The sequence below is a fragment of the Lupinus angustifolius genome, unplaced genomic scaffold (genome assembly GCF_001865875.1).
Source record: "Lupinus angustifolius cultivar Tanjil unplaced genomic scaffold, LupAngTanjil_v1.0 Scaffold_29_20, whole genome shotgun sequence".
Taxonomy (NCBI): Eukaryota; Viridiplantae; Streptophyta; class Magnoliopsida; order Fabales; family Fabaceae; genus Lupinus; species Lupinus angustifolius.
The window spans coordinates 15455-87543 of NW_017720565.1; the positions used below are offsets into that span (position 1 = coordinate 15455).

Sequence of the window (72089 nt, forward strand, 5' to 3'; positions counted from 1 at the left end):
ATTAGATAATCATGTTTTACTTGTACAAATATATGTTGATGATATTATCTTCGGATCTACTAATGACATCTTTTGTAAGGAATTTTCTGAGTTGATGCAGGGGTAGTTTGAGATGTCGATGATGGGTGAGCTAGCTTTCTTCCTTGGGCTTCAAATTAAATAAATGGAAAGTGGTATCTTCATTCATCAATCGAAGTACTGCAAAGAATTACTAAAGAAGTTCGATATGGAGCAATGCAAAGATGCATATACACCTATGGTTTCCACATGTTATCTTGACAAAGATGAAAAGGGAAAAGGGATTGAGATAACTAAATATCATGGGATTATCGGATCCTTATTATACTTAACTGCTAGCCGCCCCAATATTATGTTTAGTGTTTGTATGAGTGCTAGATTTCAAGCTTTGCCAAAAGAATCACATTATATTGTTGTAAAATGTATTGTGAGATATTTAAAGGGAACTATAAATATGGGATTATGGTATCCTAGAGATGCCTCCTTATCCTTGGTACGCTACTCCGACTCCGACTTCGCTGGGTGTAAGTTGGATCGAAAAAACACTAGTGGGACTTGTCACTTATTAGGCAGTTCCTTAGTGGCATGACATAGTAAAAAGCAAGCATGCGTTGCTTTGTCCACCGCTGAAGCGGAATACATTGCCACTGGCGTGTGTTGCGCTCAAATCCTTTGGATGAAGCAGCAACTTAAGGACTTTGGGCTCATATTAGAAAAGATCACTATTAAGTGTGATAACACAAGTGTCATTAACCTCTCCAAGAATCCCGTCTTGCATTCAAGAACCAAACATATTGAAATAAGGCATCATTTTTTGCGTGATCATGTTCAAAAAGGTGATTGTGTGTTAGAATTTGTTGAAACATCTAAGCAATTAGTGGATATTTTCACCAAGTCCCCCTCATGAGATACTTTCTATGTTCTTCGAAGAGAAATCCTTGATGAAAAATATCTTGATTGAGCTTATGCTAATTGCCTTGCATGACTTATTTGTCTTGTATCCTTTAAAATGAAAACATGTTGAATGCTAACTATTCCTTGTATGATCCATGATTCTGTATATACAAGCTTTACATAATATGTGTGTGATTGCTTAAAGCTGATTTAATAAAGAGTTTGAAATCCTTGCATGCTTTTAAAAACATCCAAAACACTGTATCTGATGCATTTAATCGATTAAGGCCATCAGTTAATCGATTACCTGGGTAAATTTTTTGAAATATGGTATTTTTAACTCAGGTTAATCGATTAAGTCAAGCTGTTAATCGATTAAACGACATCAGTGTATCAGAAACAGAAGCGTTTCTAGGCATTTTTCAAAACCCCATTCATCCCCTTTTCTCTCAAATCTCAGAGGAACAAGTCCAACATCATCTCTAAGCTCTAACCTAGCCCAAATCGAATCACCTCACTTCATTTCCACTCCATAAACCGACTTCTCCATCTCCAATTTCCAAGGAATCCATTTTCCCCAAATTGAAAACCCTATATTAGGTTTCCCTCATCCCTCCATTAAACCTTCATCACGTTTCAGTTTCAATATCAATGGAGAGAGGAAATGCTAAAAGAGTCAAGACAATCGCTCAACGTCCACTGTTTGTCCCAAAAGATATGCCATCTCAACAAGCAAGGCAGGACCGTGGAGACCCATACTATTCACTAATTCTGCAAGAAACTCGGTTGCTCAAATTTCAGGGGTGGAAACCAACATACATTCGATTTGCAAATATGACTTGGTTAGCGGAACAGAACTTCGACTTTTTACATGGTTTGCAAGCTCAAGGGGTTGTCCCCTTCTTGGAATTAAAAGATAATATCTACCCTGCTCTAGTTAGGGAGTATTATGCCAACTTTAGATACAAAGATGGAAAGTATTGGTCAATGATTGCTGGAAAATTGTTTGAGATTAATGAAGACATTTTTATGAACGTTGGTGGTTTATCATGTACTGGAGATAGTTTAAGTGACTGTGGTTGGGCAAACAACAACTCTTTCGATACTGCTGAAATGTATAAGTCTTGTTTGCATAGACCTCAGTTATATGTTCAGGGTGAGTTAACCAAAGTTGTGTCGTTGTCCGTAGAGAATAGGCACCTACATTATTTGATTGCCTATATTCTGATTCAGAGGAACACAAATCATGTCCAACATACACTAAATGATTTGAGGTTCATGTTTGTTGTGAAGGAGAACATAATGATTAACTGACCTGACGAGATTATGAAGGTCATGTACAGTGTCTCCACGTCACAATCAAGGTTGCTTCCTTATAGTATCTTCATTTCGCGAATTATTGATTATCTGCATATTGATGTTTCAGATACTATAGTGATGGATTGCTCTGACAAGGATCACTTGATTGGTGAGAGTCTAATTCATAAGATGGGTATATACAAGTTCAACAACATATGGCAATATCAATAGGACTTTAACACTGTGAATCTTGACCCCTCTAGTGAGGATGATCAAGATGATAATCAAGAACCATTTGCTGCTACTCAGGGGGAGTCGTCTGGTCATGCATCACAAGATCCAGCTTTCGGACAAGCCTACTTGGATGCTATGGAACAATGTCTCAACAACAGGATGGATCTTCACTTTCAGTCTCTAAAGGACTCATATCATACGGATCTGGAGAATTTTGAGGAACGTCAGAATGCCTATATTGACAACCATTACCAATCCTTGAGGAATTATGTTCAGACAACTGCTGACTCTCAAAACAGAAGGTTGTGTGCTGAGTTCAACAAGCTGAGTACCCTCATCAAGGATGATGGTAGCTCGATGATTCCTGACAACGAAAACCTTCCATCTCATCCCTAGTTAGGAGGCCTTAGAGCTTTAGTTTTATCCTTCCTAGCTAATGGACATTGTTGTTCCTTGTTCCCTCTCGAGAACTTATCTTTTCTTTCATGCTTTTACTTTCTATGGATTGTAATAACTCTAATCTTCTGCTGAATTACTGCTTCTAAATTTGACAATGCTTTATAATGATTTCAAATTTTCTTAATCATGCTTGAATGGTAATTATGTTGCAAATAAGTATACTCGTATGTTTAATGGTTCTTGATCATGTTTGGTGTATGTATCAATATTGAATGCTTATGCCTGCTGCTTACTGCTCAAATATATCAAATGCTTAATCATTCCATACTTAATTTGAGTAAACATAGCCTTTCATGCCATTAAAACTGTTTTGTTGCTATTTTCTGTCCATTTAATCGATTAAGCATTGTTGTTAATCGATTAAGTGATGTATAAATGTGCATTTGTTCAAGCTTCTCACAACTGGTTGATTGTTTAATCGCCCAAAATTAAGTGATTAATTACAGTCTGTCATAACTCTAATAACTTTTCCAACTTTTGACTAGAATTGAATACCTGTATCTTTTTGATAATGTCAAAAGGGGGAGAAAGGTTGCTTGTTGTGTTAAATGTGTTTTGCAGGTCGTAATAGCTTTTGCAGGTTGTTGTATATAGCTTCTGTAATAAAATTGCTTACCTAAGGAGGAGCAAAGGCGCTTCAACTTTAAATATCAACCATTATGCAAACTCATCGTCAAGCTAATTCATCAAACGTTTCGAACAATTTTGATGTGGTGTTTGTCATCATCAAAAAGGGGGAGATTGAAAGTGCAAAGTGTCAAGGATAGCACTAGCAATGTTTTGCCTATGTTTTGATGAAGACAATGTTCCATTAAAGCTTGAAGATGACTCAACAATCAACATGCCTAAAGCTCAATTGGTCATATCTAGACTAGGATATAAATAGAGCCATTATTCTAAGTAATCTGGGAGTAGTAAGTGAGTATAGCTGAGGTGAACCTAGGTGCAAGTCTCTCAAGCCATCATAATTGTCATATCATTTCCATGAGACATATCATCTAGTTAAATGCATGTTCATGCATTAATCATACATGTTATATGTGTATATTAGGCATAATATAATTGCTAAAACATGTATAGAAGTTGTGCATAACATATGAGAAGTTTACCTTTTGAACCATGTATTTTAATATGCTAGTTAATTGATTAACGTGGTGACTTAATCGATTAACTCAACTATTTTTCTGTTAAATCAGTGTTTCTGTTACAACTGTTTTCTGTTTCAATTCTATTGCACTGGTTAATCGATTAACGGGTTGCCTTAATCGATTAACAGGTCTGTTTTATGTTATAATTGATTTCTGTTTTAACCGTTTAACTATTTGCAACGAATCCAACTGTAAAAACTGCCTAGTATAAATATAGGCAACTTCCATAAAACTATAGCATTGCATTCCATTGTATAGGATTGATTTTAGAGAGCATATTTCATTTTGTATTCTGTTTTTGCATGAGAGTTGCATGTGTGAGGAAGAGAGTTACCATGCTTAATTGATTCTTGATTTGCATACTGTTTTTCACATTCTTATGCTCATCTTTATCTTGCTCACATGTTCATGCATTATTTGTAAAGATTGTTAGAGAGATATAATTGATTTCTATTTTTGATTAACTCACGTGTTCTTGATGGCTTGAGTGATTTGTGAGTGAGTTAGTCTTAAGGTCTTTTACTTGTAATATTTCAAGCATTATTGTGCTTATAGTACCTTGTTGTTTTAATATGTTTTTGTGTATTTTGGATTGATCTCTTGGTGTCGTACCACCACAGAGATCGGGATTCTTCACCAAAACTAGGAGGTCTTGATTTGAGAACAAGAATCTTGGTTGAGGCTGTTTCGCGAGAAAGGTTTTCTCAGGCGGTAGGTAGAGTCAAACCAAGGGTTTAGGTGTTCTAGATTTCAAGAAAGAAGCGTCCTATGTTTTTGTGTAAATTGAATTTGTGTGTGTGATCATAGGTATATTCAATATTGTGGATAAGAAAATCTCTCAAGATCATAATGGGAGGTTTAGATGTTGTTTGTAGTGGACTGCAAATGAACTAGGATAAAAATCCATATTTGCATGTTGTTTTCTCCTTAAATCTTATTTACTTTTCTTGCTGTTTCAATTTGATTTAATAGCTGATATTTTGTATAATTGTTCACTTCCATATGCTTATTAATATTGTTTAACAATATATGATTTATCTCTGTTTAATTGATTTTAAATAACTGTGCAATTTGCCTCTCTGATCATTTTGTTATGTGCATGTGTTAATCGATTAAGACTAGGTGTTAATCGATTAACTGGGCTGTTTCCATAATTGGGTTTTGGTGAATGAAGCGGTGATTGATAACCGCTACACCTATTCAACCTCCTTCTAGGTGTTCCTAGACCACTAATACCTAACAGGTGCAAGAATCAAAGATCTCGTCTCCCATTTTTTTACCTAACAAAGCAAATATATTGTGTTTGGTAAATGATAATGGTTAAATGATAACCCCTTCACCTATTAAAAAAATGGAGATTTTGTTAGGTTCAACAATCATGGCACAAAACACCAGCAAAAGGCAAAAAAACAACAACAAATGTAATAATCTTTCTCAAAGGTAAAAGAGAAGGAGAAAGAGAAAGAGAAAAACGAAGAAAAAATGAGTTAAAATCATGGCATAAAACACAACAAAGGGAATAAACTATATCAAAGGTAAGAGAGAAGGAGAAAGAGAGAAGAGAGAAGTGGAGAAAAAAAGATGAGTTGAGAGAGATAACTATTGAAAGGGAGAAGATGAAGTTGAAATGTGAATTTGAAATTTGAAACTTGAAACGTGGAGCTGAGGTGTCCTTTCAATGTTGTATTTGTTTCAGTAATATATTATATACATTTCATTTTTAATTTTTAATTTTTTTTAAACAAATAAGATATGTTATTACAAATTTGCCCTTAAAAATTCTAAGTGTCAAAATTATGAGAGTCTATTTTGGTAATAACAATAGCCTATTTTATTCTTATATAAAAAATAGTAGATTGATTATTGTATCTTGTTGATTTGTGGGTGCAAGAATCAAAGAACCCGTCTCCCGTTGTTTATCTAACAGAGCAAATATATTGTGTTATTACCCACAAATAATGGTTAAATGATAACTCCTTCACCTATTAAAAAAATGGAGACTTTGTTAGGTTCAACATTCATGGCACAAAACACCAGCAAAAGGCAAAAAAACAACAACAAATGTAATAATCTTTCTCAAAGGTAAAAGAGAAGGAGAAAGAGAAAAACGAAGAAAAAATGAGTTAAAATCATGACATAAACACAACAAGGGGAATAAACTATATCAAAGGTAAGAGAGAAGGAGAAAGAGAGAAGTGGAGAAAAAAGATGAGTTGAGAGATAGATAACTATTGAAAGAGAGAAGATGAAGTTGAAATGTGAATTGAAATTTGAAACTTGAAACACACAGTTGAGATGACATTTCAATGATGTATATGTTTTAGTAATATACTATACACATTTCATTTTTAAATTTTAATTTTTTTAAAACAAATAAGATATATTATTACAAATTTGCCCTTAAAAGTTCCAAGTGTCAAAATTATGAGAGTCTATTTTAGTCATAATGATAGGCTATTATATTCTTTTATAGATGATATATATATATTGTTAATCTATAATATTATATTGTTAATTATAAATGAGATTGTTATGTTATTAAACATGGATGTGATGTTAGAAATGTTACATAATGATGTGATGTTATGTTTTTAATTGATACGTATAATCAATATTTTGTTGATTTAACAATTCTTACTAAATCAATTTGACATCAAAATGTGAAATAGTCAATTTAAAATGTGTTTAAAACTTTAAATATATTCTATAATTTTTCTATTGTTGATTACCTAAATAACATATAAGATTGTAAGAAACAAACACACAATTACATAAATTACTCACAATTATTTTTAATATTTTTTTGGAAATTTATATATCCACATATCCACTAGATACCCAAGGACTTATGTATAACAGACTCAATAAGTATTAACACGGGTCTGAAATAGATCTGAGTCAAAAAATAAAGCAATGGGATGAGTCTGAATAATGGACTATCCTGACTCGTCTAGACTTATTGTCATATGTGTTTTGGTGTGAATGATTTAAGGTAAGAGTGTATCTTAACATGAACCCTCAAAACCTTAAGAAATGAGAGAAAACACCTTAGTAAAATCCGTGGAACCTAAGGGGAGAATTGAACTTGCTAAAATCTTCAAAACCTCATTAAGATATACTTAGGACGCGTTTGGTATGAATAAGTTTTTAGTTTCAGATCGTAAACTATGAGATTATAATTTGTTTATGTTTAGGTACCTTAGCTAAAAACTGAATATAAATTAATCTATTTTATTTGGGTAAGGTAGAACGATTTATTTTTTACATAGTAAATTACATAAAATAATATGAGTTTATTTGTACATGCTCTGATTATTTTGGTTTTATTTACACTATTTTTAAATATATATTTTTTAATATTTACCGTTATAGATATTTTTACTATAATTTTTTTAATTTTTAATATTGCATAATAAATGCTAAAAAAATATATTAAAATAAAATAGAATATAAAAATCAATATCAATATTAAAAACAATATGATACACAAATAAATAGAAGTTGCTAAACTTGAATTACACAATTCACAAAATAAATAATAAACAAATGTCAAGTTTTATACAAAAGTTTTAATAATCTCATCCCTAATTGAAAAGTTATGAAATTTGGTGGTAATGATATGAAGATATACGAAGTTTGATGGAAGAGTAAAAATGAGTAGAAATATAAAGTTATGATTATAGATAAAACGAGCAAAGTCGCAGGCCAACCCGCATAGCCCACAAATTTTTGCTAGCATAATATATAAAATTTGCCTTTTTGCCCACATGCATTTCTATTGGGCAGTGTGAGGGGTTCGTGAGCTTTATGTAATAAAAAAAGAAGAAAAATTCAAGTAAAATATAATGTAATATAATTTAATGTCTTAAAAAGTTGTAATGTAATATGGTTTGTTCAACTTGAGATGAAATATCAAAAAAATTCTTAATTTTTTTTCTTCAACTACTTTATTTAATTTTTTTCTATTTTATTGTATTAATTTTTATATTTTTATATTTCTTATCAATGCCCATGTGCCCGTTAGCCCATTTTAAAATGAGCATGCATGTTATTTTTTCTGTTAAGACAGTGCACATGCCCACATAAAATATAGCAGACATTTATGGGCATGAGCAAAATGGACAACTCGTTTTACAATATCTGGTTATGATGTGATAAAATGAGCAGTGAAAAAAAAAATAAGATAACCTAAAATAAACTAACGCATAATTTTGGAGCTTTTACTTTTAATTTTTTTTAAAACTGAGTTTATAATATCATTTGATTGTCAAAACACATGATTTACAATGATTTTGGAAATATTTGCAAAACATTTCCAGAAATTATACTTTCAAACAACATTTTGGATTACAAAAAACGTTTCTTTTAATTTTATATTCCCAGAAGTATGTTTTTGAAAATAAAAAATAGGGATGCAAAATCGCTCCCCATGTTGCAGTTTTATAAAAGAAAGACAATGTCTGCATTGTATTATTTGATTTTATATTTTTTTTGACAATTGACAACGACCACTTCAACAATACCCTTATCTAAATAAAATTCAATGCTCAATAGGTTAAAGTCTATCATTTTTAATTTAGAAAAAATATATATTGATTGTGTAAAAAAAATTTACATTTATTATATCACCGACTATTTATTTAATTATTATTAACTTTTAAGTATGAAGTACATATTTAATTTTTATTACATGAAACTATTTTGAACATGTTTCTTTGACGTTCATAACAAAAATTCATACATCATTTTTTCCCTTCAAATATACCGTCACCATCAAGTTAGGCATTAAAAATATCTATTAAATAAGATCCAAAGCTTTGAAATAGTCACCAAATTATTTTTATCATTTACAATTTCATGAACTTATTTAGTGATCATTCTCATTAAAAGTTTATCGTAATAATCATTTTATCTTCGAAGGAAATTTAACATTTTATTTTGTAAAATATAATAATAAATCGAGAGTACATTGACACAATATAATTAAAATTAAATATTAGCCAATAATATACTAATTTTAATATAAAGTAAAATATATTAAATTAAAAATTGATTTTATAATGTAAAATATAATAGAAAACCATGTAAAAGACTTTGTTTTTTTAATATCAAAATCTACGTTCTCTCCTGATGATAAATAATCACTTTCCTAAAGTTTTAAACCTCGGAAGTGACATTTATTGAGAGTGACTACCATAAACCTCGAAAAAGATTAGTTCATGGGATACCCTTAGTAATACAAAAAAAATTACTTTTCTCATTCTTTTTGTCTAAAATGTCACTAGAATTGGGAGGACCTTTTCATTTGTTTTAACATTCACAAACAGCAACCTAACTTTAGCAAAACCTAAATCCCTAACAAAAAAACTAGAAAACTAAATCTATAAACACACTGTATAGTGTAAATCCCTATTTAACTATTATGGGATTTGGGTTTTGTTGATGAAGTTGTAGAATTGGGGTTAGTGTTTGTGAATGTCAAAATAGTGAAGGGGGTATTTGATTATTTTTTATTCTGACAAGTTTTTCAACAATAAAAAAAGATAGACAAATGAGATTACAAAATGGTAAATTTGAAAATAATAATAAGCAAAATAAAACATATCTGTAAATACGACATGAAACTTTAAAGTAATATTAAATGACAAAAGTATTTCATAAATAATTTTACATTTTTATATTATTTTTTCCAAAATCAAATGATCCCATAGATGGTTGTGTCGTAGGGTGTACTGTATAACAAAGAATAGTTTAATGCGTTTTTTACATCAATAATTTTCTCTCTCTAAAAAGAGTAATATGAAATCGATTGAGGAGAGATTGATTAATGAATAAAGACATATTTTTGTCCTTCAAAATTTTTGTATAAAGCTAATTTGGTCTTTAAAAAATTAATTTATTTAAAATAGTTTAAAAAATATAATTTTTTATCAAATTAATTCTTTTTACCATTTTTATGATCCTTAATATGGACTATTTTGATTTATATTGACTTTTTTTATTTCAAGTTTGAATTCTTAATTTTTCGCTGTATAAAAGTAGTATATATATAAATTTATAAGGACCAACGTAAATATTTATTAGTTATTTAACTATTATTCTATTATTCATATGAGAACAAAAATAATAGATAATAATTATATCCCCTCTTGTATCACATATTATTCTAAATCAATCAATAATAAATAAAATAATAATTTATGACATCATGAATAAGTAAAATATTACGAGACAATATATAGATTGATAAATAGACATAATACGATTTGCTATTTATTTAATTTTTTTCTAGTAGTCAATAATGATTAAATATAAATATTAGATAATATAATAATATTGTATAAAATTTATAAACTATTGGTAGATGTATATTTTTCTCAAATATTAATTTATAAGAGATGTTACTTAATTTTAGAATATTTTTCAATCCACACAGAAACAATCCTTGTTAGTTCTTCTGTCTTTCCTGAGTCAACAGCTTCAATTTCTTAAAACAATTGACTTTGTCTAAGTCTTCCCTTTCACACCACTCTCTCTCTATACTTGTTCACTCTCACTTTCTTTCTCCTTCAAAATTCTCTCATCTACTTCCCAAAAATGCATCCTTTAACATCAATCATTGCAAATTAGCTTCTGGGTTTTTCACTTATAACTCAATTCCTCTTCAACACAGGTCTTATTCTTTCTCTCTTTCTTATATCTCTCTCTCTCTTTTTTGTAATTGTTCTTTGCCTTTTCATTAACTCTGCCACTGTTTCTAACCTATTTGCAATTCCTTATGATGCTTCCTTCATATTGATGATATAATTTAGCATATATGTGTTGAAGATTGAAATTTGAACACTAGTACTGATGCATGTAGAGGCAGGTTGAATAGTACATGCATTTTAGTGATTATATATAATTAGCTTTGGTCAACTGATGTCTAATTTGTTTCTTCCAAGTTTCAGAGGATTTAACATAAGGGAATTCCCAAAGTAAGGTTTTAGATTCTTGAAAGTAGAAAAAAACTAGGCACCAAGAGAGTTTGGCCCTCTAGGGTCGGTTTCTAGGTTGAGTTTTGGAGGGGAAGGAAGGGAGAAGAAGGTTTCAGAGCCATATCACGAGTGTATTTTATGGCTATCAGGCCTTCCCTTTCCCTTCAAAACCCAACTCGCAAAATGACCCTTAAATGCATTATTCTCGACTAGAGTGAGATTAATCGGCGTCCAAAATGACATTATGAAAAATAAAATAATATATAGGGATTCCTCACTTAACTTTTTAGACAAGTTCCGTTGGGTAATCTTTACAAATTTTCAACATAAGGATAAAACATATCTTTCTAAAATTTTCTATCAGCCACATAAGAACTAGGATCTCACATTCTCACTTATGATGCATTATGTTCCATCTGACTTTGTATGTCTAGTTAGGCTTTTCGTGTTGCATTAGTTTTTTTGCTGCTCTGTAATTATATTCTCCACTTTCACGTGTAAAGTCAAATTGAATCACCTAAAATTGTTGATATCGTTCTGAAGTGTATGTATTGAATGTTTTGTTATCATAATATAGGAATCTCAAAGAAACATGGCTAATTTTGTGAATGATGAGGAGCCAATGCTGAGAGAAGCACATGGACAATCATCTGATGAACCAGCACATTCTAAATTCCAGAGGCTTGTGACCAGGACACAAAGTGCATCAATTTCTAATACTATGATCTCCATGGAGCAATATGAGAGAGAAACTAGTCGTGTGGGACATACTGGTCCACTACGCAGTGAGAGAAAAACCCCTGTTATGCATATGAGTGGTCCAATATATCCTACCCGTGGAACTGGAAATCTTTTGCACCAGAATGTAGCTGCGGCAGTAAAGAAAGTAACGGATATCCAGAAAGAAAAGTTTCCTATTTTCCGTGGAAAAAGTGAAAATCATTGGAATAACAACCATGTTGGAAATAATGAACATTTACTTAGGTCCGGGCAGCTGGGAATGTGTAATGATCCTTATTGCACTACTTGCCCTACTTACTTCAAGGCTTCTCAGCAAAGAAATCCAAAACCTTCAACTATATTCGACCCGAAGGTGTCTCTCTTCGTATAATAGACTACTATTTCTCTTTATTTTAAGAAAGCATTAACTTCATTTTGTAATTAGTGCACATGCCTTGTGGATTTTTTTGTTCTTCCAACAATCACTTGCATTAAAATATTGGAATTGCTGTCCATTATTTATTGATAAGATGGGAATAAGATAGGGAAACATTGAAAGAGAAGACAGAGAAAGATGCCAATGTAATTCGCTAAAGAAGCTCTGAGTAATTGTAATTTGTAATAGATACCACTGACTGTATACTTCTATTTATTTATAACAATGTTAGAAACTACCAGATGACCTTAACTTTTACGTGGGTAGAATACAAGAAGTCACCCTCTTAACACTCAAGACTTTCCTTATTACTATACTTTTACAAAGTTGTTGTATTCAATTTGCATCGATGTTATTGTTCTTTTTACTATTAGAACTAATACTATTGTAATCATTTTCCACTTTAGGGGCAATGGAAGTGTTGTCAATTGACAATTTCAACCTGTCTCATTATTTGTGCAACACTTATTTTCTAAAGGCCACTATGACAAACTTTATCCTAGCGCTATACATGATCTTCTTGTGACCTTTTCCACTCTCTTGGAGACATTTATTTGATATCACTTTCACTTAACCAAGTATAATTTTGCTCATACTTTGTCTGTTATACAGTTCCACAATATTCTTTATGGGGATGCCAAGGGTTTTGCGAGAAAATTTTATTCCTTTTGCTCCTCATATGTTCCTGGAGTTATGAACCCTCACGCAAAAGTTGTACAACAATGGAATCAGGTTTTGGGTATTTTTTGCTTGTTGGCGATTTTCCTGGATCCATTATTTTTCTTCTTATTCTATGTGCAGGAGGTATGATTCTTTTCCTTGTATTGCAAGTTCTATATACTACTCTTTCCCTGCTACTATTTTTGCAAATTTACTCTATGTTTTTCCCGTTCATCGAATGCAGGAGGGCAAATGTATTTATATCCACAAGACAATGACAACAACACTTGTTGTACTAAGAAGCATCAATGATTTCGTATATTTAATAAACATTCTTCTCCAGGTATTTTCTCTACCTTTTCTGAAAGTCCTCTCCCCTCCGTCCTCTCTTTGCCCGACTTTTAATTTTTGAGAATATTCATTGATTACAACTATATCGTTTGTTTGAAAAATATAAGAGAGCTCTTTATCAAAAAAATATAATTGAGCTCCTTCCTTGACAGCAAGTTTGTATAATTAAACTTTATTAGTTTTGAGAAGGAAGATTCTGATGACTGTATTCAGAAGCACTTTAATCTTTCTGTCTCTAAAATAACAGGGTTTAGTTTTGCTCTTGCATAGACATAATTGTCCACTAGAAAATGGTTAGATCACAGAAGCTCCTTGATAGAATTGGATTTGAATTGCATAAAAAAATGGTAAGATATTATTGATGGAACAATAGGTTTATACACTGAATTCCCGGGTATTTGAGAGCTTGGTCTCTCTCCCTCACTTAGGCTATTCGAGAGACCCTACACTGTCCCACTTAAAACGTGTCCTAAATCTTCCCAAATTCCAGAATGTTTCTCTCACTGAACCCCTCTTCTTATTTATAGGCAACATGCCTTATTTTTTAATTAGCTGACTAGACAATATCAATTAACTAACTAAATAAGTAAGGGGTTACATAACACCGCTCCAGAGCTCCTACTGTATGCTAAACATTTTGTGTTTAACTTCTACATGCCAGTAAACTAAAAAGAAGGTAAGTCGCAGTTTTGGTTTGAGTCTTATAGTGGCACATTGCATCTAATAAATAAGAGTGGTTGGCCATGCCATCATATTCTACACATCTCAGGATATAACATAGTTTACAGAGACTTTTCTCATTTTATTCAGTTGTTTCTTCTTAGTCTTCGAAATAATGCATACAAAAGTATGTTAGATATATACAACTATTCATATTACCTAATAGCTTAAGCTTTTGGGAGAATCAATGATTAGCAGAATATATTATCTTAATATACAGTAAGTACTCCCCCTGTCCTCTTTATAGGACCCTTTTGAGAATTTGGTTTTGGTCATTTCTATAGGCCCCTTACCGAAATTTGAGTACATTAATAACATGTGATGTCATTGGCAAGGATTGATATGCACCCATCTTAAAATAATTGTACTAAGTTCACTCTTTGCAGTTTAGATTGGCTTATGTGTCTCCGGAATCGAGGGTGGTTGGTGCTGGAGATTTAGTTGACCATCCAAAGAAAATTGCTCTACATTACCTGCGGGGTTATTTTCCTCTCGATCTATTTGTTGTAATCCCTCTTCCTCAGGTAAATTTCCTCCAATCTCCCTTTTTTATGGAAACATTTTTTTGGCCTTGATTTTGCTCATTGTAACTTAGTATTTCAGGTTGATTTGTACATATCACCCTTGAACTTGATACATGCGTAACAATTTGAACATGAATATTCATATATCTTTCCAACAACCAAGCCTTAGTGATAAGATTAGGCCTAAGCCTAGTATTAAAAATGTGTATAGAAGGGGAAATATGCAAGTCTAGTTCGAGATTTCCTAATTGTAACACATTTTCTAAAATATCCCTAAGCAGTTAGTTTGTTTGACATATTACATTTTCTAGTCATTTTGCATGGTATATACTCTTTCCATGGTTAAGTTTATATCCCCTTGTATATTTGATATAAAATGAAAACTTGAAGGTCAAGGATGTTACCATTTACTAACATTACCAGTTTGAATTTATTTGGGTTTTATATTTTGACTTTTGATGTATTAGGGATTCAGTAAATAGTTTTTTCTTCATCTTCTTTTTTCGAACACAAGGATTAGTATTTCCTATGAAATTGAGGTTTCTTTTATAATTTTTAGACATCAATTACTCCTTCAGTCCCTAAAAGATGGTAAAAAAGTGTAAAGAAAGCTATTAAAAAATTGACAATCATTATGGGAAAGAGAGAGTATTTAGTTATATATGCCTGTTCTATATAAATAAAAAGTACATGGGTCACTCTGATAAGTTTTTCTCAGATACGATCTATTATAGTTGCTGTTGTCTAGAGCTAACTAGTTAAAAGTTTAAGCTGTTTTTTTGGTAATAAAGTTTAAGCTGTTTGCATGTACACATATATATTTTATCTAATGAATTCCTGCATCCAAAAATATTTCTGCTGTATAGAGCCATAGACATGCCAAATTGAAATTGAATATAAGAAAATAGGAGCACTGTTATCCTAAAAGCTTGAGTTGCGAGTTAATATGCTAAAAACAATTTTTATCTCCCACAACTATCATGCTGTGGCAGAGTAATTCATAAAAACTCAGGCAGATTTTTGTTGCTTCGTTTCTATCTTATCTTTATAAATAGCTTCTCCTTCTATGTTGTTGTGTTCAAAATTGGAGGGAACTGCAATACTGCAATGCTTTCTCATTTTGGTGTCATTCTGAGGTATAAATTGTTTATGAATATTAACATGTGCTTGAGAAAAAGCAGATGTCACTATCAGAAAATGAATGGGTTTTCAATCTGTGAAAAAAACAGAAGCAACTACGGGTTTATTATGTACTCATTGAACTCTTTGTCATGACATGTGTGGTGAAATATGTGCAGATAATGATATTGTTTGTGCTACGAAAGTACTTGCGAACATCAGGAGCAAATTATGCGAAGAATCTTTTGCGTGTAGCAATCCTAGTGCAGTATATTCCCAGATTATTCAGGTTTCTGCCTTTGCTAATTGGGCAGTCTCCAACGGGATTTATATTTGAGTCAGCCTGGGCAAATTTCATTATAAATCTTCTCATTTTTATGCTATCTGGCCATGTCGTTGGCTCTTGCTGGTACCTCTTTGGTCTACAGGTGTGTGAAAATAACATTTGAAGTATCTTTTTCCAAAACTGCTGAAGTTTTTCTTCATTAAATTTCATACTTCGCTTAAAATGACAGTCTTGCATGGAATACGAGGCAAGGTAACTTGCATCGAACAAAAGAAAAGAGCAAAGGGAATGTTACTTGTTACTTGATTCACTGAATGCATATGATTTCATTTGGTTGTGTATAATGTAATCATACATAATGCGTATTAGACACGCAATGAAGTGCTTTTCCATCATGATAGTAATATGTGCACAGAAAGTATTACCTTATAATTATTAATTTGTTAATGTTGATCATGAAATTATACTATAAAGTGATAATGTTTCCTTGGATGCTTTAAAGATGAATGGTTCAATTAAAATCAGGAACTCAATTCATCAAAAGATTGTAGACATTTAGTTTGATAACTTTCTCCCTTTTCTTTCTTCCAGCGTGTTAATCAATGTTTGCGAAATGCCTGCCATAAAGCTGATATTCCCGAGTGCCTAAAATATATTGATTGTGGGCATGGCCATTCTCAAAACAATCCGTTTGACGTAACATTAGTTCTATGGCACAACAATACAGACGCCATGAATTGTTTGAAGCCCCCTTCTGATGGTGGTTTTGAATATGGGATCTATGCCAATGCTGTACCACTTACTATGGAAACTAAGGTGATCAGCAAATATGTGTATTCTCTATTTTGGGGATTTCAGGTATTCATTTCTTTCTTTTCTTTTCTTTTTCCTTTCAGTAGTAATTATGTTCATTTGTCCTATAATAATAAGAAGCCACTGGGATTATTGTGGGCTTAATATAGTGCATGCATATTCGGAGGGGGGTCTTGTACAAGTACTTAAGCTGTAAAGTTCAAGCACATGAATGTTTGATATCCCTTAACAACTATGCATTTGTGGTCTTGAATATAGCAAATAAGTACTCTGGCTGGTAATCAAACCCCGAGCTATTTTGTGTGGGAAGTCCTTTTTACGATGGCCATCATCGGATTGGGGTTGTTGCTTTTTGCGCTACTCATTGGAAACATACAGAACTTTCTTCAGGCTCTTGGACGAAGGTAGAACGTATTGCTCTTACATGCTATGTCTTTCAACCTCTTGATTATAATAACATTGTTCTTAGTCATTTTTTGCCCTTTAAAGTAACTTCTCTTTAGTGTTCCTTTCATGCCAAAACTTAAAATGGTGCAGAACAAATAATTGGTAGCCATCCTATAATGGTAATTTGTATAGAAGTTTAAGCTATAATGACATCAGCATGCCACTTAAGTTTGACTATGCTTACTACATGATTCATATTGTATTTTGAACTGAGATATTCATTTCTTTTTAATTCTGTGCATTATTTGAACTTGTTGATCAGTTTAAGTTATCTAATGCTGTAAGTTGTAATAGGACTTTGGTAGTAATGTTCTAACATGTTTACGGTTATAATGTGCTTGATATATTTTCTTCTGTGCCACTGTCAGGAGGCTAGAGATGCAACTTAGAGGACGTGACGTTGAACAATGGATGAGCCATCGCCGCTTACCAGAAGATATGAAAAAGTATGAAATGTTCACATTCTTTTCATGAATCATATCCACATTGCTAAAAGAATTGTCAATTTGATGATTCAAGTCACTGTTGTTAACCCCCTACCCCTCCCACAGCTCATTTTTCTGAAAATGTACATGTGCAATTTACGGTTCCAGTGATAGATACTTAATGTTTTACATACCGAGGCTCAATTAAGTTAGCAACTTTTGAAGACTCATTTTAGACAAGGGAAAATTAGGAACATCTTGCATTTTTTAATAGGAAAAGAAATTTTATTAGTTCATAAGAGAAGAGTACAAAAGAGAGAATAAGACATCTCACAAACAAAAAGGAAACAAGAAAAACCTTGAGTCATGCAATAAAGCATGCCAGTCTCTCTGCATGTCCGACAAAAAAATACCCTTAAACATGACCATGAGTAGAACACCAAAGGTAAGCCAAAGGATAGCCCTATCCCCATTGAAGTCTCAGATTGAAAAAGATTCCTTGGAAATTCTAAAATTCTATTCCAGCCATACAGGCACCATAAGACAGCATAGGCAGCATTTTTTTGTACCACTCCTTTTGCATTTGTTATGTATGTATCTCCAAATGTAGGCATATTTCTTTAAGCGTATTAGTTAAATATGACTAACCACTATATACATTAGTAGTGTCCTTACTCATGAGTCCTTATACATGTGTGAAATAACTATTGAGAACATCTTATTGGCATCCTGTCATTTTAATCCAGTTCCTTATCCATTATGTCTATTTGATGCTTTATGTAGTAAATGACACTGATTTACTTCTCTATTTATACAATCTCTATTTATGTATGATAGAGCATTATGACATAGTTTGATCCATATAGCCGGCCCCACCTAGTAAGATTAAAGCTTGATTGTTGTTTTTGTTGTATTACAGTCACCCCCTTTTCACGAATTAGGTTCATAGCTCTAGTAACTGTAGTGATGTAGTATAGAAGAAAGAGATCGAGTGGAAAGAATGTACATATATGAGGAGCTACTGATTATTATACAAAAAAGTGTGCAGGCTTGAATGCTAAGAAACTAGATGTCTACTGCTTTTCAGTTTTAATTGGGTCCTATATCGTATCAAAGTGTGAGACTTACATAAGCATAAATTATAGACATTATGTTTTTCATGCAGGAGAGTGAGACAGGCTGAACGGTATAGCTGGGCTGCAACAAGGGGGGTGAATGAAGAAATGCTTCTAGAGAATTTACCAGAAGATCTCCAGAGAGACATAAGACGTCATCTCTTCAAATTTGTTAAAAAAGTATGCGCTAGAATGTTTACGGCATAAATGATTAGTTATAATCACACAATTTATCATGATGCACACTGCTTCATTTAAAACTGTTTTTCCTTGGTCTCTTCTTGTAACCTGTTAGAATTAAATAGAGTTAAATATGGAAACCGTTTAGAAGGCAAAGCTTTATGCTTCTTCATCATGAAACTAAAACTATGATACATCGTAAGCCAGGGTGTATGAAGCAACCCTGAAACTTGTTGCATGAATGATTTGATTTGCTTTTATTGCTTTGTGTCAACTTGTATTAATACCCAAGGCTCAAAATATCTGCAGATTCGAATTTTTGCGCTGATGGATGAACCTATTTTAGATGCCATTTGTGAGAGACTAAGACAAAAGACATACATAAAAGGAAGCAGAGTTTTGTGTCGGGGTGGTCTGGTAGAGAAGATGGTTTTTGTTGTGCGTGGAAAATTGGAAAGCATGGGAGAAGATGGAATCGGAGTTCCCTTATCTGAATGGGATGCTTGTGGCGAAGAACTTCTGACATGGTATCTTGAACATTCTTCAGTAAGCACAGGTATTGCAATACTTAATGCAATTACACCATGCTTCTTATCTTTAGGGATTTGGTTTAATATTTAAGGTTTTTATTTAGGGAGTATTTAATTATTTAGCAACTTAATCTATTTCAAATTATGTTATTCCAGTTTAGAGTACTATCAGATTTATTATATTTGAGTTTCTCATGTTTAGGTTTTATTTATCCTAATACACATGCAATCATTGTCGATATCCAATAACTTCGACGATTATTAAATGATGATTTCTAAAATTCAAAGTGTCTGAAACTTGAGTCGGAGGAGTACCCCACCCTAGAGGAGTATTCTAGGTTTGGGGTACATTCTGCATCATGATATCACAACAAAATGAGAATCAACATGATTGAGCAATATGGTTTCTCTTGCAGATGGTAAAAAAGTAAGGCTTCCAGGACAGAAGTTGGTTAGCAACAGGACTGTAAAGTGCTTAACAAATGTGGAAGCATTTTCACTTCGAGCTGCAGACCTCGAAGAAGTCACAATCCTTTTCACAAGATTCTTGCGGAGTCCGCGTGTTCAAGGAGCTCTGAGGTTATTCCTTTGCCTTGTATCTAGATTTATGGTTCAGCATAATCTTGTGCATTTCGCGACTAACTAAAATCCTAGTAAACTTTGGTAGCATTTGGTGCACGGAGAGAACATGACAGAATATGATGGACTAGGATGTTATATTCTCTTCTCTCATGTTCTGTTTATAAAATACACCAAACACACAACAAAACCAATATGTTTTGTTTTGTGGTGTTCTAACATGTCTACCAAATGCTATGTCTCTTTCATGAAGAGTGCAATTCCATCATGTTAAATCATTTGTCTAAATTTGATTAGATTCCAATGCATAATTTTCATTAAAAGTGGTCCTTGATTATCACATTTAAGAATATAGAAATGAATAGTTGATATTTTATTGATACTACCAAGGGTATCCTTGACACACCGTCTTTGATCCAAATCCTTTTTTTCTCTTCAAATCATCAAAGAAAAAAATAAAATAAAAGGAAAGAATAGCCCTTAGAATATGTCATAGGTTTGTGATTTTTACAATCAAAATACCCAACTTCTGTTTTCAGATTTATTGCTCTAGCATAATCATTTGATAATTGTATTATATTAGGTATGAATCACTTTATTGGAGATCCCTTGCAGCAACCAGGATCCAGGTTGCATGGAGATATAGGAAGAAACGTCTATGTCGTGCTAATACCACATATAGCACATAATTAGATCAAACATTGAAGTCATAGGTTGTAATGTAATATTTGTTTAGCTACACATTGTCATAGATTACATTATAGTATCTGATGTGCAGACATATTTATACTTATACTAATGATGTATTATTTTAAAACTAAAATTATGAAAGGTTACTTCTATTTGTATCTATTTATAAATTCTAAAATGGAGAATAGAACTATAAGATTCTTACCCTCTCATTTGTCTCCTTATCACCTTTTGAATCTCAATTTATTATTATATTTTGGCATGAAGCTTTTTAATAAAGTGAGAAGTACTTTTTTAAGAGACATGATAGTGGAGTGAATGAGATCATCCGTCTCCATTTCTGTCCTAATTTTCTGTCTTGGTTTAATGAGAAATTGCTACTGAACTAAAAATAAAATTCTAAAAAAAAAATTAATATTTTTATATTACTTGAATGAACCTGGAACATAGAGACATACTTATTTTGGGATAGAATCTTTATTCATAGTCTAGAAGTAGGAAGGAAGTGAAAAATGAAACATATAAGTGAAATAGTAGTATTACTAAAGGAAAAGTGGAAATAGAAAATTTGTATTAATTTAAAAATGAGAACTAAAATATGAGATGCGTGAAGGCTTCACCAATAAACACTTTACCATGCATCCATATTGAAAGTAAGTAGATCAATCTTAAAAGTAACATCAATATCATATTGTGCAACTTGGAGTATGTGAGTAGTTGATCTTAATATTGAATGATGTCTCTTATGACTTAAGCACATGAGGAGACCCTAACTCAAAAGACTAGTCTATTAGGTGAGAGAGCCTCACCTATCAGTATTCGGTAATTTACCTTAATCCAACCTATAGGTAGCCCTTTATGTGACACAACTCTCAATGAAAGCACCAATTGTTAGGACTTAAGCACATGAGGAGAGTCCAACCCAAAAGACTAGTCTATTAGGTGGGAGAGCCTCATGGCTTAAGTACCACATTGAGTTTGTTATTCTACTCAATGTGGGACTCCTAACAATGTCTTACGACTAATAAAGGAAACAAATATTTAAATGATATAGTGTAAAAAGAGAACCTTGATGTATCTTCAAGGAGCTTAAGCTCTTAATCAAGTGTAGGGTGGTGAATAAAACTGGAAACATGTTAGGTTGTTTGTGAGAAGCATATTCTTGATTTATAATAAGTCAGATTTATTTTAGGGATCAAACACTTATCACTTAGGTTAAAAGCTATAGTTGTTAGCCAATATATAATTTTATTTCCTTAAACATTACTAGATTGTGACACAGTTCAAACTGACTCCAACTTCATTGAGCCTTGCCAAGACAAAACAATCTCCTCCTAACACCTATCCTACTATACTAGGAATTGAACTTAAGACCAAGCAGTTTGCTATATTAAGGAACATACTTTGAGATGTTAAGCCCAACATAGATGTAAAGCTCCATCAAATCATAAAGGAGATGTTGAACCCTGTTAAAATGGTAGTAAGCATAGATAAGAGAGATTCTTGATGAACAAGAAAGAATGAGAAAATGTTATTGAATTAAATTGAATTCCAAAGTTACATTGAATCATCTATATAAAGGGAAGAAAACAATAACTACCCTAACCAAATTAACTAACCGACTAACAAAAGCTCAATTATTTTAATATTCCCCCGCAAACTGGAATGTATCAAGCATTCCAAGCTTGAAATAATTGTGTTGAATACGATGATATACTCTAATACCTCCTCTTGCTGGTGAGCGAATCTTTGTCTCTCAATCTTGAAATCTGAACCTGAAGCAATACTGACGCTTAATCACCATTAGGCAGAAGCAATTTCATCCGATGTTTAACCATCTATTTGACAGAAGCAAACCAATCATAACTGATGAAAGAGAGAAAAGAGATGGACCTTAATCTTGATCCTTATATGTTGCTTCAATGAGAAAAAAAATTATACACTATAATGTTGTGTGTTTAATGAGAGAGTGGTAAAGAAACTAGAGTAATAAAGAAATGATAAATAATTGGGGGTAATAGATGAAAAAATGTGATATAGCTTCCTTAATTTGATGATCAGCCACTGTGCATGGTTGGGCACACACTATTGCATGATATTCTTGTTTCTTGATGTTGTTCTCGGTCTTNGGTCTTCCCTATCTTCTTCAAGTTGTTGGACTTCCCCTTCTTGATAAAGATAACAAGTTCTTGCAGTAGCATCATATTGCTTTGATCATATTAAAACAACATAACTATTATTCCGAGTCATAGAACCAAAGAATGTGTAGAGAAAATATCTTGGCCAGGGGGAGATATCTTGTATCATCATCTTTAGTGTCATCTATTCAGAAACAAATTGCAATTGCAAAGAACCAATCTTTCCAGAAGCACGATCAATCTACATTATAGCATTGCTAGTGGACGCAAATGGTGGAACATTCTTTGGACTTTCATTTGGAAGTTGACCATTATTTCCACTCGAAGAGACTGAAGATGAAAAGAAGTAACTAGAAGAACTTAAGGAAAAGTTTGAAGGTCTGTGCAAGGTGATAAAGGATGTATTGGGTGATAAGGTTGAATCTTGGAATTGAAGAATGATAAGCGGAAGCAATCAATCAAAGAGAAATAATTAGAGAAAGCAAGAGTAGTATCTTCTGTGCTCATAAAGAAATAAATCCACAAGCTTCCAATGAGAAGATTATGGTATTGATTGATACTTTAAGCAGCTTCTTCCTCTCTTTTTTGATGGAGAAAAGGCCAACATGGTATCCACCCAACCATTAGATTGAACATCATCAAGATTCCCAACACTTTTCTTTGAACTCGTTCTAGAGAACTTCCTACGGGAAAGTGGTAAATCTTGTTGTGAATATATGATTTTGGAGTATAGGAAAATCAATCTTTCTTGAAAAGAATGGACATAACCTGCATCATCTACTACACCAGCTGCTAGAGCAAAACGGCCTGGCACTGCCACCAATGGAAAGATTGCAGCAACAAAGTGAGGAAGAGGAAAGACACAAGCGGAAGCTATGAAAATGAATAATTATTGCTCTGATATCATATTAAAATGGTAGTAAGCATGGATAAGAGAGATTCTTGATGAACAAGAAAGAATGAGAAAATGTTATTGAATTAAATTGAATTCCAAAGTTACATTGAATCATCTATATAAAGGGAATAAAACAATAACTACCCTAACCAAATTAACTAACTGATTAACAAAAGCTCGACTATTTTAATAAACCCCATAAATCCAACATAGAGAACACTTAGAAGTCAATTGAAAGTATAATTGTGGGTAGAGTTGAATAAATTTCAGCAGATTCAAGTCATTATGTCATCATATAATCATATTATGATATATGCATTTGAGTCACCTCAATGTACGTGGCATGACAGAACTATGCAAGAAAAGATCATTGAAGGAAATCAACAAATTCAAGTTAGATTCACGTTATTGAGAAATGGACTTGAGTTAGTTTCAAGACTTATAAAAACAAAACCCAAGATATTTTAGACTATGTCCATACTGATATATGAGGTCCTACTTAGGAATAATCATCTCTGGGAGATTCTTGATATTTTATGATTTTCATGGAGGCATTTTTTGCAAAGTCTTAATGTATTTTCTAAAGTGAAAGTAAAAAGTATTTGTAAAATTCAAACTTTGGAAGAGAGACACATAACTAGTGTTGCTTTGCTTAGTCTTTGCTTTTACTTACCCAAAAAAACAATTTCTTGCACTATCAAATTTGAAAATACATACCTTAATTTATATTTCTAATTATATATGTTGGAAATTTGTAATATTCAATTTTCTTCTACATTTGAAAATATCAATTTCACATAAAGTAGAGATTTTAACTTAAAGATGTCCTCGGTCACTATGTAATATTGTCATTCTAAAAAATGAGCTAGCTATCAAGGAGATTTTGAAGGTGGGCTTGGGAGCAAAACTAGTAGTGAAAAATAATATGGAAAATCTCATGTTACAATATTTCTAATTAGATGCAAGTGATGTTACAACTAACAAATAAGTATATTGATAAAATGTGAGTCCAACTCCTACTCTTTAGGATAGTCCAAAAACATGAGAGGACATAAAATTTTATCAAAATTTAAGAATCATTTTATTAATAAATAATTTAAAATCATGACCACTTAATATTTATTTATGTCATATCTTATAATCTAAAATCTGTAATAGACTAAAACAATAACTACCCTAACCAAATTAACTAACTGATTAACAAAAGCTCGACTATTTTAATAAACCCCATAAATCCAACATAGAGAACACTTAGAAGTCAATTGAAAGTATAATTGTGGGTAGAGTTGAATAAATTTCAGCAGATTCAAGTCATTATGTCATCATATAATCATATTATGATATATGCATTTGAGTCACCTCAATGTACGTGGCATGACAGAACTATGCAAGAAAAGATCATTGAAGGAAATCAACAAATTCAAGTTAGATTCACGTTATTGAGAAATGGACTTGAGTTAGTTTCAAGACTTATAAAAACAAAACCCAAGATATTTTAGACTATGTCCATACTGATATATGAGGTCCTACTTAGGAATAATCATCTCTGGGAGATTCTTGATATTTTATGATTTTCATGGAGGCATTTTTTGCAAAGTCTTAATGTATTTTCTAAAGTGAAAGTAAAAAGTATTTGTAAAATTCAAACTTTGGAAGAGAGACACATAACTAGTGTTGCTTTGCTTAGTCTTTGCTTTTACTTACCCAAAAAAACAATTTCTTGCACTATCAAATTTGAAAATACATACCTTAATTTATATTTCTAATTATATATGTTGGAAATTTGTAATATTCAATTTTCTTCTACATTTGAAAATATCAATTTCACATAAAGTAGAGATTTTAACTTAAAGATGTCCTCGGTCACTATGTAATATTGTCATTCTAAAAAATGAGCTAGCTATCAAGGAGATTTTGAAGGTGGGCTTGGGAGCAAAACTAGTAGTGAAAAATAATATGGAAAATCTCATGTTACAATATTTCTAATTAGATGCAAGTGATGTTACAACTAACAAATAAGTATATTGATAAAATGTGAGTCCAACTCCTACTCTTTAGGATAGTCCAAAAACATGAGAGGACATAAAATTTTATCAAAATTTAAGAATCATTTTATTAATAAATAATTTAAAATCATGACCACTTAATATTTATTTATGTCATATCTTATAATCTAAAATCTGTAATAGACCTCCAATATAGCAGAGGATTCACATTATGTAGGATAAACATACCCCTGCTAAAACAAAAGCAAATTTCCAGCCACTAATTTTGTCAATGGTGTCACGTTATAGAATATTGTAAGCCACAAACTCTTGACAACTTACAATAGATGATAAAGTTTTAGTCATGCATGCATCGATACAACAACTAAATCACATGCAATCTGCTACATAGATTTTTATCGGTTAGTTCATTTTGGAAAAATTTACAAACACGCAATTAACTAACACTTAGGAGCACCCACAATCTTAACCATGTTACAATTGCTAAGTGGATCTCTCACATTTTTTTACTTCTAGAGTGTAGTTTTTTACTTTAAAAATTAATGTGCGTAAATCTGCACCAAATTGTAATGTAAATTTATGGTATAATTATTACAAATGTTATATTAGTACTTTAAATTAGTGTACTTTAATCTCTAAAATCTATAATCCAAAAAATGATATACTCATAATGATTTATTAAGAATGTCACATTATATTAGTACTTTAAATTAGTGTACTTTAATCTCTAAGATAATTTATTAATGATTTATTAAGAATGTCACATTTTATTTTCTTGCAACAAAATTTTTAGATATTAGAAAACACGTGGCATGTGATCGTTAACACTTTATTACGACTACAAATTTAAACCTGTCATCATATGATTTTCCAAAAAATAAAATAAAGTGCATAAATCTATACTAAATTATAAGGGACACTGAAATAGTCACATAAGAGGACTAATTCTCTGTTCCTAGATGTTCAAAACTATAAATTTATAGTTAGTTCTTATAATTCTTATATTCAATAATCATTTTAATCTTTAAAATGTAAAAGTTAGTTCATGTATTTTATATGATAATTGCAACAAAATGATGTTTCATAACACAAAATCAATATACAAATAATTTAATCCTTCTAAATATAAAAAAAGTGATATATATATTTTTTAGTATAAAAAAGGGACACATGTCACAATATATTGTTTATCAATAATTTGTTTATAATTAATACATATCATTTTCTAAAGCTCTTGCAACAAGGAAAAAGATGGTAGATAATTACAAAATCATGTGAGCTGTAATTATGTTGACACTTCTAAGACATAATATTAGAACCACAAATCTAAAGCCGTGATCATATGCTTTTCCAACAATAGAAGTGGATTCATATCCTCAAGTTACTATATATATAAATTTAGCTTAAAAAATACATTAAAAGAATCTCAATATTGCATAAAAGGAAAAATCAAACCACGTGAGTGAAAGAAGTAGTTTCAAAAAGAAGAAAAACTCGCGTAATAATATATAATACGTCATTAGAGATAAATGTACTTTTATTTGTTTGTGTTAAATTCTAATAAAATTTATTGTGAAGATTTTATTAGCTATCTCTATATACATATATTATTATGTAGGTTTTTCCTTTGAAGAAAAAAGATGTGTTCCAAAATTTCCAATAACTTGACACATGTCAAAGTACATAATCCCACAAGTGGGGAAAGTCTTTGTTTCCTTCCATACATTTCTTTATTTCTTCCTTCTCTTGGCTTATACGTTGTCTACAACCGAAAGTGCGGTAACGACACGTGAGGAGTCATTATGATGCACGTGTCCAATATAAACATCAGAAAAACTTAAGTAGAAAGTTATCAAACAAAAAGACGTGCATATATATTTTTTTATGGTATTGTTTATGATTAAATTTTAATTAAAATTAAATTTTAATTAAAATTAAATTTTAATATATATAATGATTTATAAAAAGGGAGAGAATCTATTTACTCTAAATTTATTTTACATTTTAGCTATAAAATTTAGGAAAATCTAATGATTTGAACTAGTTAATAAATTTAAATCAATAGATTTCTTTAAAATTAATAGTTAAGATATGAAATAAGTTTTTTTAACTTCCTCTTATATAATAAATATATATTATTTATTTTTGCATAGCATATTTTGGGACCTTCACGCGTAAACCACCCATACCAGTTTCTCTATTCCATCAATCGAGCCATCGTAACCGTCGCCTGCTCAACCGTTTACAAGATGAAACGCGAGGATACAGACACGTCTTAAATAAATAACTGTTCACACTAAAATATTTATATTTTAAGACCTTTCTATAAGAAGTATTTAATGTCCTTTATTATTTTTAGAGAAAACTAGCGTGTTGACATATAATAATATAATATTTTAATTCATAAAATCATATTGATCTATATTCTTAATTTTAGATAGTCATAATAATTGAAAAAATTATATTTTGATGCTAATTGTTTAAATCAAAATAAGCATTTTCTCAGTCTAGAAGAATATAACTGAACTTTTTTAATGAAAATTGTAAAGTATATTAAGAATTTAATAGTAGGTAATTTGTTATTTTTAGGGGAAATGATATATACTTATACTAATCTTTCTACTCATAAAAAAATAATATATATCATAAGATGATATCTTATTAATTAATGATTGACTTGCAAATGATATGTGTTACTTTCTTTTGAGTAGAAAAATTAATAGAATGATATTGTAAGATGATATAACATTGCTCTAATTTTAGTAGTAGGGTTATTTATAAGAGGTAAAATACTTCAATAATTTGGTGGAACAACATTTAATCACTTCAAAATCAGAAATGTATGAGATGTTTGAAAGATAAGCTCAGGGTTAATGACCATCAATAACCAAAATCTAGTTGAGTTAACTATTAGTTTTTAGAACATGAGAGGCTATAATGTAAGCATCAAATTGCTACTTAACATGTCACACATAGTTATACATTTTCTCATTACTAATTAATGCCAGTTACTAAATTGAGTAACTATGTGCAAATTCAATTATCAACATTTTTGTAAGATAAAAAATCCAATTTACCAACTATCAATCTCATGGATTAAATTATTGCACGATATTCTAAGTATTTAAACCAACAATCCTTATTAAAATTGTACATCTATTCTGTCCAATACTAGAACATGAATTTATAATAGACTAGTTTATTTATAAATTTTCTTATTTTAATAATTAATTTTTTTTGTTTAATTACAAGCAGCTATATATATGAAATAATATATTGTTTTGAGACAATAAATGTCTACCCTCATCTAGTACTACACCGAGTAAATCTAAATTCTTTAAAATTATTAAAATAACTTGATTAATTTATCAGATCCTACAATATTGTTTGAAACTTTGAATACACTGAAATATGAGCAGGACACGTGTCAAAACATGTACCGTTAAAACACAAATATCATTATTTTAATATTATTATCCTCAACCTATTTCCTCTATAAGAACAGGTTCAACTTTTTCACTTCATAAAAGTTGCAATACCCTTCAAACTGTAATCACTAATACCGAAACGAACTATTTCTCTTATTTTCATAGATTTTTTGACTAAAATTTTAATCACTAGGTAAGTTATAGAAGAAAATGGCATTGAACATAACTCACCAGATCGGAAGCTTCGCTGGGACTCCAATATCATCAGATTCCACATCAGGAGACACCGCTGCGACGGTTAGCGCGGCGGCGGTGTGGAAATCTCCGGCGGCGAATCTACGTTGCCAGGTAATAAAACCAGAATTTGCTTCGGCGGAAGGTCTATCGCCACCGTTGAGCCCGTGCAGGTCGCCGGTTCTGAACGGAATCCGGTCAGATCTTTCCGTAGCGTGTCAGGCGTTTACGACGGAGGCACCGGCGGGTACCGAGGTGGAGCATAGAGAGGGAGGGAAGGTGAAGGCGAAGGGGAGCGGGGTTCCGGTGTACGTGATGATGCCGCTGGATAGCGTGACGGCAGGGAATACGGTGAATCGGAAGAAGGCGATGAACGTGGCGATGGCGGCGCTAAAGAGCGCCGGAGTGGAAGGGGTGATGATGGATGTGTGGTGGGGATTGGTGGAGAGAGAGGCTCCAGGAGAGTATAATTGGGGCGGTTATGTGGAACTGATGGAGATGGCGAAGAAGCATGGGTTGAAGGTGCAGGCGGTGATGTCGTTTCATCAATGTGGCGGTAACGTCGGTGATTCTTGCACGTGAGTGTTTCTTCAATCTCTTCTCTTCCTTGCTATTTTTTATATTGTTAAATGTGAGGATTTAATATTAGATTAAAATTTTACAGTTGAGATTTTAAATTATAAAACTCAATTTCACCAGTGGATCTCAACTCTGAAGTGAAATCCTATCTAGTTTTTGAGAATTTAGTACTGGATAGAGATGATGAAATTATTGTTCTGGATTGATTTATTCATGTTTACTTACAGTTCAATACAGAATGATTTTGAAATTTGAAGTAAATAGCATGGTTGTGCTTTTATTCAGACAAAGCAATCTTATGCACAAAATTTATGTCATGCCTTCAAAGTTCAAACAAACGACGCAAGGATTTAAAACTGAGAAAAAAGTGTTTTTCAATGCAGTTTTTGTTCAAAGAAAATTTCAATTTGGTTGCTAAAAGTTTTAAACAAGGGTTAATTTTTAGATATATATTAGTTGATATCCGAAATTATATTGATCATTATTTCATATTTGTATTTGTATGGATAATAATAACCTTTTATTTCTCATAAACTAGGTTAGCTATGTACCCAAAAAAAAAACAAATTAGATTAGCCAGCTTATTCCTTTCTGATAAATGAATTTGGGTACGATTGGGTTACAGCTTCTTAAACACCTCTAAACTAAGAGCTTCCCAAATGATAATTTATGAGGCTAATACATAGTCAATATATTATCTACCAATTATTTATACTATTTATATTTTTTAAGAATTAATAATGATTAAATAACGATAGATGATGTAATGATAGTGGAAAAATTATTTATCTTCACATACATTTTTTCTCTCTAATGGATAATACTTATTGAAATAAGAAAAATATATTTATAGAAAGATTGACGAGCTTTGTCTTCTAGGTTAGTACTCAAATATACTTATATGTTTACAAATTTATGTTGTTCTTTTATATGAATTCTTAGAAATAAAAAGAATCATAGAAAATAAATCGAAATATAATGAACAAAAATTGAAAACTTGGTTCCATGATAATTTTCAATGAATTATTTTTAAATGTTCATAAAATAGAGTAATATACCAACACAACTTGATCTAGTGATGTTAGGTTATATACTAGATCTGAGAAAGACAAAAAATTTAAGAATTCAATTTATGAATTGACACTTGTTAAGAGTGACAAATACACATTTTGAAATTAATTTCTTACTAATAGGGAAAATATTCTCGTTTATAGAAAATAAATAAATTAAAGTGCAACAAAAGGTGGAGGTTTCGTGATAGAGCGGTGAGACAAAGTAAGAGGACTTTATTGTTTCAAGTCGGCATCCCTATAGAAAAAAGTGTAGTAACTTTATCTACGTTTAGGTTAGTGGACCCAATTTCTTAATTTGTTTTTGCATACAGACAAAATGAAATTTCTATTTCAGCAATTAATTTATAACATAATTTTGACTTGGAATTAGAATATATTTACAAAAATATAATATATGTGAAAGACCTTGGGATTTTTTTCATAAAAGTATGCTAGATAATTATGTTTGTGTCCATAATCACTCAGCATTAGTGCATTTGCTTGAGTACAAAATCTTTACATTTTTAGTATCCAAACTATTTTTTTTTTTTTTTTTTTATATATAGAGACACACAAAGGAAAGAATTTTTTTGTTGATAAGATTAATTTGTAAATGTGTATGACTTTTTATTCAATGGATTATATTATATGACTTTTGTTTGATTTTTAGTATTACATTATTTCTATAGATCTTGCCACAAATAGCAGTATAGCACAATGTTTGAATAACAAATAAACGATTGATTTATTGATTTCTTCATGTGTGCAGTATTCCCTTGCCGAAATGGGTTGGTGAAGAGATTGACAATGATCCTGATCTTGCATATACTGATCAATGGGGAAGAAGAAACTATGAATACGTATCACTTGGTTGTGATACCTTGCCAGTACTCAAGGGCCGAACACCGGTTCAATGCTATGCTGATTTCATGCGTTCTTTCAGAGATAATTTCAAGCACCTTCTCGGTGACACCATTGTGGTAAATATTCATAACCATGAACATGATCTATGATAAAGTATAATAATATCGTTCGATCAGCTTACCTAGTGGGATTAAGATCTAGTTGTTGTTGTATGCTCCTTTATATCGAATCAGATTCCTATTTTATATTACGAGATTGTTTGTTGTGATATAAAAAATTCTTACCTGAACTTCTATTACTGGCTCAATTCAGGAAATCCAAGTTGGGATGGGACCAGCTGGTGAGCTCCGTTACCCTTCTTACCCAGAGCAAAATGGGACATGGAAATTCCCAGGAATTGGTGCTTTCCAATGCTATGACAAGGTTCAACTTTTTCTCTCTGTTTTGTACTCATTTCTTATATCAATTGTTCGACTAATGATATTTTCACACTCTAAACTTACTTTGTAACCATTGATCATCTAACCGCCATTGTTTTTTTCCAAAAAAAAGATCTTTGATCAATGGTTATAATGTGTTAAAATGGGTATGCATAAAAAGTGATATGAGTAGATCATTTTCCTACTTGTTTAGAAGTGTTATTTGGTTTGTATTCTAAATGTCCTTCACTTTTCTTTGGTGCAGTATATGTTGAGTAGCTTAAAAGCTTCTGCAGAAGCTCAGGGTAAGCATGATTGGGGAAGCACAGGTCCCACTGATGCTGGTGAGTATAACAATTGGCCAGAAGACACAACATTTTTCCGCAAAGAAGGTGGAGGATGGGACAGTGAATATGGAGAATTTTTCCTAACCTGGTACTCTCAGATGTTGTTAGATCATGGTGAGAGGATTCTCACATCAGCAAAGTCAATCTTTAACAACACCGGAGTTAAAATATCAGTGAAGGTTGCTGGTATCCACTGGCACTATGGTTCAAGATCTCATGCACCAGAACTCACAGCCGGATATTACAACACCCGGTTCCGCGACGGCTACCTCCCAATTGCTCAAATGCTGGCACGCCATGGTGCCATCTTCAACTTCACATGCATCGAGATGCGTGATCATGAGCAGCCACAAGATGCTCTATGTGCACCGGAGAAGCTCGTGAAGCAAGTGGCCTTAGCTACCCAGAAAGCACAGGTCCCTCTTGCCGGCGAAAATGCATTGCCTCGGTATGATGAATATGCACATGAGCAGATAATAAAGGCCTCACAGTTGGATGTTGATGGTAACTCAGATGAAACAGAGATGTGTGCATTCACATACCTGAGGATGAACCCACAGTTGTTTCAACCAGATAATTGGAGGAAGTTTGTGGCATTTGTGAAGAAGATCAAAGAAGGAAAAGGTGCCCATAAGTGTTGGGAACAAGTGGAGAGGGAAGCAGAGCATTTTGTGCATGTTACACAACCTCTTGTGCAAGAAGCTGCAGTGCTGATGCACTAAGAAATGTTCGAATTCTATCATGTCAATTTAGGAGAAAAAAGTCACAAGTAGGCCATAAAAGTTTTAGAGAACCAGTAGCCTAGATTTGTGGCTGTTATAATGTATTATAATTTTGTATTAACATTGATGTATTTTACAACCTAGAGAGATCCTCTGTTCAAAGTGGACCATCTCTCCATGGCGATGTATCCTGTTATATGTTCCTAATATTTCACTTGTATAAAAAATTTCTTATTTTTACATTATTAATTAAGAACAGGATTGACTCTAAGTATTGAGAATTGAGAAGGTGAGGAGATGATTTTTTTAAATTATTTAATTTAAAAATAAATTAAAATCTGAACTATTGAAAAATTATTTTTGCCATATATCATAATCTGAAGTATGTATCGGTCTCTTCTATAATGAAGAGGAGCTAGACTCATTAATTAAACATGTACAGTAGAGAAAAATGTCACTCTTTAATCTGCTGGTTAGCGTAACCAAACATAACCTAATTTTTATCTATTTTTATAAAATTGTCATTGAATAATTTATTTCTACGATGTAGAATTATAATTTCGTGGTTTGATTATATTTTTAATGAACCATTGGATTGTATCATTGGAAAAATTGTTGGTCATTTAATAAAATGTTTTCAATTTCTTTTGCATATTACTTTGTGTTGTTTTTCTGATTTTTTAAATCAACCCAATATATCCAATTAGAATACTCACTAATCTGGAATGAGAGAGCATTTTCCAAAGTTTTCCTACCTTAATTTATTAAGTAATTATCCCTACTCTACCAAATTTCCTAATTTGTTACTGTTTGTTTACGAGTAGGGTTTGAGAGTCATCTCAAAAGTGTATGGTTCCCAAGTCTCTTTATTCTCTTCTTTTTCCTACAAAAACCAACTAGGAAACAAACATTTGTTGATATTTTAGGTACTAACAAGGGAATTCCTTACTCTATGAATAAAAAATTAACTTTTTTGAAGTGTGTGATTACCACTCTCAATAAATATCGTTATCAGAAATTAAATATTTGATATTTTGATGTAGAGATGTAACTGGTCTTTACATAACTAGATTAACATTTTGTTGGCTGAATCTCTAATTAATAGTTATTACTATCAATTCCTTTAAAAGACTAATTACAAAGGTTATTGTTTAAACAGTTTATGTTCATCATGGTTTCGTGGTGTAGTTGGTTATCACGTCAGTCTAACACACTGAAGGTCTCCGGTTCAAGTCCGGGCGAAGCCATTGTTGGGCTCTTTTTTTTGTCCCTTCGTGACCAATAAAATTAGAATGATTATTACTTATTTTGCTTTAATTATTTTATTTCTCAAGATACAGCCATGAAAGAATATAAAAAATTATACATTAAAATATAGTTTGCTTTCTCAGAATTTGTTAAATATCGTAGCATACTCCTATCCATATATATAATAATATAACATGCTCGTCTTTTTATTTTTAAATTTTAGATAGGAATTAGTTGGGTTAACATTAGTCTTAAATGTTTTCTTTTACTTTTAATTTTTTATATTTATATTACTTGAATTATTTAGGTCTAATATTAATGACCTCTTATTTTTAATTTAAAATTATATGTACATCATATGAAACATTTGGTAGTGTATTAAACTTATAAAATCTGCCTCCAAAAGAGTTAGTTTGAATTTCTGCATGTGTGACACTCTCCCCTCTACTTGGAAGTCATTATATATCTATCCCTTGATTTTTTAACACATATATGTAATTTCATTTTCTAAAAATAAATTTTTAATATATATCACTTGTAAATCAATCATTAATAAATATATATTATTTTTATTATGGTGTATCAAGATATATCATTTTCTTTTTTGAATTAGTATGACTTCGGATTCTTTCTTTTCATCTTATTTCACCCTATGATGCTTCTTTGTTTTTTTATGGGTTCGCCTCAATATCCTTTATCATCTTCACATCATTCATATCCTCCATGGTTGATGGAATCTCACCTATTCATTTTTACATCACTACTTGTTAGTGACCAGTAACTATCAAATATTATTCCTTGAAGAAACTCTAACTTAAAAAATTCATTATTCTTTTATGAAAAAAGTGTTCAATATCATTACTAATGCCACCTTTCACATACCAAATCGTCAATTATTAAATAACAAAGATAACAAAATATATGTAATGCTAATAAAAGTTTATATTCCTAAGAAATCCATTAAAGAAATATATTTTTGTAATAATTCTAGAATCATGATTGGGGGAAAGGAAACAACTTTTCTGATTGTAGTCTTAATGAATGAGTAAGATTCAAATCAAAGAGATTTGAGAAAGTATAGAAAATTGTGAGAGAAAGAGATTGAAGCCATAAAAGGAATGGTTAGCAATTAAAATTCTCATTAATTCATTATTATTATAACATGAATTTTGAAGAGGAAACTGTTAGAAATTAAGTAATTCAAGGATTAGTTAGTAGTTGCTATAATTAGAAGGTAGTTATGGTTATTATTTTAAGTAGAGAAAGTGTATAAATTGTTCATTGAGTAATGCATTGAACACAAGTACATTTCCATACAACTCTCTCAATCAATCTCACATATTCTTTCTCTCCAATTTTTCTCTAAAACTCTTCCTCATTCAAGCATTCATCTTCTTCACTTTCTTCTTCTGTTTTTCTATGGTTTTATTGCTCTAATAATTGGTATTAAGAGCCTAGCAACAAGATCAAAATTCTTTCTCAATTCCGCTGCAAAGAATGGCACGATCAACTGGAAATTTTGCAACAAATTTACCTGTTCTTGATGGATCGAATTGGGCAAGGTGGTGCATTCAAATGAAAGCCATCTTTGGCTACCAAGATGTGGCTGAAATTGTCGAAGATGGATTCCCTATTCTGGAAGAAGGAGCAACTGAAACTGAGAAGACTGAGTACAAGCAAAGTAAAAGGAAAGATTGCAAGATTATTCATCAAGCTGTTGACAATGCATATTTTGAGAAGATTGCAGGTTCTGCAACTTCTAAGGAAGCTTGGGAGGTTCTTGAGAAGCACTATGTTGGTGCTACTCAATTGAAGAAGATAAGGTTACAAATCATGAGGAGGCAGTATGAGCTTATGCAGATGGATGAAGGTGAGAAAATATTTGAGTTTTTCACTAGGATAAATACTCAAACTAATGCTATGAAATCCTGTGGAGAAAAGATTGAGGATGCCACAATTGTAGAAAAGATTACGAGGGCAGTGACACCAAGATTCGATCATGTAGTTGTAGCTATTGAAGAATCAGGAAAAGTTGATAGGATGAAAGTTGAGGAGCTGCAGGGGTCCATTGAGTCCCATGAACAAAGATTGAATGAAAGAGGTGCAGAAAAACACTATCATCAAGCTCTGCAGGCTCAAACAGCAAGAAGAGGAAACTCTTTTGAAAGAACCTTCAACAAGAATCGAGGAAAACCACTTGAACATAGAGTTAGTTCAAGAAGAGGGTCACAAACTAGCAATGCTACCACTTCTGATCATGCAGAATCATTTAACAAGAGAGGAATGAAACAAGCTAAGAATTAGAATAAAAAGGTTGACAGAAAAAGGATTAGGTGCTACAATTGTGATAAGATTGGACACTTCTCTTCTGAGTGTCAAGCACCTAATAAGAATCATCGGTATGGAAGACAAGAATCAAAAGCAAATCTTGTTAAGGAAGATGAGGAGGACCTGGGTGATATTGTTGTTCAGTTGATGATGACAACAAGCAATATGAATGAAGGCAGTGATATTTGGTACCTAGACTCAGGGTGCTCAAACCATATGACTGGAAATAGAGAATGGTTGGTGAACTTTGATCCAAATAGAAGGAGTAAGGTGAAGTTTGTAGATCATAGAGTAATCACAGCTGAAGGAACATGTGATGTTCCTCTGATCATGGCAAATGGTAGGAAAACATACATCAGTGATGTATTGTTTGTCCTTGATATGAAGACTAATCTAATTAGCATTGGTCAATTGCATGAAAAAGGACTCACTATGCAGCTTTTGAATGGATTCATGACAATATATGATAACCTGAATAGAAAGATCTTGAAGGCACCTCTAACTAGCAATAGAACTTTTCAAGTCAAGTTAGGTGCAGGGAATTCTCAATGCCTAAATGCAGTGGCCAAGAATGATGAAAATTGGCTATGGCATTTGAGATATAGACACCTTAACTTCAGAGATCTTGGGCTGCTAAGGACAAAATGAATGGTGACTGGCTTGCCTGAAATCAAGGTACAACAACCTAATTGTGAAAGTTTCATAACAGGTTAACAAACCAAAACCCCTTTCAGCAATCACACACAAGCTAGAGCATTGGATCTGTTACATGTGGTGTACTCAGATGTATGTGGACCAATGGAGGTACCTACACTAGGAGGAAACAAGTATTTTATCTCCTTTGTAGATGATTTCAGTAGGAAGATGTGGATTTATCCCATTAAAGCAATGAGTGAGGTGTTTGCCAATATGGTAAGATTCAAAGCAATGACAGAAAGACAATCTGGAAAATAGATCAAAATCTTCAGGACTGATGGAGGAGGAGAGTTCACATCAAGAGAGGTTGAGAAATTTTGTGAAGATAATGAAATGATTCACGAAGTCACCTCTCCTTACACTCCACAACACAATGAGCTAGCTGAAATAAGAAACAGAACAATGATGAACATGGTTAGATGTATGCTCAAGTGCAAAGGTCTACCTCACAATCTTTCGGGTGAAGCAGTCACAACAACCACCTATGTTCTCAATAAATGTCCAACACAAAGTCTCAATCACATGGTACCTGAGGAAGTATGGATAGGAAAGAAACCATCAATAAAGCATCTAAAAGTGTCTGGTTCAATATGCTATAGACATATACCATATCAGACTAGAAGGAAATTGGATGATAAGAGTGAGCTAATGATCTGTGTTGGCTACAATCCAACTGGATCATACAAACTTCTCAACCTTATGACAAAAAAAATAGTCTTCATCAGGGATGTTAAGTTTGATGAGATGAGTTCATGGAAAGATCTACTCAACAAGATTAAGAACAAGGAATCAATGGTTCAAGTTCCTATAGAAGAAGATCAGGAAATCACACATGCAACAAATTTCATCACAAGATCAGAAACTGTTGAATGTAGACCTACAAGGACAAGGAGCAGACGAACAAGGCTTAGTGAATTTGAGATGCTTACAGATGATGTAGTGACAGAAGAAGGTGACTTAACTCACTTTGCACTCATGGTTGAAGCTGAACCAATCACTTTCAATGAAGCCATCAAAGAAGATGTTTGGGTCAAGGCAATTAAGGAAGAGATCAAGGCTATTGATAAAAATAACACATGGGAATTGGCTGACTTACCAGAAGACAAGACTCCTATAGTAGTAAAGTGGGTGTATAAGGTCAAATATAGACCTGATGGGAGCATCTCCAAACACAAAGCCATGCTAGTGGCAAAGGGATATATGAAAGAGAAGGGTATGACTATTCAGAAGTATTTGCACATGTTTCCAGGTTTGAGACAATAATGTTGATTGTAGCCTTAGCAAACATGAATAATTGGAGATTATGGTAGCTTGATGTCAAGAGTGTATTTCTGAATGGGCCTCTTGAAGAAGTGGTTTACATCACACAACCCCCTAGATTTGAGATAGCATGAAATGAAACCAAGGTACTAAGGCTAAGAAGAGCATTGTATGAAATGAAACAAGCTCCTCGATCCTAGAACAGAAGAATGGATTCTTTCCTAATATCTATTGGCTTCACCAAGGGCATAGTTGAACATGGAGTCTATGTGAATGTGACAACCACAAATGAAGTGATTCTACTCTGCCTTTATATGGATGATCTATTCATAGCATGAAGTTCTGAGAATTAAATCTTGAAGCTGAAGGGAAAACTTAAGTCTGAGTTCGAAATGACAGACTTAGGTGAATTGGCTTATTTTTTTGGAATTGAATTCCTAGAAACATACAAGGGGATTATTATGCATTAAAAGAGATACATCACATAGATTCTAGAAAAGGTTCAAAATGCAGAATTGTAACCCTGTGATGATATCAGCTGAAGGAAGTGTGAAACAAGATGACTCAACAATTCAGAAATCAGTAGATGCAACACTCTTCAGGAAAATGGTAGGTTGTCTTGGGTTTGTGTGTCATAGTAGACCTGAACTAGGCTATAGTGCAGGAGTTATAAGTAGACATATGGCCAATCCCAACCAAACACACATGACAACAGCCAAGAAAATCATGAGGTACTTAAAGGGAACTCTTAGCTATGGTATCATGTTTCCTAATCAGAGAAAAGAAGATGAGCTTCAACTTGTTGGATGCTCTGACTCCGACTGGTGTGGAGACAAGGAGGATAGAAGAAGCACACCAAGGTATACCTTCTTTATTTCTGGTTCTTCAATCTCATGGAGTCCCAAGAAGCAAGAATTGGTGGCACTCTCCACATGTGAAGCAAAATACATTGCAGCCTGCAATGCTGCTTGTCAAGGCTTATGACTAAATTCTCTACTGATAAAATTGAAGTGTGGAGAAGGCATGAATATTGAGTTAAGGTTTGATAACAAATCAGCCATAAACTTAGCCAAGAATCTAGTTAGTCGTGGAAGGAGTAAGCATATTGAGACTAGATGTCATTTCTTGAGAGATCAAGTTGGTAAAAGGAAAGTTGAGTTGGAATACTGTAAAACAGAAATTCAGATTGCAGATGCTATGACTAAGCCATTGAAGGTAGATAGGTTTAAAAAAACGAGGGAGATGCTAAGCTTGGTCAAGTTTCAATAAAGCATGGTTTTGTCTTGATTTGAAGTTGTTTCTCTATTTTTTTGTATTGATGTAGAATTGTAAAATCCTTTTGAATTAAGGAAGGATGTTAGAAATCAAGTAATTCAAAGATTAGTTAGTAGCTGCTATAATGAGAAGGTAGTTATGGTTGTTATTCTAAGTATAGAAAGTGTATAAATTTCTCATTGAGTAATGCATTGAACACAAGTACAATTCCATACAACTCTCTCAATCAATCTCACATATTCTTTCTCTCCAATTTCTCTCTAAAACTCTTCCTCATTCAAGCATTCATCTTCTTCACTTTCTTCTTCCGTTTTTCTATGGTTTTATTGTTCTAATAGAAACTAGAATCTGGTTGTGATTTGATGAACATGGAATTCACATGAAGGAGAGTAGGTGTATGAGTATTGAAAATACTCCAAATAGAAAACAAGATAATAAACAAACATGTTTTCAAAATGATTAAAATTGAAATTATTTTCAGAAAATAAAATAATGTAAATACAAATATTTTCTGAAACAAAACAGACTTTTAGTATTTTTTGTGTGTTGGATTTTGGTGAGATGAAAGTTTTGTCATTTGATTCATTAGTTGCGTTAGTGTTGGATGGTGGATTGTTTAATAAACATTCAGGAACAAACTTGATCAATAAGTTTTCTCGGGACATAGTGAATGGTATGTGAGTTTAAAATAGCAGAGCATTGAAATTTTGGTCAAATTTAAGACCAGAGCTTCATTTTGAAACTTTGGAATTTGATTTAAAGCACCTTTAAGTGAGTGTAATAGTTTATTTTTCTTTGGTACAACCGAAAATTAAAAAGAAAAACTAAAACATAGGGTAGAGACCGAACTTAGAAGAGACATGGAGAGTTAACCTTATTACTAATTAGCACCAAGAAAGATGCAATATCTTGTAGTGTTGTGTCTAGTAATAAGGTAACCAGCCCAATCAGCATCACTAAACCCATACAAGGATGGTGGGTTGTTCAAGAGATGACGAAGTCCCCTAGATTATGAACCTTGGAGATAGCGCAAGTTGCATTTAACCGCCTCAAAATACATCATAGTGGATGTGCTACAATCTTGGCATGCATGATTGACAACATGTGTGATGTCTGGACAGGTGGAAGTTAATTACTGAAGGGCACCAACAATGCTGCAAAATGCATTAGCATCAATAGGAACATTGTACGTAGAGGAGTGTTGTTCCTTGAGGACTTGTAGTGTAGAAATAACATTATTGCTCAACATTTTTGTTTTGGATAACAAATCATGAATGTATTTGTTTTTGGACCACCCTTGAAGCGAATAAACTTAATTTGTTTGGTGCTTGAACCGTGTATGCACAAGGTCTTGCAAAACAATTTTGATCACAAAATAAAAAATGTGTTAGCGTTGGTTTGAGCTGATTGATCAATGGTCTGCTCCATAATGTTCTCCATCAAGGTATTTGATAACTTGATTGAGCTTTTTGGCTGATTTGTGCAGATTTTTGAATCCAGTCATTCATCAATACTAGGGAACTCAATGATTTCCAAATTTGGAGGAGAAGGGGCATCATTTGATGGCTTGAAAGGGAACGTTATTTCATCAAAGACAACATGACGAGAGATGTATACACGTTTTGTCTTTGGATCCAAACATTTGTACCCTTATGCATAGGAGAGTAGCCTGTAAAAATACAAGGATAAGTTTGTGAAGAGAATTTATTGACCCTTTTGAGCCTTAATGAAGGAAAACATTGACACTCAATCACTCACAAGCTGCTATATTGAGTATGTCGATTGAAAAGCTTAAAATATGGACTTTCATTGTTCCACGTGGATAGTGGCAACCTATTTATCAAACAGACAACAATAAGAAAAAAATACACCCATAAAGTTAATGGAATATTTGCATGAAACATCATGGTTAATCTTGTTTTAGGGGTGAGCAAGACTCGACTCGACCCGTAGACCTGTCTCAACTAGATGACTTAAGGACGGGTCTGACCCATCTAGATAAATAAAAAAGGACAGACCTGATTAAAATGGACAAACCCATCGTCAAAAAAGGAAGGGGTCGGGTCACTGGGCTCGTCCCTTATAGTTATAAATGAAGAATAGTTGAATAAGTACCTATTAATACACATTACACTTATGTTCATCCCACATAACTTAAATACGTACAAGCCCACACAACATATTCACACCACTTATCATATGATCTTTATTCCTTGCCTTTTTTTATTGTTTAATTCTCCTGGATAGTGAATGACTGCTGCGACGAGAGTAAAAGACATTGCGTGCTTGAGAGTTAGTTATTTTTTCTTCTCCAATGTTTATTTTTTCCTCTATAAAAGTTGCTTATGCTTATGATATTGCCTCTAATTGCCAATGCCCAATAGCATTCAATCCTTTTTATTCATCTTTTCTCTATTATTTTAGTTTGAATGATGCAATTTACAGTTTGTATTTCATATACTATGCATGTGGGATGTAAGCATTAAAATCTATGAACGAAACAAAATTCGAGATAATTTGCTAAACAAACTAGAGATGCTTTCACATGCTTCTTAATATAATTGATTAAATTTATATTGCATCAAACTTAAATTTTAATTATTAATAATATATGGATATATGACAAAGTTAAAATCGATGAAAGAAATGCAATAGACAACAAGTTACATATACAATGTTCCTCACAATATTTACTAAAAAGTGGTTTGTCATAAACTCGTACTTTATTGATCTAGAATCTTCATCTTCAAATTCTCAATTTCATTATATCATAAGATTATCAATCGTTATTACAATATTGGATCCAAATACAAAAGCATTGATAATCTATGAAGAGAAAAAAATTCGAGATAATTTGCTAAACAATCTAAAGATGATTTCACATGATTCTTAATTTAATTGATTAAATTCATGGTGCATCAAACTTTAATTTTAATGATTAATAATATTTGGATATATGGCAAAATTAAAATGCCTGAAAGAAATGCAACAAATATCAGGCTACATAAATATCTCTTAAAGCTACAACATTACAACCCACTGAAGAGATAGACAATGACGACTTTGACTCAGACATTGATGAAGAAACGCTAAACCTTCTAGTGCGAAAGGTTGGAAAATTTCTAAAGAAGAAAGAAGGTTTCAAGCTATTTCAAAAGAAAGAGGCGTGAGAATCAACTAAGAAATGCAAGAATAAGGAGCGCTTCACTTTCCATGAATGTGGTAAGCCGGGTCACATGAAGTTCTAGTGTCCCACTTACTTGAACAAAGTTGATTCAGAAAAGAGCACTCCCCGAGACTTCAAATCGAAAAAGGCATACATTGTTTGGGATGTATTGGAGGAAGAAATGTTATCAAGCACCTCAGATGAAGAGGAGACCGCCAAGCTGTGCCTAATGACCATAACAGATGAGGCTTGCGGATCAGGTAGTACAGAGGAGGCTACTAATGAGGTATATTCTGATACATCATCCTCTTCTGATGATTCTCCCTCATATGATGTTTTAAATGATGCTTATGTCGAGATGCATGAAGAGCTTAAGAAATTAGCAAAAATTAGTGCCGACAGAAAAAGAATAATTTTGCTAAATGATCAGAAAATAATATAACTACAAAAAGAATTAGATGAGCTAAAATTGGAAAATGAAACTTTAGATTTAATTTTTTCTTGTAATTCATGCGATTGCTCTAAAAATAATTTACGTCAAACAACTACTTGTGAGTCTTGTGGGAACTTGAAAAATGAGAATTTTAAATTAAATGAAAAACTCGCAAAACTTACAAATAGTCAACATCAATTAGATACCTCGCTAGGTAAAACGAGAAACGTTGGTGACCACACTGGATTAGGGTATGTTTCCCCATCCCATAGAAATAGACCATATAGGAGACCTCTAACTCGTCCAAATAAAAAGTCTAATAAGAAAAATAAGGTTCCTACATGTTTCTATTGTGGCACACATGGCCACACCTCTCATTCCTGCTACATCAGGAAATATGGGATACCCAATGGTGTTTACGCTTGGGTAAGAAAGGGAGATAACTCCCTGATTACTAATAGAAAAGGACCTAATATAATTTGGGTACCTGAAACTTGCAGGTGATCTATTTTGCAGGTATGTCTGCGAACTCATGGGCAACATTGGTATCTTGATAGCGGATGTTCGAGACATATGACTGGAGACAAGTCAAAATTCATAGACTTGTCATTAAAGGAAGAAGGTTTCGTCACTTATGGAGACAACAACAAATGAAGAATCTTAGGCATTGGAAAGATTGACAACTCAACTCATGCTATAATCGAGAATGTTCTATATGTAGAAGGTTTGGAACATAATCTGTTGAGCATCAGCCAACTATGCGACAAAGATAATCGTGTGTCATTTGATTCTGGTTGTTGTATTATTCATGACGTATTATCTAATAATATAAAATTTGTCGGTTATCGTGTAAATAATATTTATATGGTTAATCTGGAGGATGTCACTTCCTTATTTTCAAAATGTTTTATTTCAAAATAAGATGACATCTGGCTTTGGCATAGACGAGACGCTGACATTCATGTGAAGCATCTAGAAAATTATCTAAAAATAATTTGGTTATCAGTCTACCAAAACTCGATTTTAAAACTCGGGATTCTTGTGACATGTGTCAAAAATGTAAACAAGTAAAGAATTCCTTTAATAAAAAGAATGTGATATCCACTACTACACCTTTGGAGCTTCTCCATATGGACTTGTTTGGACCATCGCAAATTATGAGTTTTGGTGGAAGTTATTACGCTTTAGTAATTGTTGATGATTTTTCTAGATTCACATGGACTTTGTTTTTAGCATCAAAGAGCGATGCATATAAATCTATCAAATATCTAGCCAAACAAATTCAAAACTAGTCTAACCTGAAAATTATTTACATACGATCCGACCATGGCGGAGAATTTGAAAATCATAAATTTAATAAGTTTTGTAATAAGCATGGTATCATGCATCAGTTCTCAGCTCCCCATACCCCTCAACAAAATGGAGTTGTTGAGAGGAAAAATAGAGTTCTAGAGGAAGTCGCGAGGACCATGCTAAATGAGAGCAAGGCTCCAAAATATTTATGGGTTGATGCAGTTCATTCTACCTGTTATGTAATGAATCGAATACTACTTAGATCTACATTTTCGAAAACACCTTATGAAATTTTTAAAGGTTGAAAACCGAATATTGCTCATCTTCATGCATTCGGGTGCAAATGTTTTATTTTAAATAATGGAAAAAGATCTTTAGGAAAATTTGACTCGAAGGCTGATGAGGGCATATTCTTAGGGTATTCTTTACATAGGAAGGCTTTTCGTGTGTTTAATAAATATACCATGCAAGCAGAAGACTCTATTAATGTTCACTTTGACGAATCTTCTCCAACAAAGAAGAGAAATGTCTTTTCTGATGACATTTCAGGTACACTAGAATAAGGTCATTCAAAGGACATGAACCAAATCCAACAAGAAGATGTTGAGCAAACAGTAGATGAAGAACATCAGGACATGCCTATTGTGTAGAAAACCAAAAAGGACCATCCACTCGATAAGGTGTTAGGTGACATATCTACGAGAGTGGTAACCCGTAGTTCTTTATGTAATGTCTGTAATTTTATTGCATTCGTATCTTAAATAGAGCGAAAGACCATCGGTGAAGCCATTGAGGATGTACATTGGGGTATAGCTATACAAGAAAAGCTAAACCAGTTTGAGCGTAATAATGTGTGGGACTTGGTCCCCAAACCAAAAGAGCATCCTATAATTGACACCAGATTGGTCTTTCATAACAAGCTAGATGAATCTGGCTTGATAATTAGAAATAAGGCTCGCTTAGTGGCCAAAGGCTAAAACAAGAAGGAGGGCATCGATTGTGATGAGACCTACGCTCCTGTAGCCAGATTTGAGGCCATTAGGATGCTCTTGTCCTTCGCATCGATCATGAACTTCAAGCTCTTCCAAATGGATGTTAAGAGCACATTTTTAAATGGCTATATTCAAGAGGAGGTGTACATAGATCAACCACCAGGGTTTGAAAACTTCAAATACCCGAACCATGTGTATAAACTCAAGAAGGCCCTCTATGGCCTAAAATAGGCTCCTAGAGCCTGATACGATAGTTGAGTTCGTTCCTATTAGAAAAAGGGTTCAAAAGAGGTTTGGTCGACACCACTCTCTTTATCCGTAGATTAGATAATCATGTTTTATTTGTTCAAATATATGTTGATGATATTATCTTCGGATCTACTAATGACATCCTTTATAAGGAATTCTCTAAGTTGATGCAGGGCGAGTTTGAGATGTCGATGATGGGTGAGCTGACTTTCTTCCTTAGGCTTCAAATTAAACAAATGGAAAGCGACATCTTTATTCATCAATCTAAATACTGCAAAGAATTACTAAAGAAGTTCGATATGGAGCAATGCAAAGATGCATCCACGCCTATGGCATCCACATGTTATCTTGATAAAGACGAAAAGGGAAAAACTATTGAGGTAACCAAATATCATGGGATTATCGGCTCTTTATTGTATTTGACTACTAGCCGCCCCGATATTATGTTTAGCGTTTGTATGTGTGCTAGATTTCAAGCTTTTCCAAAAGAATCACATTATATTGTTGTAAAACGTATCATGATATATTTAAAAGGAACAATAAATATGGGATTATGGTATCCTAGGGATGCCTACTTATCCTTGGTAGGTTACTCTGATTCTGACTTCGCTGGGTGTAAGTTGGATCAAAAAAGCACTAGTGGGACTTGTCACCTATTAGGCAGCTCCCTAGTTGCATGACTCTAATTCTAACTTCGCTGGGTATAAGTTGGATCGAAAGAGCACTAGTGGGACTCGTCATCTATTAGGCAGTTCCTTAGTGGCATGACATAGTAAAAAGCAAGCATGCGTTGCTTTGTCCATTGGAGAAGCGAAATACATTGTCGCTGGCGTGTATTGCGCTCAAATCCTTTGGATGAAGCAGCAACTTAAGGACTTTGGGCTTATATTAGAAAAGATCCCTATTAAGTGTGATAACACGAGTGCCATCAACCTTTCCAAGAATCCTGTTTTGCATTCAAGAACAAAGCATATTGAAATAAGACATCATTTTTTTGTTGAAACATCTAAGCAATTTGCAGATATTTTCACCAAGCCCCTCTCACGAGATACTTTCTATGTTCTTCGAAGAGAACTAGGAATCCTTGATGAAGAATATCTTGATTGAACTTATGTTATTGCCTTGCATGATTATTTCTCTTGTATGCTTCAAAATAAAAACATGTTGATAGCGAAATATTCCTTGTATGATCCATGATTCTGTAATAAAGTTTTATGTTTATATGTGAATGCTAAAAAATGATTTATTAAAAAGTTTGAAATCCTTGCATGCCTTTAAAAACATCCAAAACGATGTATCTGATGCATTTAATCGATTAAGAGCCTATGTTAATCAATTACCTGAGTAAAATTTTTTAAAACCTGGTATTTTTAGCTCATGTTAATCGATTAAGACAAGCATTTAATCGATTAACGACACCAGTATAACAGAAACATAAGCATTTCTGGACATTTTTCAAAACCTCCATCATCTCCTTTTCTTTCAAATCTCAGATGAACAAGTTCAACATCATCTCTAAACTCCATCATAGCCCAAACCGAATAACCCCACTCTATTTCCACTCCATAAACCGGCTTCTCCATCTCCAATTTCCAAGAAATCCAGTTTCCCCCAAATTCAAAACCCTACCTTAGGTTTCCCTAAATTCTTCCATTAAACCTTCATCACAGTTCGGTTTCAACTACAATGGAGAGATGACGTGCTAAAAGAGTAAAGACAACCACTCAACGTCCACTGCATGCTCCAAAATCTGTGCCATCAAGTCAACAGGGAAGGCAGGACCGTGGGGACCCGTATTATTTGTTGATTCTGCAAGAAACCCGGTTGCTCAAATTTCAGGGAAGGAAACCCACATACATAAGGTTTGCAAATCTGACTTGGTTAGCGAAACAGAACTTTGATTTTCCACATGGTTTGCAAGGACAAGGGGATGTCCCCTTCTTGGAATTGAAAGGTAATATCTACCCTTCTCTAGTTAGGGAATATTATGCAAACTTTAGATATAAGGATGGAAAATATTGGTCAATGATTGCTGGAAAACTGTTTGAGTTGAATGAGGACATTTTCATGAACGTGGGTGGTTTATCGTGTAATGGTGCTAGCTTAGGAGACTGTGGTTTGGCAAACAACAACACTTTTGATGCTGCTGAAATGTATAAATCTTGTTTGCGAAGACCTCAGTTGTATGTTCACGGTGAATTAACCAAAGTTGGGTCGCAGTCCGTAGAGAATAACTCCTACATTATCTTATTGCCTATATTCTGATTCAGAGGAACACAAATCATGCACAACCTACCATGGATGATTTGAGGTTCATGTTTGTTGTAAAGGAGAATATAATGATCAACTGGCCTGAAGAGATTCTGAAGGTCATATATAGCCCACTTTACAATCAAGGTTGCTTCCTTATAATATCTTCTTTTCGCGAGTTATTGATTATCTGCATATTGATGTCTCAGATACTATAGTTCTGGAATGTTCTGACAAGGATCGTTTGATTGGTGAGAGTCTGATTCATAAGATGGGCATATATAAGTACGGCAACACATGGCAATATCAAGAGGACTTTAACACTGGGAATCTTGACCCCTCTGGTGAAGATGATCAAGATGATGCTCAAGAGCCATATGCTGCTACTCAGGGGGAGTCTTTTGTCATGCATCACAAGAACCAGCTTTTGGACAAGCTTACCTGGATGCTATCGAACAATGTCTCAACAACAGGATGGATCTTCACTTTCAGTCTCTAAAGGACTCATATCAACGTTATAATGCTTATATTGATAACCATTATCAATCCTTGAGGAACTTCGTTCAAACAACTGCTGATTCACAAAACATGAGGTTGTGTGCAGAGTTCAACAACTTGAGTAACCTCATCAAAGGTGGTGGTAGCTCTATGATTCCTGACAACGAAAACCCTCCATCTCATCCCTAGTTAGGAGTAGGGGTGTTCGCGATCCATTTGGATCAATTTTTTGGCAAAAAATGATTTGATCCAAACACGTAATTAACATGCGGTCTGGACCGGTCTGGTCTATTTATGTTAAGATGTCCGATCCAATCTGATTCAAATATAATATGCGGTTTCAGTTCGGTTTGGATCGGTTTTTTTAATTTATAAAATATTGAAATTGCACTTACATTCAACACTCATAAAAATGACTAAATATTAACCATAAAACAACAATAAAAATAGTGTTCAACAACATTAAAACGTGTGCAACTATAGTATAAGTAAACAACATCATAAAATAGTAATAAGTAGTAAGACAATAATAATAAAAGTAAAAAATAGTGACAACAACAACAATATATCAATAATAACAAGACAACAAAATAACAAGAAATTAATAACAATAATATGAGCAATTGCAACGTAATTTTAACAGTTATGGTGTTCCACCGATGATTAATAACAATAATTCTTTCACAACAATAAAATTGATAATAAATCACCTAATCAGAATAACACTTGAATCCTCTTTATTTGGTTGAATCCTCTTTATTTGGTTGTGGGATTGGTTTAAGTTCTAAAAAAAGTGTATAAAAAAACATAGCAAAAAAAGTGTATCGTTGTTATTAAAAAAATGGATCCTAATATTAAAGAATTGGTAATTAATGAATGGAGCAAAATTTGAGATAATTTGTTAAAGAAACTAGAGATGCTTTGGCATGCTTCTTAATATAATTGATTAAATTTATAGTGTATCAAACTTAAATTTTAATAATTAATAAAATTTGCATATATGACAAAGTTAAAATGTGTGAATGAAATGCAGCAAACACCAGACTACATGTACAATGTACCCCACAATATATACTTGAAAGAGGTTTGTCCTTAACTCATTCTTAATTGTTCTATAATCTTCATCTTCAAATTGTCAATTTCATTATATAAAAAGATTATCAATTGTTATTGCAAAAATGGGTCCAAATAAAAAAGCATTGATAATCTATGAAAGGAACAAAATTCGAGATAATTTGTTAAACAAAATAGAGATGCTTTCACACGTTTCCTTATATAATTTATTAACTTTATAGTGCATCAAACTTATTTTCATACTAATTAATAATATTTGTATATATGATAAAATTAAAATGCTTGAAAGAAATGCAACAAACACCATGCTACATGAACAACGTACCCCTCAATATTTACTTGAAAGCGGTTTATCCTAAATTCGTTCTTGATTGTTCTAAAATCTCCATCTTCAAAATATGAATTTCTTTAAATCACAAGATTATCAATCGTTATTGCAAAAATGGATCCAAATACAAAAGCATTGATAATCTATGAAGGGACCAAAATTTGAGATAATTTCCTAAAAAAATAGAGATGCTTACACATGCTTCTTTATATAATTGATTAAGTTTATAGTGCATAAAACTTAAATTTTAATAATTAATAATATTTGGATATATGACAAAGTTAAAATGTCTGAAAGAAATGTAACAAACATCAGGCTACATGTACAATGTATTCAACAATATATACTTGAAAGAGGTTTGTCCAAAACTTGTTCTTGATTGTTCTAGAATCTTCATTTTCAAATTCCCAATTTATTTATATCATAAGATTATCAATGATAATTGTAAAAATGGATCCAACTACAAAAGCATTGATAATCTATGAAATGAACAAAACTAGAGTTAATTTGCTAAAAAAACTAGAGATATTTTCACATGCTTCTTAATACAATTGATCAAATTTATAGTGCATCAAACTTAAATTTTAATAATTAATAGTATTTGGTTATATGACAAAATTAAAATGCCTGAAAGAAATGCAACAATCACCATGCTACATGAACAACGTACCTCACAATATTTACCTGAAACGGGTTTCTCCTAAACTTGCTCTTCATTGTTCTAGAATCGTCATCTTCAAAATCTCAATTTACCCCATAATAATTAATAATATTTGGATATATGACAAAGTTTAAAGGTGTTGTGGAAATGCGACAAACACCAGGCTACATGTACAATGTATCCCACAATACATACTTGAAAAGGGCTTGTCCTTAACTCGTACTTAATTATTCTAGAATTTTCATCTTCAAATTGTCAATTTCATTATATTATAAGATTATCATCGTTATTAAAAAAAACATGGATCCAAATATAAAAGCATTGGTAATCAATGAATGAAGCAAAGTTTGAGATCATTTGTTAAAGAAACTAGAGATGCTTTGACATGCTTCTTAATATAATTGATTAAATTTATAGTGCATCAAACTTAAATTTTAATAATTAATAAAATTTGGATATATGACAAAGTTAAAATTTATGAATGAAATGCAACAAACACCAAACTACATGTACAATGTATCCCACAATATATACTTGAAAGAGGTTTATCCTTAACTCATTCTTAATTGTTCTACAATCTTCATCTTCAAATTGTCAATTGCATTATATCATAATATTATCAATCGTTATTGCAAAAATGGATCCAAATATAAAAGCATTGATAATCTATAAAGGGAACAAAATTCGAGATAACTTGTTAAACAAACTAGAGATGCTTTCACACGTTTCCTTATATAATTGATTAAATTTATAATGCATCAAACTTGAATATTTACTAATTAATAATATTTGAATATATGAAAAAATTAAAATGCTTGAAAGAAATACAACAAACACCATGTTACATGAACAACATACCCCATAATATTTACTTGAAAGGGATTTATCCTAAACTCGTTCTTGATTGTTCTAAAATCTCCATCTTCAAAATCTGAATTTCTTTAAATCATAAGATTATCAATCGTTATTGCAAAAATGGATCCAAATACAAAAGCATTGATAATCTATGAAGGGACCAAAATTTGAGATAATTTCCTAAAAAAATAGAGATGCTTACACATGCTTCTTTATATAATTGATTAAGTTTATAGTGCATAAAACTTAAATTTTAATAATTAATAATATTTGGATATATGACAAAGTTAAAATGCCTGAAAGAAATGCCATAAACACCAGACTACATGTACAACGTACCCTATAATATATACTTGAAAGGGGTTTGTCCCAAACTCGTTCTTGATTGTTCTAGAATCTTCATCTTCAAATTCTCAATTTCTGTTTATCTTAAGATTATCAATCGTTATGGCAAAAATGGATCCAAATACTAAAGCATTGATATTCTATGAAGGGAACAAAATTCGAGATAATTTGCCAAACAAACTAGAGATGCTTTCACATGATTCTTAATATATTTGATTAAATTTACAGTGCATCAAACTTAAATTTTAATAATTAATAATATTTGGATTTACGACAAAATTAATATGCCTTATATAAATGTAACAAACACCAGGCTACGTGAACATCATATCCCATAATATTTACTTGAAAGGGGTTTATCTTAAACTCGTTCTTGATTATTCTAGAATATTCGTCTTCAAAATCTCAATTTCTTTAAATCATAATATTATCAATCATTATTGCAAAAATGGATCCAAACACAAAAGTATTGATAATCTATGAAGGGAATGAACTTCGAGATAATTTGCTAAACAAATTAGAGGCGCTTACACGTGCTTCTTTATATAATTGATTAAATTTATAGTGTATCAAACTTAAACTTCATATAATAAATTTTAATAATTAATAATAATTGGATATATGACAAAGTTAAAATTCCTGAAAGAAATGCAATAAACACGAGGCTACATGTATAACGTACCCTATAATATATACTTGAAAGGGGTTTGTCCTAAACTCGTTCTTGATTGTTATAGAATATTCATCTTCCAATTCTCAATTTCTTTATATCATAAGATTATCAATCGTTATTGCAAAATGGATCCAAATATAAAAGCATTGATAATCTACGAATGAACAAAAATCGAGATAATTTGTTAAACAAACTAAAGATGTTTTCACATGATTCTTAATCTAATTGATTAAATTTATAGTGTATCAAACTTAAGTTTTAATAATTAATAATATTTGGATATTTGAAAAAATTAAAATGCCTCAAAGAAATGCAACAAACACCATGCTACATGAACAACGTACCCCATAATATTTACTTGAAAGGGGTTTGTCCTAAACTTGTTCTTCATTGTTCTAGAATCATCTTTTTAAAAATATCAATTTCTTTATATCATAAGATTATTAATCGTTATTTCAAAGATTGATCCAAATATAAAAGCATTGATAATCTATGAAGGGACGAAATTCTAGATAATTTGGAAAACTAATTAGAGATGCTTACACATGCTTCTTTATATAATTGATTAAATTTATAGTGCATCAAACTTAAATTTTATATGAATAAATTTTAATAATTAATAATATTTGGATATATGACAAAGTTAAAATTCCTAAAACAAATGCAATAAACATCAGACTACATGTACAACGTACCCCATAATATATACTTGAAAGGGGTTTGTCCTAAACTCATTCTTGATTGTTCTAGAATCTTCATCTTCAAATTCTCAATTTCTTTATATCATAAGATTATCAATCTTTATTTGAGAAATAGATTCAAATACAAAAGCATTGATAATCTACAAAGGGAACAAAATTCGAGATAATTTGCTAAACAAACTCGAGATGTTTTCAAATGATTCTTAATATAATTTATTAAATTTATAGTGCGTCAAACTTAAAATTTAATAATCAATAATATTTGGATATATGACAAAATTAAAATGCATTAAAGAAATGCAACAATCACCAGGCTACCTGTATACCGTACCCCACAATATTTACTTGAAAGGGGTTTGTCCACAACTAACACAAACACCATGTTTGTTGTCTATAGTGTTACATTGATCTTATCTTTCAACATATATATGATTTTTGAGTTTGGGTGTCCAAGTCGTTTATGCTAGATAGTTTAAGGAGAACCTCCTCTTATTGCACTCAAAGCCTCATGATAGCTTCTTCCTAGAGTGTACAGTTATCCTTTTTTATGATCGCTTGCAATCATCCTATGGTTTTGGTCCTTAATAATGAAGCCGAAAGAAGTGAATTCAAAACTGCAATGATTATGATAAGCAAATTTTTCAATAGATAACAAATTGTTCTTTAAGTCAGGAACCACAAGCACATCTTTCAATTTTACATTCTCATTAGGTTAGGTAATATCCATATCATCAGTATATGTTATTGGTATACGATTTCCATCACCCACATAGATCATATGATTTTCATGATAAAGCTTAACATAAAATAAATTACCTACAATATTGACCATATGGGATGTGGCTCCAAAATCCACAATGAAGGAGTGATATGTTGTGTCATTTAAGGCAAGAGCTGCAAGGGCCTGTTGAAAACCTTGTGTCTGGTAAGAATAATCATACATGTACTAATAAGAAGCATCATCATGATTTGGCCTCTTATAAATTTGATAAGTAACTTTTCCTTTAGTGGTTTGAGAAATTGGGTGCAATTTTTCTCCTTTTGGGATGTGATACTATCTCATTTGAGTTGCACTATTTTGGTGACCACTTTGACTATTATATCAACCTGCAGGTGTGAAGCGCCTTCCTTGGGAGTTAAATTGTCTGCTGCCACATCCATTTCGTCCTCAACCACGTCCTCGTTGGCCATAGAAATCTTGTGCATAGTCTATGAAGTTCTTCTCCTCTTCCTTCGGGCATTTTGTATTTGCTAGAGTCCTTGGAGGGTTAACAAAAATTGACTAAAGGAAGGGTAAGGTGGTTTCATAAGCATGGAAACACTTTCATACCTTTGTCCAAGGCCATAAGTGAATTGGAACACTTTATCTTGATCAGAAATATGTTCTTTTATTACAGTTAGATTATCACAGATTGATTTACATTCTCTTTGATATTCTCCAAGGGATCGTGACCCTTTTTTATTGTCATCAGCATGTTTTTCAAGATCCTTGCCTTTTCTGCTGTAGCGAGTAGTAATTGTTCTTCAATGGAGGTCCAAATATCATATGCAGTATCTCCACTAATCACAGTTAGGACTTCTTTTGTCATGGTTCTAAGGAGCCACGAACACAGGAGACCATCATTGGTGATCTAATAATGGTAGTTAGGATTTGGACTGCTCTCTCCCAAATGATCCTTAACTTTTTCTCATGGTTTTTCTTCACTAGAGAGGTGATGAAAAATGCCAACACTTCGATCTAAGGGTGTGATTTGATTGCGCCACAATAGGAGGTTGTGTGTGCTCAGTTTCATAGAGATAAAACTTGAACATTGGTGAAATTGTTGAATGCTTAAGTTTGGTTCAGTTTTTGGGATAGGTAAATTGGTATTGCTTGATGATGATATGGTGGTTTGGCTTGCTGATTTGTATGGCTATGATACCATAAAGAGAAAGTGGAAGCATTATTCTTTTCATTACTCAATCATGTATATATATATATATAAGCTTGAAACTTTATTAATGTTTTTTACTTTCTTTAAAAAATAAACGTACTTTTTTTTCCTGATTTGTTGGGAAGTGCTTCTAAATGCTTGAGCACATTGATCTTTACACCTTTTTTTTTAAATATATGAAAGTGACTGATCTCAAGACCTTAATGAAAGTGACTGATATCTAGACCTTCTTACAAGTTTTTTCATAAAAGGTTTCAATATATTGTCATAAGAATATTCTTAATACTATATAAGAGTATAGTATAAGAAATATATATATATATATATATATATATATAAAATTGTTGTAACTTATTATGAGGAAAGAATTAAAGTATATTCTGGTATTGATGATCCTCGTTTGATGCCATACTTTAAGGGATTTGTTTCCTTGATAATTGTTGCACTTCCTGGATTAGAGTTATGATTACAATCATTAAAGGGATTCTGATTTTGTTCTTTATCAATAGCTACTTCAAAGGAAAAGATGTCAGCAGAAAACCAATTCTTATAATCATGATGGAGTTTTTTAGCGACATAAGTTGTGTCCTAATAAATAGTACCAAATATGGTATTATTACACTACCACCAAGCCCACTAAAAACCTACCAATTTTTTTTTCATTGGAGGATTTGATATTATCCACCAGCCAATACATGAAGGGCTGACTGACCCAGAAGCCTTGCTCATTGAAACCCAAATGACACCATAAAATAGCATGGTTACAATAGTCCCTAAAGGTGTGTAAGAGCTCCTCACTAACAATATTACAACACGAGTAGATAGGTGACATTGTCATATGTCTTCTGAAACGAAGAGAGTTTACTGGCAAGGAATCATGAGCAAAGAGTCAGCAAAGAAATTTGACTTTTTCTATAACATGCAATCTCCACAACCAACATGAGAGATTATGTGAAGACACAATATGATCATTGCTCATAATCCACCAATAACCAAAGTTAACTAAGTAACACCTTGTTCCACTATCCTCTCAAATCCAAGAGTCAATATTGTTCGAAGAAGACGAAACTGGAATTGGTTGAATAGTGTCTTTGACATGATTAGGAAGTATAGTATAAATAAAACTAAAGTCTAGGAACAATCCTTCCAAAAATCCTGCAGTTACAATTGGGTCTTGGAAATATTAAAATGATCCACCAAATTGCAAAGCTTACCAATTCCAGACCAATTATCGTATCAGGAAGATTGGTTACCATTGCCCAACTGCAAGCTGAAATCATTTCTCAGTTCCATTGTAGCTTTCATGATACTATTCCAAATAGGAGAAGCGAAAGGCCTAATGGGTGTATACACCATATAACAATTGCCAAGATACTTCTCCATAAAAACCTTGCACCAATGTTTATTGCTTTCTTGAATCATATATCAACTCAGTTTTTCAAGAACAAGGATATTCACCAAACATGAGTCACGGATCATAATACCACCATCTTTTTTATGTTTAGTCACACCCCCCCCCCCATTTAATCAGGTTCAGATTCTGCTTATTTGCATTACCACCACATTGGAAGTTTCTTGACATCGTGTCAATATTCTTATAAATGCTCTCAGGGAGCCACATATTGTGTATAATATAGGTTCGTAAAGAAATAATAATAGATTTATCAAAATGGAGGATTTCCTTCCTTTCCCCTTCCCTTCCTCCCCCTTCTGAACCCTTTGATCCCTCTCCTTACCTTTCCCTCCTAACTCCCAAACAAAGCCTTAGGAAAAGGATAGTCATTTAGCCACTAAAGAACCGCCATAAGGAAATACCTAACATTTGAACTTGGACCTCAAATCTCTGTAGTCATTAGTTTTGATAGTACATGACCACTTGGACTATTCCCTGCAGAGATTTGTGTGGAATAAGTAGAATGTTAAGAGTCTCATTTTCAATAAATAGTAAATTAAATATGGTACTTAAGTCATGAGGCTCTCCCACCTAATAGATTAGTCTTTTAAGTTGGATTCTCCTCATGTGTTTAAGTCCTAACAATTGGTGTTTTTATTCCATCTCTCATGCTTCCTCGCCAATTGTTAGGATTTAAACACATAACAAGAGTCAAACTCAAAAAACTAATTTATTACATTGGAGAGCCTCATGACTTAATACTAGGGGTGTTCGCGGTCCATTTGGATCGATTTTTAAGAAAAAAAATCATTCGATCCAAACGCGTAATTAGTATGCGGTCCGGTCCGATCTGGTCCATTTATATTAAGATGTCCGATCCAATCCGGTCCAAATATTATATGCGGTTTCGGTCCGGTTTGGATCGGTCTATTTTTTAGATATAAACATATAAATTCCTTCAATTTTAGCCTACAACACCAACAAGGTAGTAACCAGAACAATGAAGAAAAGTTTGATTCTTTTAATAGCAAGATTAGAAACATCAATATTCATATTGTTACGACAGTTTATATGCGTTTTTGTTGTGTTTAGCTTACTGCTTAATGCTTATGTGATATATTTTAGTTAACTTAATAATATCGGTCCGGTCTGGATCGGTCTGGATCCCAGACATGAAACCGAAGACCGGACCGGACCGATCGGTCCTTAAAAAATAAATCCAATACGATCCAAATACATTCGGTTTTTGCGGTTTCGGTCTACTTTGGATCGGTTTGCGGTTTTTGTTTTGGATCGGTCTGGATTTGAACACCCCTACTTAATACCACATTAAATTTATTATTTTATTCTATGTGAGACTCCTATAGAACTAAAAGTGTCCGAATGAAGCAATAATTTTTCCTTACGTAGTGAATGTCTTCATTTATCATTTTTCTTTTCTAAGTGGCAAGCTCATAACCTTACAAGGAAAATTATCGAAAATAGGGAAATGTAATAAAAAAGGTAGGAGTACATTTGTGGGTGTTTAACTAGCATATTCTTAATTTAAGTGTCATTACCTTAATTAATTGAGGAGACTTTAAAGATCAACCATGACTATTTTTTATTATTTTGGTGAACTCTTCTTTGACTATTTTAATTGTGTGGAAATGTGTTGTTGAATTTGCAATTTATAAATTGTTATTACCTTTTATGGAAACAAATTGTTATTACCTATAATTTGAAATATTCAGTTTTTTAAAACCCTTGAACTTTAAGTTTAATACATTCTCAATGTCATTCAATGATATACTGGCACATTGTTAAACTATTTAAGCTTTATAAATAGTGATTGCTATAATCAAACTTTTGTATAATTTAAGAATACATTTGTATAATTTAAGAAATTTGTTGTATGAAAGTATCTTTTTATGATTTTGAATAAAGTTGTATTCATATTCTAGTGTAATTATCTTTTGACAAAATGATTTACTGTTTTTTTTTTGTGCTTTATTACGGCTCATAACTTAATAAAAAATTTATACTTAGTAACTTCTCTTAATTTTTGAAATTATTATTATTTTAGTTAATTATTACATACTTAATTTCCTTAAAATATCATTAAGATCTCTCATTTAGTACATACAAGTAATCCCTTCTGCAATTAGTACATTTCCATATATGACTAATCATACTCATTTCAAGTTCATAAATAATTGAAGATAACGTGAAGACTTTTTTTTATTTACAGTTGATTAAAGCTTGACTTAAATAAATTGAATAGATAATCAATTTAAAATTTGTGTTCGGAATGACAGATTGGCAGAGTCCAAAGCTTGCTTCCACACTTTCTTCCTTTGGCTCTAATCCCAATTGAATTAATGTGACATCCCAAAATAATGGGATATCAAATAAATGAATTAAGCAAATAATCACACGAATTTAACATATATCTTCTACATATATAGAATGTGTAAAAGTTGTATACATAATCAGTTTATCATTTATCTTTTATTTTCAATTATTATTGAGTTTTCAAAAATAGTAATATTAATGAATAGTAAATAATGTACTGACTGTATAAATCTTATATCATTAATACATAAATATTACACTCAAATTTTAATACATTATATTTATCCAGCTTCAACTTAAAAATCCATCATATTGCCATCCTTGTGATCTACATGATTAGAAATAGTTTTAATTAAAAGGGAAATATATGTAGTGATAATATAAGAATTTTCGATATTATTATATTAGGACAACAGATGGTTTATATAACAAATAGATATAATTCTTAAAAGTGTAATATTTATAGACTGCTAGTGTATAGTTTTATACACATACAATATATTATTTACTAGTCAATAATAATTAAATATGAATGGTGAATAATATATAATGACAATATATAAAATCTATAATTTTTGTACATACATTTTTTTCTATATTTCTTAACCTTGGTTATTGAATGTCTCATTATGGTGGTAAACCAACTTTCCTCTCCAAAATGAATATGCTCTTATGGTTATGGTTTCCAATATATTTATAGTTAGTTGGAGAGTTAGATTTTGGATGAAAATGAAGGGAAAGAGAAAACTTAGGAATCATAATATACATTTGTGAGATGACTCTCCAGTATTCTTTTTCCTTTCTTTTTCCTTCAAAATCTAACTCTCGAACAAACCATTAAGGGCTAATCTCCAAAATTAATAAACACTTTATAAAAGTAAGTAACACATTAAGAGTGTATCATTACCAAATTTAAATTTCAATAAACTTAATTGACTCACTCCACGTTTCCCCATTGTGCCATGTTTATCACCATATACAATTAGCCACATGTCCATGTGTGTTTAGCCCTTTTTTCTAATTTGCCCGTATATGCATATGCATTTATTTAGAATAAAAAGAAAGCTTTTATGGAAAGCTAATAAATATACCATATTTTAATATAATAAATATAACTCTAAATAGATTTTATTTTTATTCCTACTAAATCATGATAAGTACGTACTAAAAGTTAAGTAAACTCTATTAGGAATATCATTTTATTTATACTTAACATAAATAGTTATGATAAAATATTTTAAAATAATAATTTTGATCGAATAATATTTATTGATATGAACTAATCTTTTTTGGGGTGTATGATTGTCTCTCCCAACAAATGTTTCTAACAAGAATCGAATCATTGACATTTTGGTCATCCAAGAGATTTAATGAGGTCTTATACCACTAGATCAACGCATTGTCGGTGGATGTTTTATGTTTGACTATAATTATAAAAATTCGCCTAATGCACTCATTGTAAAGAAAAAGAGTGTAATATATATGCATTGATAATATAAAGATTTATACTTAGTCAGAACATCATTTATCATTCATTTGTATTATTTTTATTCATTGGTCAATCATAATTATAATTAAATGGTGGATAATGCAATGATAGTGTAAAAAAATTCTTATACTCACAATGTATATATCTTTTTTTCCAAAAGAAAAATATTTTATGTCTATCTATCTTTACAAAAAATGATTACAATTTATAGACTATTTTAAAAGCCCTATTATTACCTATTTAATATGATGGGCAATAAGGGAAAAGAATAATCATGACTACTATTGAAAAATAAAAAATGGTAAACTGTAAAAAAAAACATAAATTATGTGTAATATTTATATATTGTGAGTGTAAAGATTTATATATAGTCACTATATTATTTACAATTTATTTGAAATATTTTTTTGAAGAGTCAATACTTATTAAATATGAATAGTGAATGAGACACGGTATAATTTATACACTATAAGTATAAGTATTCATATTAACTACATTTTTCTTAATATCTAAGTTATAACTTTAAGTTACATTTATTTAGGAACAGAGATAATATAACCTACAATATACTAGTATTTTGTAAAGAACAAATTTAAATCATTGTTATTATTATTTTTCAAGATCATCATAATATATTGAAAAAAGTCTTAATGATTTTACAATTTTCAAGACAGTAATTTATAACTCCTTCATTTAATATTTTCTCTTACCAAGGATGTCAAAGTGATAAGATAGCAAAACTTTCATAAAAGCATGAATTTCAATTACTCCGTCCAATCCTTAATAAACTATTTCTAATCAAATTTCACACGTATTTCATTTTCTTGATTTTTGAAAAATATGATAAGATTATATTTTATTAATTCCAACCTCGTTAGAAAATTCACAATTCAATATTTCTGATTTGTTTGTATTACTAATGGTTTTCTCATGAACTAATTTATTTAGGGTGTGCATGATTGTCATATCAACAAATACTGCTATTAAGAATTGAATTCTTATCATTTTAGTCATCTTGTAAATCTAATGAGACTTACACCATTAGACAAATATATTGTTGGTATATTTGTTTTTAATAAAAAATAATCAATATTACATTAAAATATAATATGTGTTATAAAATTAGAAAAGTAGGATCAATTATATTAGTTTTTATATTGTTAATATATTACTTGTCATTCATATTTAATTGGATATATGACTGTCGAATAAATAATATATGATATGTGATTTTGTATAAATATTATCACTCCTTGATAAAGATTATACTCTTTTAAAAAAAACAATAGCTTCACTAATAGTGACAAAAGTTTCTTCAAATTCCGCTGGTCTAACCCACAAACGTTAGAAATCCAATAATCTTATTGGGATCCTTAACTCTACCAATCCCAATGGGACCAAAGTTTGACTTTCGAGCAAACCTCGTAATTGTCCATGTGTGAACGAGGAATGGAAAACAAGGAGAGAGAAACTCATAGGTAATAGGAACTTAAACGATGATAAACAAAGAAAAAGAGTATAATAGTTAAAGTCTACACATCTATATACAATCAATATATTTTTACTATTTATTCATATTTTCTTTGAATAATTAATGATGACAAAAAATGAATGACACCTACATCTTTTTCTTGAAGAAAAAAGTATAAGTTATAAAATATTTGGAAACAAAAAAAAAGGTAAAGGCTGTTTATGTCATTTCAGCCACATAGTGGTGGTTCTCCGCCGTATCGGTGTAGAAAAATAACCGGCAAGCTCATTTAAAGCTGAATTGGGAGGCCACACTCTCCTCTCACGCTGGTGGTGACAAATACTACTATCAGTTTTAGAGAGAGAAATTAATTAAGAGTAGATAGCATTGCAATTAAGTCTCTTCCTTTCTTTTTCCTCGTTCTCTCTCAATGCCAATGCTTTTAAAGCCCCTCCATCCGTTACACTTTCTTCTCTCGTAAAATGTAACACCAATGCATTTATTGACCAATATTAATTACATATGTATAAATATATATATATTATAAGAGTCTAAAGTTACACCAATATCATTCATCAATCTTATTTTTTTATAGAGTTGAGAGTTAATAATGAAGAGAATAAATTGTGTGTACATTGACAATATAAGAAATTTATATATTGTTGTCTATCATCCATTATTGATTTTCAGTAATTATTGTTTCTTCAAAAAAATAATATAAATGAATGATAATGTATTAATTATGTATAAACCTTTATATTAATAATGTATATATATTACACTCAATAATAATTAAAATATTAATGATGATAAATTATATGTTTATATTATAAAAAACTGTTATAATGTATATACATATTATTTATCTATTTAATGTAGTGCTATGAAAACTCTATCGATTCAACACTAAGAGTTTTTTATATACATTATCTTTGTGTATATTTATAAGGCATTGTTGGGCAAAGTAAGTTTATAGGTTTTTAGGTAACTTGTGTTTTTTAACTCAATCAAAAAGTTATTAGAGTAGTTGGATTAACAAAAATTAAAAGTCGCTTGTAACTTTTAAAAAATGACATTGTAGAGTTTGAAATCTACTTTTCAAAAAGTTAATTCAAGTAGTATTTAGAAAGTGAAAGGAATTTCAAAAATTCACTTACAGGTTTTGTCTTTTAATATATATTTAAGAAGCATAATAGATGCCCTCAATCTAAAATTAAATTAGATGTCCTTCCAATATTTTCCTAATGAATTTTTGTGTGATGAATATATTACTCTTACATTTAATTGTTAAATGAATGAATAAAATATTTTTATATCATATATTCTAACAATATATAGTATCATTAATTGAAACTTAATTGCAATTTGGAAAAAAATATTAAAAACTAAAAATATATGTTAAAAAAAAATAAATGTATAAATATTACATATCCAATTATAATTATTTTTCAAATTTTAACTAGTTATAAAACATGTTTTATTGAACTAACTCTTTAATAACTTACATGAGTAGCTATAAGCTTCTAGCTACATACACAACTTTTGGAATATAAGCTTGTAGCTATAAGTTACAAATTCACAACTACAAACTAGTTTTCTAAAACATAACTACCACAAGTTAAACATTTTTATAATAAAAAATGAAGTAAATATAAATATTTACCACATTATTTATTATTTTTTCAACATTAATATTCATATATGTTTCACTTGACCGTAATACCATATCAATACCCTGGCATGTTTGAATACCACTATAATATTAGTAATAATACTATCTAATGTTTAGAAGTGTGTTTATTGGGTGATTGAAGAATTCATAGCAAAATGGGAGGAAAATGTGAAGATGGTGAGTGGCTGTTTTTTTCTCTTGTATCATCAAGCCCACAACAACATTTGCAATATCTCCAAAATCATGCCATTATCTTTGTTGTCACAGCCGTTTTAGAATTTGAATAATTTATTACCATTAAAAACATATTTTTATCATTTTGTAATAATATTTGAATATAATATCTATACATCGTTAGTATATAAATTTATACACAATAATATATCATCTACCGTCCATTTTTATTACATTTTTATAACAATTAATAATGATAAAAAAATAAATAACATATAATACTTAAATTCATAAATTTGTAAACTCTTAATATTTTTATTTTTATTATTGAATGTAGTGATATGAATGAATGAGAGTGAGTATATTTGGTTTCATAAGCAACACAGCATGCTTTAATATACCATAGCCATGGTTAAGCTATAGCCAAACCCACCCACCAAACTCTCATTCATTTCACCACCGTCAAACTTCTCTTCTTTTTCCATATATCCCTATCACCCCAACAAAACACTCTTGCTTTTCTTCTTCTTCTTCTTCTTCTACTACTACTTTTTTAGTGGTTGTGGTGATTCAAAGAGAGAGAGAGAGAGAATAAGTGCAATGGAATACGGTGTTGGAGACGGTGGTGGGTCCTCCGGGAACCACCACCACCATCACCATGATGGTGGTTCTTCTGATTCTCAGAGGAGGAAGAAGAAGCGTTACCACCGTCACACTGCTAACCAGATTCAAAGGCTGGAATCGTAAGACCATTTTCTATTTTATGCGTCATACTTTCATTTCATGTAATGGTTTTGCGTTTTTTTCTTCTTTTTATCTACACTATCATCTTTGTTTTTACACCCTCTTCTTCAAATTTGATCATATTCATCGTTAAGAGTGAACCATGTTAACTAAGTTGATCAGAGTTCTCCATTATTGGTAAGAACTCTTTAACATGTGCGACCCTTGGATAAGACAAAAACCCTTGACCATAAACTTTTTCTATAATAAAACACTGATGTTTTTCTTCAAATGTATGTGTTTGTTTTGCTGTTTTTTTCAGCATGTTCAAGGAGTGTCCACACCCTGATGAAAAACAAAGGATGCAACTAAGCAGGGAGTTAGGTTTGGCCCCAAGGCAAATTAAATTTTGGTTCCAGAACAGAAGGACTCAGATAAAGGTACTTTTGTTTTCCTCTAATGTGTATTTTATTTTGTGGGGGTCTAAGAAGTATAGTGTATAGTTTGTTCATTTTTATATATTCATAAGACTATATGGTACACTAGTCTAACTAGTTCTTTCTTTTGGTCAAAAAATTCAGGCTCAGCATGAAAGAGCTGATAATTGCACCCTCAGAGCAGAGAATGATAGGATACGTTGTGAGAACATTGCATATAAGGAAGCCTTAAAAAACATGTTTTGTCCCTCTTGTGGTGGCCCTCCACTTCATGAAGATCCTTATGTTGATGAACAAAAGTTGAGAATGGATAATGCACAACTCAAAGAAGAGGTAATAATTTAATTAAATTAAGCCTTTCAATCAATTAATAGCAAGTAATGCAGATTGCATAACCTTAATTAATTTATGTTCATTAATTTTTTGGTGGGGTTTATTAAAGTTAATTCTTTTATGGTTCATTGAAATGGTGTTGTTAATTTTCAGCTTGAAAGAGTATCAAGCATTGCAGCTAAATACATTGGAAGACCAATTTCTCAGCTTCCATCAATTCAGCCTATTCATATGTCCTCTTTGGATTTATCAATGGGGAGTTTTGTGACACAAGGGTTAAGTGTTGGACCTTCCCTTGATCTTGATCTTCTACCAGGGAATGGTACTTCATCATCAATGCAAAATGTGCCTTATCAACCTACTCTCTCAGACATGGATAACTCACTTATGTCAGATATAGCTTCAAATGCTATGGAAGAGTTGATAAGGCTTTTGCAAACAAATGAGCCACTGTGGATGAAGTCAAGTACTGATGGGAGAGATGTCCTTAATATTGATACCTATGAAAGAATGTTCCCTAAGCCAAATAGTCACTCGAAGAATCCGAACGTTCGGATTGAAGCTTCTAGAGATTCAGGAGTTGTGATTATGAATGGGTTAACTTTGGTTGACATGTTCATGGATCCTGTAAGAATTCAAGTTCTTATTCTTGCTTATTTTTTTTTCAAGTTACTCGTTTCTGATTAGTTGAAACCTTTAATTAACCTTTCTGAATTGTTCAAATATCATGATTGATTTTGCAGAACAAGTGGATGGAGCTATTTCCCACTATTGTCACAATGGCAAGAACTTTTGAAGTTCTATCTTCTGGCATTATAGGTGGTCATAGTGGTACTTTGCAATTGGTATGTTCGAAACCTATCTAACTTAAATTTTCGTTTTAAGTTCCATGCCAATTTCTCTTGCAATTGAATTTGTTCTAAATGCAATATATATCTTTTATTCAGATGTATGAAGAGATGCAAGTGCTTTCTCCACTTGTTTCGACTAGAGAGTTCTACTTCCTGCGATACTGTCAGCAAATCGAGCAAGGCTTGTGGGCAATAGTTGACGTTTCTTATGATTTTCCTCAAGATAACCAGTTTGTTCCTCAATTTCGATCTCATCGTCTTCCTTCCGGTTGCTTCATACAGGACATGCCTAATGGTTATTCCCAGGTAACAACACTAAGGCATTGTTTGGAGTAAGGTTTTGGAGGGGAAGGGAAGATATGACTTTAGAAAGCCTTCCCCTTGTTTGGGAGTTGGATCAAAGAGAATAGAAGGTTTTGGAGGGTCCATGTGTCTATTGTTAAAGTTCCTCCAATTTGAGATTTTTTGAAGATAAAATGTCAAAATAGCTAAATATATTTAATAATAATATATAATTATATATTATTGTCCATTTCGCATCCTTAATTACATTTTTAAGGAAAATAAAAAAATCCTCCTTCGTCTAAATTTTATACTCCCGGATTTCCTTCCTTTTCCCTTCCCTTCCCCCTTCCTAACCCTTTAATCCCCCTCCTTCCCTTTCCCTCCTAACTTCCAAACAAAGTCTAAAAAAACACTATTTATGTGGTTTGTTACTTTGGTATGTATGCACTGTTAGTAACATTTCTAAATTCTACAATGCAGGTAACTTGGGTTGAGCATGTAGAGGTTGAAGATAAAACTCCGGTTCATCGGCTTTACAGGAATCTTCTCTATAGTGGATTGGCATTTGGAGCACATAGATGGCTTAGTAATCTTCAGAGGATGTGTGAAAGAATTGCTTGTCTAATGGTATCAGGAAATTCTACAAGGGATCTCGGATCGGGTATTTATATCTTTATTTTGCACAATACCTATCATGATTAACTTTTCTTTACCATGATATGAGCAAGTTATTTGGATTTCAGTGATTCCATCAGCTGAGGGAAAAAGGAGCATGATGAAACTTGCACAAAGGATGATCACCAATTTCAGTGCAAGCATTAGCACATCTTGTAGCAACCGATGGACCACACTCTCCGGGTTGAATGAGATTGGAGTCAGAGTCATAGTCCATAATAGCTCACACCCTGGCCAACCAAATGGTGTGGTGCTAAGTGCAGCCACTACCATTTGGCTCCCAATCCCTCCACAAATTGTGTTCAATTTCTTCAAGGATGAAAGAAAAAGACCACAGGTTTGTGACAACCACCTTAATATAATAATATATTACATGCAACATTAGAAATCTAAGGCTTCTAACATTTTTTTCTTTCTGAATTGTTCAAATATCATGATTGATTTTGCAGAACAAGTGGATGGAGCTATTTCCCACTATTGTCACAATGGCAAGAACTTTTGAAGTTCTATCTTCTGGCATTATAGGTGGTCATAGTGGTACTTTGCAATTGGTATGTTCGAAACCTATCTAACTTAAATTTTCGTTTTAAGTTCCATGCCAATTTCTCTTGCAATTGAATTTGTTCTAAATGCAATATATATCTTTTATTCAGATGTATGAAGAGATGCAAGTGCTTTCTCCACTTGTTTCGACTAGAGAGTTCTACTTCCTGCGATACTGTCAGCAAATCGAGCAAGGCTTGTGGGCAATAGTTGACGTTTCTTATGATTTTCCTCAAGATAACCAGTTTGTTCCTCAATTTCGATCTCATCGTCTTCCTTCCGGTTGCTTCATACAGGACATGCCTAATGGTTATTCCCAGGTAACAACACTAAGGCATTGTTTGGAGTAAGGTTTTGGAGGGGAAGGGAAGATATGACTTTAGAAAGCCTTCCCCTTGTTTGGGAGTTGGATCAAAGAGAATAGAAGGTTTTGGAGGGTCCATGTGTCTATTGTTAAAGTTCCTCCAATTTGAGATTTTTTGAAGATAAAATGTCAAAATAGCTAAATATATTTAATAATAATATATAATTATATATTATTGTCCATTTCGCATCCTTAATTACATTTTTAAGGAAAATAAAAAAATCCTCCTTCGTCTAAATTTTATACTCCCGGATTTCCTTCCTTTTCCCTTCCCTTCCCCCTTCCTAACCCTTTAATCCCCCTCCTTCCCTTTCCCTCCTAACTTCCAAACAAAGTCTAAAAAAACACTATTTATGTGGTTTGTTACTTTGGTATGTATGCACTGTTAGTAACATTTCTAAATTCTACAATGCAGGTAACTTGGGTTGAGCATGTAGAGGTTGAAGATAAAACTCCGGTTCATCGGCTTTACAGGAATCTTCTCTATAGTGGATTGGCATTTGGAGCACATAGATGGCTTAGTAATCTTCAGAGGATGTGTGAAAGAATTGCTTGTCTAATGGTATCAGGAAATTCTACAAGGGATCTCGGATCGGGTATTTATATCTTTATTTTGCACAATACCTATCATGATTAACTTTTCTTTACCATGATATGAGCAAGTTATTTGGATTTCAGTGATTCCATCAGCTGAGGGAAAAAGGAGCATGATGAAACTTGCACAAAGGATGATCACCAATTTCAGTGCAAGCATTAGCACATCTTGTAGCAACCGATGGACCACACTCTCCGGGTTGAATGAGATTGGAGTCAGAGTCATAGTCCATAATAGCTCACACCCTGGCCAACCAAATGGTGTGGTGCTAAGTGCAGCCACTACCATTTGGCTCCCAATCCCTCCACAAATTGTGTTCAATTTCTTCAAGGATGAAAGAAAAAGACCACAGGTTTGTGACAACCACCTTAATATAATAATATATTACATGCAACATTAGAAATCTAAGGCTTCTAACATTTTTTTTGGTCTTGTTTCACTTTTAAGTGGGATGTTCTTTCCAATGGTAATGCTGTGCAAGAGGTTGCCCATATAGCAAATGGTTCAAATCCTGGCAACTGCATATCTGTGCTTAGAGTAAGCCATTCTTCCTTCTTGGCCTAATTCAAGTTTTGTTTCGCCTTTTAATCGAGATAACATCGCTTGTACCACTATCTATGCCAACTCCCGTGTACTGGTCAAAAAAATACCGTTTAACATATAATCGGATGAAATAATCTAAAATCTTATTTTCCTCACCAATCAAAGCTGACACAAGACTCTACATAAATAGTGATTTTATTTCCATAGCAGCTAAAACTTAAAACTAATGTCTTTTCAATTTACAGTATCTACATTATTATCCATTTTTTGCTCAGGCTTTCAACACTAGTCAGAACAGCATGTTGATACTCCAAGAAAGCTGCATAGACTCTTCAGGGTCCCTTGTGGTTTATTGTCCAGTTGAACTATCAGCAATAAACATAGCAATGAGTGGTGAAGACCCTTCATACATACCCTTACTACCATCTGGATTCACCATTGCACCAGATGGCCAAACTGATCAAGGACATGGTGATGGAGCATCAACAAGCACAAACAAAAACTCTTCAGGAGGATCACTTGTAACAGTGGCATTTCAGATTCTAGTGAGTAGTTTACCATCTTCAAAGCTGAACAAGGAGTCAGTGAATACTATTAATAACTTGATTGGAACCACTGTTCAGCAAATAAAGGCTGCATTGAATTGTCATAGTTCTTGATGAACCTGCTTCTGATGCTTCAACTTTTTTCACTTTTTTCTTCTTTACTCTTCAACCATACTTATATATGCTTATCAGAAAATGGCTCAGACCTCAGAGACTCTTTGTGCTGTGGTAATCAATGTGCTGGAGAAGTGTTTTTGAGTTAGTTGGGACTTCAATGCACTCTCATCAAGTGCACAATGCTCATTATTTATTCCTGCTGGTAGAGCTGTTTTTTGCTTCAAAGGTTTCATTCAAGCTTCATTACATTTCACACCAACTACCATTGTTACATTTACTTTGGTTAAGACCATTTTTTTTTTTGCATTTTAATTTGCAACATTAGATTTGTAAGTTTGGAACAAGTGGGTCTTGGAAGAGGGAGTCAAGAACGCACCATATTGGTCTTTTTTTCATGTGAAAAATGTGTGTATGGTTCGGCATTGACTTCTTATTCATGAGACTTTGTATTCATATGATTTAAATGTTCACCTATTGTTGTATCTTATGTCTTATTTTATATTTGTCCTAGAAAATTAGCAAGAAAATGGATTTATTTATATAATAAGAGGTAGTGATCATGAAGTTACAAGTTCAAATCGTGGGAAAAAAATATCTCTTATAAGGCTATTTACCTTTAATTTCCTCGGATCTTAATAAATAAGAATATGGTATATTGGACCGCTCTTTTTTAAGGGTTGGTGTGATGCAGGCAGATTTTGACAGTTTGGATACCTTTTGTGACTTGACATCATTAATGGGCTCCATGCATTGTCAAGAGAGTCATGGAAATTCAATAAAAGTTGAAAATCTTTCTTCATTTGGGTTGACAAGTTGATGTACACTTTGGATAGGATAAACTACATATCTATTCATCTCCATCAAATGCATAATTTTTTACTGAAAAAAATGAGACTTTCATAGGATCTTTCCAACACTCATTTTTACACATACTTTATAATCGTTGATAAACTATATTTTGGTACTTTGAAATTAACAATAGATAAATAATCAATGATTATATAAAAAATAATGTTAGAAAAGAGTGTGATTACGAATACTATTTTTTACTGCTTCAAGTAACCAAATTCTCAATCATTATGTTGTTTAGTAGCTAGGTTTGGATTATAACTCGCAAATCATATATAAATAACAATTTTTTTTATACTTTTATTCAAATCTTGAATAATAACCATTGTTCAAATGCAATTCAACCATAGTTTTATTAATCGCATGTTATTTGTAAATGAAACTCTTAATTTGTACAATTCAAACAAGAATTTGGATTTATCCAAATAATCCAAACAAGTTGAAGAATTGATATATACATTAATTGTTGTGTTTTGGCTTTTGAAAATATTTTCTACTACAAAGTGTATTCTCTCACCATATAGGTAAGAAATTAATCTTTTTGAGAGTGTGTAGGTGTTCATACCAACAAGTGTGACTCACAAGAGTCGAACTCTTTAACTTGTGCTCATCCTAAGAATCTAGCAAAGTCTTACACTATTAAACCAACTCCATGGTAATATTTTCTTGTTTCATTTCCTACATAATTATAAGAGTTTAATATTTGTTGTTTGCATATCTCACAACAATTCTGAATGATATAAAACAGTCCAATTCTGTATTATTCAATTTCTTACTACACTGTAAGAATCGATCTCGAAATCACCCACAATATGGTTATCAATGTCAATTCTCGAAATTCCCACAATATAGTTACTCATGTCAATTCATTTGACACAATACTGACTAATAATGTCAATTCTCGAAATTTTCATAAGTTGGCTGCATGTGTCAATTCTCAAGTGTCATAGAAAGAAATGGATAGAAGGTTGTCGTAAATGCGTCGGCAGAAGATTATGAGGGAGAAAGAAGAAGTTGAATGAAATGCATTCAACTTGGGACAACAAATTATGAAGGGAGGATGCCTCTATTTATAGCATAAGGCCTCCAACCGAACTTCCATCCCATAGTGGAAAAATCCAAAAGGCTG

General features: G+C 32.1%; 5 protein-coding genes and 1 non-coding gene across 6 annotated transcripts; all 6 read left to right on the forward strand.

The window, feature by feature from the left end:
* The first annotated feature begins 10469 nt into the window (after window positions 1-10469).
* LOC109338568 (probable cyclic nucleotide-gated ion channel 20, chloroplastic) lies at window positions 10470-20786 on the forward strand. The gene is made up of 13 exons (XM_019575839.1): window positions 10470-10725; window positions 11607-12122; window positions 12798-12989; window positions 13090-13188; window positions 14303-14440; window positions 15739-15987; window positions 16437-16703; window positions 16917-17062; window positions 17474-17551; window positions 18696-18825; window positions 19135-19381; window positions 19772-19934; window positions 20518-20786. Exons 2-13 carry the CDS (start codon window positions 11622-11624, stop codon window positions 20621-20623), a joined length of 2316 nt encoding a protein of 771 aa, XP_019431384.1. The 5' UTR covers window positions 10470-10725; window positions 11607-11621; the 3' UTR covers window positions 20624-20786.
* An 8414-nt stretch (window positions 20787-29200) lies between these two features.
* On the forward strand, window positions 29201-33446 carry LOC109338569 (beta-amylase 1, chloroplastic-like). The gene is made up of 4 exons (XM_019575840.1): window positions 29201-29903; window positions 31726-31936; window positions 32133-32243; window positions 32505-33446. The coding sequence occupies exons 1-4, from the start codon at window positions 29302-29304 to the stop codon at window positions 33306-33308; spliced, it is 1728 nt and encodes a 575-aa protein (XP_019431385.1). The 5' UTR covers window positions 29201-29301; the 3' UTR covers window positions 33309-33446.
* A 1035-nt stretch (window positions 33447-34481) lies between these two features.
* TRNAV-AAC lies at window positions 34482-34555 on the forward strand. The gene has a single exon. It is a non-coding gene; the product is annotated as a tRNA-Val (tRNA).
* Window positions 34556-36053: 1498 nt separating this feature from the next.
* On the forward strand, window positions 36054-36860 carry LOC109338566. Its single transcript, XM_019575837.1, has one exon. It carries the CDS (start codon window positions 36054-36056, stop codon window positions 36858-36860), a length of 807 nt encoding a protein of 268 aa, XP_019431382.1.
* A 2487-nt stretch (window positions 36861-39347) lies between these two features.
* On the forward strand, window positions 39348-39824 carry LOC109338567 (uncharacterized mitochondrial protein AtMg00810-like). The gene has a single exon (XM_019575838.1). The coding sequence runs from the start codon at window positions 39348-39350 to the stop codon at window positions 39822-39824; it is 477 nt and encodes a 158-aa protein (XP_019431383.1).
* A 24876-nt stretch (window positions 39825-64700) lies between these two features.
* LOC109338565 (homeobox-leucine zipper protein HDG11-like) lies at window positions 64701-70581 on the forward strand. The gene is made up of 10 exons (XM_019575836.1): window positions 64701-64843; window positions 65146-65263; window positions 65405-65593; window positions 65747-66220; window positions 66337-66438; window positions 66541-66750; window positions 67210-67390; window positions 67473-67741; window positions 69354-69443; window positions 69725-70581. Exons 1-10 carry the CDS (start codon window positions 64701-64703, stop codon window positions 70106-70108), a joined length of 2160 nt encoding a protein of 719 aa, XP_019431381.1. The 3' UTR covers window positions 70109-70581.
* Window positions 70582-72089: the final 1508 nt, after the last annotated feature.

Coding starts and splice junctions, on each gene's coding strand:
- LOC109338568 (XM_019575839.1), top strand. CDS start 11,622: ATGGCTAATTTTGTGAATGATGAGGAGCCAATGCTGAGAGAAGCACAT. Junction 15,988..16,436: donor GGTACCTCTTTGGTCTACAG/GTGTGTGAAAAT, acceptor TCTTTCTTCCAG/CGTGTTAATCAATGTTTGCG. Junction 19,935..20,517: donor CGTGTTCAAGGAGCTCTGAG/GTTATTCCTTTG, acceptor GTATTATATTAG/GTATGAATCACTTTATTGGA.
- LOC109338569 (XM_019575840.1), top strand. CDS start 29,302: ATGGCATTGAACATAACTCACCAGATCGGAAGCTTCGCTGGGACTCCA. Junction 31,937..32,132: donor TTCTCGGTGACACCATTGTG/GTAAATATTCAT, acceptor GGCTCAATTCAG/GAAATCCAAGTTGGGATGGG. Junction 32,244..32,504: donor CTTTCCAATGCTATGACAAG/GTTCAACTTTTT, acceptor TCTTTGGTGCAG/TATATGTTGAGTAGCTTAAA.
- LOC109338566 (XM_019575837.1), top strand. CDS start 36,054: ATGGCACGATCAACTGGAAATTTTGCAACAAATTTACCTGTTCTTGAT.
- LOC109338567 (XM_019575838.1), top strand. CDS start 39,348: ATGCAGAATTGTAACCCTGTGATGATATCAGCTGAAGGAAGTGTGAAA.
- LOC109338565 (XM_019575836.1), top strand. CDS start 64,701: ATGGAATACGGTGTTGGAGACGGTGGTGGGTCCTCCGGGAACCACCAC. Junction 64,844..65,145: donor CAGATTCAAAGGCTGGAATC/GTAAGACCATTT, acceptor TGTTTTTTTCAG/CATGTTCAAGGAGTGTCCAC. Junction 66,221..66,336: donor TTGACATGTTCATGGATCCT/GTAAGAATTCAA, acceptor TTGATTTTGCAG/AACAAGTGGATGGAGCTATT.